General features: G+C 39.9%; 1 protein-coding gene across 2 annotated transcripts; it reads right to left on the reverse strand.

Annotated features, from left to right (window-relative positions):
- Positions 1-2986: 2986 nt before the first annotated feature.
- smyd3 (SET and MYND domain containing 3) lies at positions 2987-54605 on the reverse strand. Of its 2 annotated transcripts, XM_028401944.1 has the most exons (12): positions 54415-54605; positions 43208-43271; positions 42695-42802; positions 42551-42608; positions 42288-42436; positions 15829-15896; positions 11828-11930; positions 11094-11204; positions 9160-9247; positions 8619-8793; positions 3435-3543; positions 2987-3347 (listed from the first exon to the last, which is right to left on the reverse strand). In XM_028401944.1, exons 1-12 carry the CDS (start codon positions 54591-54593, stop codon positions 3231-3233), a joined length of 1329 nt encoding a protein of 442 aa, XP_028257745.1. In that variant the 5' UTR covers positions 54594-54605; the 3' UTR covers positions 2987-3230. The 2 variants fall into 2 exon arrangements, with proteins under 2 accessions (XP_028257745.1, XP_028257746.1); XM_028401945.1 differs by lacking the exons at positions 2987-3347; positions 3435-3543 and adding an exon at positions 7205-7322.
- Positions 54606-55653: the final 1048 nt, after the last annotated feature.

Genomic DNA, 55653 nt, shown 5'->3' on the forward strand with positions numbered 1-55653 from the left:
TAACATCAGGGTCAGACCACATTTACCAAAAGCAGATGTTATCATTAATATTAAGAGACAACTCCAGCTCTTCTCTGTTCTAACACAGTGGGTCCAGTGTTGGAAAATCTCCAGATAACTGATTAAAACCAGTTCTCTTTCAGAAAAGCTCAGTCGTGAGACCCCCCCTTTATACATACCCATGATTATTCTCATACAGAGCAGCAACACGTCACCAGTCCAAATGAGAGACTCTAACACGCAAACTATTTACTGTGTATGTGTTGTTTTCATGATTGAAAGTTTTGTGAAATGTGGTCTGACACTTTGTGTTGATGGAAGAGTAAGAAGGAGGGATGTAAATAAAGGAATGTACTGAAAGAGTTTCACATGCTGTCTTCCTTCTTTGCCAGACAGATGTCTGCCGTGTGTTCTCTCAGTCCTGATTAAACAGCCACATTCTTCACCATGACTCAAACACTTTCAAAATTTAAAAGGTGAAATTACCAGCTGGCAGGCGGCTGATGAAAGCACACTTTGTGAAATCAGCTGCATTGCATTGGAGTGTTAAATGAACATAAACAAAACTGGTACAGCTCAAGATTCTGTCTTTGTTTCCATTGTGTGTGTGTGTGTGTGTGTGTGTGAGGACCTTTAGTACCCTGTAGGCAGCTTTCTCTGTGACATATTGCCCTGTTGAGCCTGCTTTGATCACCAATGCACAGCAGGGAACAGGAAACAGGCAAAGGTAGAATGGGCATAAGAGAACAGATTAGAGCAGACATGTGAATAAAGGTGGCAAAATGAGAATCCAAGAGCAAAGGCAGACAAGTAAAAAGAGAGTAAGCATCACATTTTATAAAGGTGAGAAGAGAGATGAGGTGTGTGAGAAATAGTGAGCTTGGTTGTTTCTTTGAGAGAAAGCATAAAAGAATCTTCCAGGTAATAAGCAACATGCACGCTCTTGTTCTCTTTCAGCAGAAAAACTCATTTCCATGATTACCAGTTCAAAACAGGGATTTCCCTGGCTAGTCGTCCCTTTGCTTTGAGTATGTAAGTCTATTCTTTTCTATAGAAATAAAAATCACTCACTCAACAATACATATTATCAGATGAAATTAATGTAATCAATGCCTTTCGTGGCAGGGATGTGAAGGTAACAGGGAGGTAACTGCAGATTTGTCCTTTTAAAGCTCACCTGGTGAACGTCTTACCCTTTAACCCCTGTCACTACATGATTCCAGTGTACTTATATGCTAATCAATAAGGGCAAAATGCAAAAACTTAATCCTTTAAAGAAGAGTTCCACCAGTAACTAATAAAAGAAAGGTGTGTTTATATGTTAGATTTATTTGTTAAATACTGTTGGTTTACTTCCTGTCCAGTCTGATTACTAACGCCTTTGTTTACAGAAACTGCTTTAAACCAACACAGAGAAAGCAGGAGAGGCCAGCCATGAAGATAAAGAGATGATAGCATGGAGCATGGTGAGGTGGTGAGGGGGAGGAATACATAGATGGGGAGTGTCTCCAAAAAAATGGTGTGAAAATTGAAAATGGGGGGCAGTAAATGGCAGATAGGTGAGTGAATGGAGGCAGTTAAAGCCACTCTCTTTCTGATTGGCTTAGGCTCTCTGCAGAGACATGCATTGAGAGATGAGATGAATGGTGAATTTAATTTAAAAACCTTCAGGGAGTGGAGAGGGATAGAAAATGTTTGAGAGACAGTGAGTGACAGAAAGGGAGAGACAGAGGGTTATGGCTAAGCCACTGGTAAATCTAATCTGATGGACATTATGAGGTGAGGGGGGAGAGAAAGGGAGAGGGGGGGAGGCAGACAGAGAGCCAATGAAGTGAGTAATGGAGGCAAGTACAGTACAGCAGGTACTCTCTTCCACAGGTGTCATTACTCCACCAGCCATTCAGGCTCAGACACACAATGTGCTTGTAGATCTCTCTCTTTTATAGCACATTGTGTTTCTGAGACCTGCTAACCTTGAAGAAATTTTTATGAATACTACTACCATTAAATTAGGGGACGGCCCGCGGCAATATGAATGTTGTGCATCCTTAAATGGAAACTTGCCAATTGTAGGCCAGTTCTGTACCATCAGAATATGGACAGGAGGGTGCCGATGTTAAAAAGAAAACTTTTGCATGACTCTGTTTTCGTTCAACTTTCTAGTCTTTAGACAAGTCCCTCTTCTCAACAGCAAAGTACCAAGAGCTGATCTCAACAAAAGCCAAGAGATATCGAGACATGCAGCTTCCGATTGTCCATGTGTACAGCATAATGTGCTTTGTGACTATAGCAACCTAGAAAAGTTTGAGAGTTAGCAAATATCTTATTTTGTTTATGTGACACACACACAGAGAAAGAGAGAGCGAGAGAGAGAGTTTTCTCTCTCACAGGAAATGGTGTCATCGTTTTGGAAAAGCCAAAATTTTGGGATTAACATGGGAAGTGTGTGTGTGTTTGTATGTGTCTATGTGAGAGTGAAAAAATAACCACATTCCAACACACACACACACACTGTGGGCTCACACACTGACACAGTAACACAAAAACAGGGATTACCATGGGAAGTGTGTGTGATGGATATGCATAGAGGGTGATGGATGTTTTGAAAACCCGACTTTACTAAACCAACACACAGCACACATACAGAATCCCATGGCCCTGACATCACTCATCATGATGGAATCTACAGATTACACAGGAGACAGGGGCCAGCAGGGGCCCCCGTCTCCCTCTCTGTCTCTCTCACACAGACAGAACGGAGGGACTATGTGGGATTTATTGCTTTGTATGTCCATAAACTTCACTAAGGCAGACGGCAGAGCAAAGCAAAGTGTCACAGTGTCAAAACACGCTGTCCACAACACTTAGTTTTGCACTTAAAATATTGTGTGTTTTGTTTGCATGTGTGAGTGCAATGGAGTGGAAAACAGGCTCTGAGATTTTCTCAGCATGATATTTTATGGATTGTTTATTAAACTGCGTCGAACCAAAACTAAAAAATGGGACTCATTAGTCACTGCTGACCACAAAGAGAAGCATTAATCATGTTTTCTGGTTTGGTTTTAAAGAATAAAAATAGTATTTAAAACCATTTCAACAGTGACATTATCACACATTGTTGAGCATATCAAAGTGTAATGATACAATGACTGAGGTTGATGAATAAATCAGTATCAGGTGGGATTAAAGGTAAAGAATGAAAGTTAGCTGTAGGTTTTTATGTCTCTGTGTTATTGCCTGCTGAATGACTGTTTATCCATCTCACTGCGACATTCCTCCATCTTCATCGTTAGGTCTATCGTCAAAGGATGATCATCCCCGTGTGTGAGCTTCATGATTTTATAGGCCTGTGAGAACAGCATAATGTGGTAGTTACTGCACACAAAGTAACTGGTTTACAAACATGTGTCTGTTAAGCTTTTCTTCTCTCCTACCTCTCTGAATGTGTTCAAAGCATCTTCAATGTGTTCCAGGTAATGCTGCAGCTTTCCTACTCTCATCAGCTGGATTCCATGAACTGGATGGGGATCAGGGTAGAACCGCCTGTCAGAGACAGACAGGGAAAGAAACAGGGGTGTGGGAAAGATCAAGTATTTTGCTTCAATGGTAAATTGTGTTGAAATGTGTCAGAATTGCAGGATAGACAATTCACGTGGTCCCTGCAAGAATAAAGAGCTGTGCTTCAATGTGCCTGATCAGGGTGAAGTTCATACCTCTAATATCTGACTTTCAAGAATCATCCTCCTCCTGTGCAGCACCTTGACATAAGCTTTAAAGCTGTATGACGCCCCGATAACTGGAGCCCACCTCAGGTAGAGTTTTATATTAAAAGAAGAAGGGAATCACCGGAGGTGCCGTCTCTCCACTCCACACAACATTAAACCACAAAATGACATTCTGAAGTGAAAGTGGATGGGCAGTAAAGAGACTAACCATACACACACACACAGACTGAACAGCAAACTGAATTATCAATAAAAAGACTAAAGCAAATAATGCATTTTATGATTAGTTCAATCAACTTTAAATTTAGATGGAAGCACACACAAAATACTAAACACTGAAGCGTTTGATTGAATTTGTCAGTTTTCTCTCTGTCACTCTGGAGCCTGAGGAGATCCTCTGTCACTCACAGCGGGGAGCCACAGAGCAAGAGTGACGATTAATAAACAGGACTAATAAAATCTGCTCTGCCAGCATCTGAATGCAAGTATGATGCACGTGAGGCTCGGTGGGAAAGACAAATAACAGCAAGAAAAACAGAATACTTAAGCGTCTGCAAGTCTGCATTATGCATGTCTGTTTCAAAACAATGCACCTACTTCAAGTGTGTGTGTTTGTGTGTCTGTGTGCCAAAGCTACTGTATGGCAATTCTGCTCCTTTTATGACTTCCTTTCTGTTCTAGTTTCACTACTTCAACAGCAGTCTACACCATGCATGTGCAGACACACAGTCACACAATACAATGTACATATTCCCCTGATAAAACACACACACACAGAATATGGACACATTAAAATAAAGTCACAATGTACTTGCCAAACACACATAATAAACATTGTGTGAGTGCTCAGTCACCTCTTCTTCACCAAACTTACTACCTGCACTTATTACATACAAGTGAAGCAGGTTGGTTAATGTTATCTGCACAAATGAAGCTAAAAGGAAAAAATCTATATGAAAACTTTGAATGTAAATAATCAGAATGTATTTTTCTTATTGAATAAAAATAATTATGAGATGACTGGATTTGCAAGCACACATGCATGAAAATGGATACACATCAACACTCATTGGCCTTCATACTGTGTTTACACATACATGTTTACATATGCTTTAAAGCGACACACACACACACACACACACACACACACACACACACACACACCCACACACACACTGAACTGGGACATGACTACTTGTATGAAGACAAACACACAGCAGGGATTTTTAGGAAACAGCTTTGTTGTTGGCAAACACTGACATTCTCAAAACACTCATCTACTTTTCCTGTGGTCTCTTTTCTTCTTCATCCCTTTCCTCTAATCTCTCATTCCTTTTCCTTCTTCACATCTTATTTAACCCTGCTCATATCTGTTTACATTTATGCTTTTTATCACGCTAGCTGCAGGGATTAAAGTTGGCGGTGTGGTTCAGCTGGTTCCCTCCTTCAGCTGCAGCTCTCCATTCATTTGTCTCCTTCACCTCTTCTGCACTCTTTAATCTTCCTCTTTATTTCCTGTTCTGCCTTCCTGTTTTCTCTTGATTACACATGCAAAATGTTTTTTTCCACAGTAAGATGGCATTAATATGAGCACTGACAAAGCACAAACCCACATTCTATTAAAATGTGTCTCTCACTGATACACATAGAGCTTTAAGTAAACACAGACATATGCTCAGCAGTATTATGTATGAGCATGCATACACAGATAAGGTCAATATGAATCCACCTCACCTCATATAACCTGCAGTATTTGCCAGATTTCACTTCTCCCCAGAGTAAATGCACCAGAAGAGGGTTTAATGTAGGGTTCAATTCAGCAGTGTAAACAGAAACAGCATCTGATATGAACAGAGCATTACTTGTAATCATTCTGTTACGGATGGAATGCAGTTTTCCATTCTTTGATTCAAAAGGAACATTTGTTTTGTAATTTAAGCTAAATCAAAGTAAATGAACTCATAGCGGTCACAGCCCAAATCATTTCTTTCTACTACAGCTAAATAATTTGTTTTCTCATCGCCCATATGTTCACACCTTCAAGCCTGACTAACCTATTAACTGACAAGCCCACCAATTACAGCTGTGGGTCCTGATCCTTTGGTAAAAATTGAATTATCAAGCTAAAAATTCAAAGACTAGACCAACAACATTAGTCCTCCATGAATAATAGCAAGTTATATTATTGAATTAATTACTAATCCAGCAATTCAGACTGCCATGACATGCAAACACACACATCACATCGCCAGACTCCAATTATATTTCCTCTTTGCATATAGAACCACAAAGCAATTAAACTAATTTCATTAGGTTGCTGTCTCCTGATTTATCACCTAATTTTGTTCGCTGAAGAGAAATACGGCCTTGTTGTTAGCAGCCAGTTAGAAAACCATAGCTCTCGGCTATGAGTAAGTGAGGGGACGAGAGGGAGAAATTAATAGTCGTGGAAAAAAACACAGAATTTCCAGGCAAATGCAGAACTAATGAGGCACTTGTTTGGAACAAAAGATCCACGGCCTGCTGTTTGTGAGAGGGGAACATGGATTATCTCGGTAAGTAGAAACCCGAAGAAGAAAAAACACAGAGGAAAGATTAGCTGTGCGTATTCAGCTTAATTGTACTTTGTTTTCTGTCCAATGCAGCAGTAATTTCTGTTGCACATTTCACAGTTTAGTGAACTCAGAACAAACTTACATCTATTAGTAAGACAAAGAAGGCCTTAAATGAGCTTTAAATAATAGTTTAACTGTTAGGCAAACCTTTAAAGACAAATTCACACACTAACTGCTGCAGTCGCACCATGCAACAACACCGCAGTGAACAATGACACAGGCTACCTCCGAGCACAGCAGCCACAGAGTGATGAATGATCTCACACTCCAACGATTCAGGAGTGATAAGAGTTTTTTCATTATTTTTCTCCAGTAAACTACTTGTCAAACACCGCTTTAAATAAGTAGAAAACACTGGAAACACAGGAGAACCACATAAGAAGTGGCCTGTTTTCCTTTTAACGGTTTATCTACATGTGTTAAGGAAACATACTTTACATTTGTGGTCTGCAGAGACGCACAGAAGGTATTTCACCACATATTACTGCTACACCTTCTTCCCTTTAACTCATCTGCCGCCTCCGTCAGTGATTTGTCTGAAATATTTGTGTCTTTTAAAAGACTGGATTTCATAAGCTTTCAAAAGAAAAAGACTGACATTGTGGGTGCACTTCACTGGTCTACCGAGGCCATCGCCAATGCACAGACCTTATGCAACAGATTTCTTTCTATAACACTGCTGAATGTTTATGCAAAGCGCTGCCCATCCCCAAGGAAAAGTCTTTGCTCGTTTATTCTGAGGGACTAACCAAAAACTGCAACTGAAGGTTTAAAGTTTAAATCTGTTTTGGTCTATCAGTCTCAGTATCTCAGAGTTCTGACAGACTTCATGATTTCAGTGTGCAAGTCACAGAACACACATCCTGCTTATCTGTATGTGTGAAATGTGTGCAGCATCCAATACGCCTGCAGTAGGTGAGCGTGTTTCGCAGGAAAATCCCCCCCTGTTCATCACAAAGTGGAGAGAGAAAGCGAAAAGGACCTGCAGAGAGAGTGTGAAAGAAGAAAGGAATACAGAATGAGGGAAAGGACAGGAGAATGAGAGACAGAGAACTCCTGCAGCTATCTTTCTTCTCTGAAGAGCCCAGAGGAAGATAGAAGATGAATATGGAGGATCCTCCTCCCACTCTTACACTTTTTGCTCCTGAATCTTCTCCCTCCTTTTGTTTTATTCTTTCATCGCCGTATCCCCTCCTCACCGAGATAATGCTAACTGCATTCCCCTTTGCATGCATTTGCTACCTGTTTTTGCTGTTTCCCAAACACTTGTGCTCTTTTCTACTGAACTCCTCATTTTTATGTTACTTATTTCTCTGCCTGTAGTGTTCAACACCCTGCACCTTGCTGCTCATTTGCCTCCTACATACAAACACAATTCAATTTTCAGCTGATGCTGACCTGTCCATCCCCCTTTTCACATCACCATCTCTCTCCTTCTTACTGCTGCTCTGCGTGTTATTTATTTATGGGCTGTTGCTGTTTCTCTCCTGTGGATATGTAGCTGCCGGTGTGTCTGAGAGTGCCGCTCTGCCACTAGAGCTCTGCCCTTCACACAAGATCAATTAGTTCCACTCACATAAAATGTCTGGCTACAATTTGAAGTTTGAGCAAATGCCACAGCAAAAACGGTAGAGGTGTGTAAGAGGTTGAGATCCCAGACCACAAAAGAATTTCGCAACATTATTCATTTCATTCATACTGTTCTTGGTGTGGACAGAATAAAAAGATTAAACTACATGATCACACCCTTTGACTCTTAGCTACCCTAAAAAGTGATAATTTCAGACTCTTTTTCCCATAATTTCTTCTTTTACAAGCTCTTAGTCTGTCCTAAAGGGTTTTATCTGCCCTGTAACAAAGTCCCTTAATGAGGTCAGAGTGTAATCCGTTGCAATATTTCCTCTTACATGATTGCTATGTACTGATTATCTTATGTTATATTTAATTTGAACATGCCTCGTTTCCCTCCTTCTTTTGGCAAACTGTTGATATTACACAGATTGCTCTAAAATATCAAATGTAATATGAGATGACTGTTAAAGCATCAGGACTGAGAAGTAAGTCCAAATCTTTGAAGTAACAATCTACAGAGTGAAGTTATGAAATCCTGTCCCTGTCTAAGGGAGCTGCCCCTCAGATGCACTCTGGATGAATAATTTTCTTCAAATTGTTAAAATCAGGAGGAAGAGAGCTGCTGAACTCAAGTGCACATCCACATTTGAAGGCAGAGAATGTTTTTTTCTGTGTCAAGACTGAGAATATGTAACACACGACTCACCTGTATACTTTAAGAGTCTCTACCCCATATATAAGAGCCTTGTCCCATTGTTCCAGGTGAATAGAGGCATCTAAAGCCATGTCCAGAATTCTCAGCTTGTAGAGATTTTCAATGGGAACTGTGCCTCCATCACCTGATAAGAGTTGATTACAGCTCTCCAACAGTACCTGCCAATCTGGAATGTGAGTTAAGGACAAGCAGCATTTATACCGGCTGTCTAAAAAGCTCCTGAGGGTATTCATGAAAACAACTTATGATAAATGTGCTGATATCATTGTTGTCCCAGCTGTCTGTTGGTAAAGGACCTGGTTTATCAACATGAAACATGAAATCACAGCACCTTGATCCACAATTAACTTAATTACTCAATTAATCATGCTCAACTGCCTCCCAATGCATCAGTTTCATTTGCTCCTTCATTGGCTGTGCTTTGTTGGTAAAATTCTGGCTAACAGAGAGCATTGACTCATTTTTTAAAAAAAATGCATCCTTGTCAGAAATGTGTCACTGACAGTAGAGGATCTAGTGGGTAAAAGGATCCTGGACTCTGCCTTAAGTGCTTCCAGTCTTGGTAAAGCCTCCTTCAGTGGGCGCCATGTTGATTCTTCGCCTGACAGCATGAGTCCATCCTGTACAGAGAAGAATGGGTTCCATTAGCTGTGGTTTCATGTACACATTGGGTCAACTGTCAACATAAGATGTGACTTAATACAGTGTTTATAATTCTGTGTATTCACATTATTTTCTATCTTTGTGTTGCCCAGTTAACCAATGTGTTTAGTTAACTGAGAGTTTGTATTAAACCAAACCTACAGAGGACACAGGAAAATTGATTCCATTTTTACGCTTTTATTTTAATCAGGTTTATATTACCCATCTGTAGTTCCATTTTTAGTATATTTGGACTTCTAAACAAAACAAAAAAAACTAAACAATTTACATAATCTTTATATTTAGATCCTGTTGTTTACATTTCTGTGTGCACAACACACATATGCACACAGAAAAAAAGTACAAACACAAACAGGTTTGACGTCAGTCATTTGTCACCATGACAACTTTGGGTCAAAACCCAGCAGCTTGCCATCATCAGAAGATTAAAGAGAGTGAGAGTAAAAGTAAGTGTGTGTGTGTGTCTGTGATGGAGGCAGAACAAAGGTTGGCAGGATAAAACGAATAGTGTTGTCCCAGAGAATCAACCGAGTACTCTCTCTTACCTTATCTCAAACACACACAGAAGCACACAGAGTTTCTGTGTAGAGTAAAACCACAGTGTCAAATGTGGCATATAGAGACCAAACTCAGAGGCAGAGACAAAAAGACAAGAGGGGTGAGAGAAAGGAAAACAGACAGATGGAAACAGACACCGTGAGATACTGGAGGAGGAAGATGGAGTGAATTAAGATGGATGAGGAAGAAAACTGCAGCTGAAAGACAAGATAATTTTTCTCATTTTTCAGGAGGTGGTCAGAAGAGAGAGCGACAGGGTGTGAGGAGGTGGAGCGTGACAAGAGTGACAGAGAGGAAGAGGAGGACAGCAGGAGATAAGACAGACTGTGAGGGTGAAGGACGAAAAAGCTCAAGAGGACAGGACAGGGTACAGTCAAACATGTCATGCACCGATACACTGTCTAAGCCAACAGCAGCATGGGTGGGAAGTCTGTGTGTGTGTGTATGAGCGAGGGTGGGAGGAGAACGACAGAGTCTGGAGAGAAATTTGATTTGGTTTACATTAGTTTACAAGTGCAAAATCCTCTCACAGAAAAAAAAATACAAGAGTGAGAATCTGAATCTTAATGTGTCCATATTGGCCATCACCGTTTGTGAGATAGAGTCTGTCTATCTAATTAGAATAAAGGCAAAGCAGTGAAGCACCAGTAGAGGTGAGATAGGGGGGCTGTGTAAGCACCCACCTGTCATTTGAAGCTGCTACAACTTAATTATGCATAATTAAAACAAGAAAACCCTCCCACCTCACATACAGTTGACATAAACAACTGAAATAGTTTATATCTGGCTTTAAACACCTTGTATTTTTTTGTAAACTGGAGGTTTTAACATGCCGAATTTTTGATAATTCAGCACTGCTTTTATTTCTCAGACTCGGAGGATGTTGCTTGGACACTGCAATCCACACGCTCGACAGTGCATGACAGAGATGTTACTGTGTCAGTTCAGTGAGACACACCACTGTGTCACTTCCATTGTTTCATCACTGACAAGTTCTCTCTGGGTGAATATCTCTTTACACGTGCAGTATTACATTCACTGTGAAGATAAAGTTTCAGGACAATATCTGTATAATGACAGCCACAGACTTTTCCCACAGCAGCATCACTTGGAAGACTGTCATTGGTCATGTGATGCTGAAATAAGACATTATGTAAGTATTCGACTGATTATTGGTCATAGCTGGATCATTGTGTGTGTACACATAAAGAGGAAAACAGCAGGTAGCTGCTGAGTCTGTCTGACCTTGTCATGAGAGTCACATCGCTGGCAGTGGCAGGTAAAATGGTACTGGTCCTCCAACTGTCTCCTGCGATCTTCAGTCAGTGACAGTGTCTCAATGTAACTTATAGTGAGCTAAGATGAAAAAAACATGTTTAAAGTTGACTGTGACGTTTTTAAATACATTACAAAGGTATACAATTTTTGAGCATGTTTATGTGCTTCAATATAGATGTACTACACATTAGTGTAGAATTTACCAGTATTAGAAAGCAGAGGAAAGTGAGGCTGTAGGAGTAATGTATGTTTGTGTCTTAGCCCAGGTGGTGTGGCTGCATCTCATTACAAGGTGTGATGAAGTATAGAGAAATAGAGAAAACACTAGTGTTGCTATTATATTTCCCTTGACTGCACAATTTAATCATCCATTAATAGCATTTAGGTTATTGTACATCCATCGAAATATGCAGTTACACATAGGATATTATTGATTCAATCACAGATGTGGTTCTAAGTTTCTCATTGTTCAAAACAGCCTAAGGCGTCGGCTCCTCCATCAATAACTGTCAAGGTTTCACCAGAAAATGTGGACATGGAGGAGAACTGACAACACCAGCACCAAATAAAAAACACATTCAACAATGTTACTCATAAAGCAGCTGAATATAAAAACAGGCATCAATAAATCATCAATAAAAACATATTCCACACTGTTGTTGCTGTAAGGTTGCAGAGTGAATGCAATTTCTTCCACATACCTCCTCTTCAGGGTTGACATCCCGAACAGCTCTGAGCTGCAGCTTTGTTCCCTCAAACACCATCACACAGTTTGGCCTACAGTCATGGTTTAACAGAGATAAACTGAGAGAGAGAGAGAGAGAGAGGAGGAAATTTTTCACAGGAAAATCTGATGTGCATGTATTTGTATGGGTCTCCCTAAACAAATCTGTGCGGCCTTACCTTGAAACATACCCACATTCACAAAACAACATTAATCATACGATAGAACACACAAGAATGATCTCATTCTGCTACAGGTCAAGCTGTTTTGGGGTTGCAGTACTGACTGAAGCTGTAACCTGTGCCAACACATCCACTCAGCTCTTCAGTAGGCGTTAAAAAGTGGATTGTAAACTCTGTTGTGTACTGCTATACACTACTGCAAGGACAGTGTTCACGGCTGAGTGAGTGCAGGGGAGATGTTTCAATCTAGCAGCCCTGAGACCTGCGATCTGTCATCAATTCACTAAATCTGACCACTTGATACGACACATTTTGCTGTCTGGGAAAATGTCGATATGATATGTATTATAGCCTCAGGTGTTGAGAGTGAATATATCTGTGGTTTGCAGAAACGTTCAATGAACACATTTTATCCTGGCGACTGGGTTGTTGACACATTTCCCTCAAGATTAGTATCTGTATATCAGCTAGTTTAGTGTGACAAAAGTCACACTGAGGGACAGTCAGAGCCTTTTATCCAAGGTGCTGCTGAAGGACTAAATAATGTGACTACTGCATGTTTCAGATTGAGCTCTAAAATATACAAGTTACACAGATACACATAATTCCCTGCACAGTGTGACAAAATGAGTCCTCTGCTTCTGTCATAACAAATGTCACTCTTTATTTCTTTCTGCTGCTCTATCTTCCTCTCTGTCAGGCACAAACACACACACATCACAAAGCAAAGGGTACTACTCCACTTCTGTCACAACAAAGGCTCGTCTCAGTTCCTAAATTTATTACAGATACGTCTTTCTATTCATCCACTCACAAATATATTTTGACAACAGTGTCCCCATCACGATGATGTTAACAAACGTAGGATCGATTATTTATATTTCACACACTCATAATGACACTAATTTGAACGCGTCAGTGAAGACTTTCCAATATGGCTGACACTGCCGGGGCAGGCTGAGATGATGTCATTCAGCAAGTGCACAGTAATGCAGGCAAGTCCTGGTGACTCTAGATAAAGTATTTATTTAACCCTGATGGCACTAATGAGTAATAATTCACTGCAATTACACACATTTGATGAGTAATGAGGGATGTCTGTGCAATGCAAACACTCACTAGTTATTGAGAAACCTCGCAATTTCCCCCTGGGATTAATAAAGTATTAGTGATTCTGATTAAGTACTAATACAGTCAACAGGAGGTAAAATGATAATGAAAGTGAAGCAGCTTTAACATGATCAAGTAGGAGCATGCTTACGGTCTCTGTAAGATCAACAAACTAGTTCAATGTGTCAAGCTGTTTCTTATCTCATGTATTCTACAGTATGAATGAACTGAACGACTCAAAACAAAAATGGATAGTGTCAAATTCCACAGAAGTCTTAATTGCATGCTGAGAATGTAATTGTGCATGTTGATGTTGAATGTTTTAAAAAAAGATGCTATAAGTCCTCACTGACCCGTAAAAAGTCATTTACTGTCACGGCACACTCGGCTGGGAAAAAATACTGAAGAGGTTAGTCTGTTTTTATGACCCCCCTCCATTACTGCTGCGCTCGTTTATCATATACAGCAACACAATGGGTGCAAAAGAGTGTGTGCGTGTCTTTGTAAAACCATCAGTAACCCCCCTGGCTTTTGTTCTTCAGAGAAGAAGTTGCAGGTTGAATATCAACTAGAAATCAAGCCCTCCACACGATGCTTTTATCTGATGGAGAGCACCTCATTAGCATACTAATTAGATTAATTAACTAAACCACGTCTCACATTAAGAGTATCTATTCTCACTAACTGGAAGCCACTGTTGCTGTAAATAGCATGGTGGAGAGAAATTCATGTGTGGATGTACAGGCTGAATAGGGCTGTTATTGTTAACTTCAGCTGACAGTCAATGAGAGAAAGGGCTGAATACTGTCAACTCTGCATCTTTATTTCTTACTTACTGATTCCTGTGAGTGTTACCATGTGTGTTTTACTACAGTGGGGGTGCAGTGCCACTACAAAATAAACTTAAGCAATGCAAACAATGTGTGTTGTCTGTCCAACCTGTGTACAACCTACATTTGGTCACAACAACTTTGAAGCTGTACCAGCCTGAGAACCCAAAAGGACCCTCAACATACAGCCCATCTCAAGACACATGGTGCATCCGTGTTGGGTGATTTTTCTTCAAGAGAATAAAACAGACTTTACAAACATAGCTGAGTCTCAATGGCTAAGGAACAAAGAAGAATCAGCTGCAGCTGAATTGTGTCTGTAATCTTCTCACTCTCAACACCAGCGTCTTCCTCGCACAGGGAGCACATTGTAGCATTATCTGATATTATCTACACCGCTAACACAATGTGAAACTGCCCCTCTGTTCACCTCTAAATTTCTTTCCCACTTGAGTCTGAGTCCCTGTCACCTGAGGAGCCAAAAAAGAAATGAGGAGTGTGTGAGTATGAGGAGAAATGAATACGAATTTAACCAAATGAGACATCAATGCTATGAGGCAGACAGTTTTAAGCAATGTTCTAGCATATGTTATACTGTCAATGTTAATTAAAACATTTCATGCTGCTTTTTTCTGCAAAGAATACGATTGTGCCACATATCTCCTCAAGATGCATTTTAGGAATTGAGACATCCTTTAAGATCGATTTTCAGGTCACAGGCAGGAAAACGGAGGTGAGAGGAGATGGCACAAAATAGAGAAATAAGAGAAGCCCCAACTCCCAGGTCTTTGTGTCATATTGTCAGGTAATCTCTTCTTTCTATTTTTATTACCACTGTGAGGATTTAGTTACAGATACACAGGGGTTTTACATTACTCTGACATAATATAAGGTACATGATGATGGTACAAAAAGTCTGTGATTTGACATCTAGAATCCAATTAGCATTAAAAATAGAGAAGGACTGAGACACAAAAGGGATGAGTGCAGCTGAAAGGAGACCAGAAGTCAGGTAATGAAAGATTTTTTTAAAGCAACAGAGATCGTAAAAGGAACAGAATGTGACATGATAAAAAGAAGTGTAGCCAGAGTAATCCCCCTTTCTACAGCAAACCCACGGTTGCTAGGCAACCCAAAATATGAATAGGCATCCTGTGAACGGGCCCATCATTTATGGATGAGTTACAACACAAAACGCACACAGACACACATGGTTTGGCTGAGCTTTGGTAAAGCCGCTGTGACCATCTGACATCTCAACACCAGCCAGATAAACTGGCTGAGATACCTGCAGTGTGTGTGTGTGTGTGTGTGTGTGTGTGGTAACACTAACAACGTGTACAACAACAGGCCAAATCCCACCCATTCACCCAGGACTCAATACAGGGATCACAGTGCAGGTCGTCTAGCTGTGTAGGTGTGTGTGTGTCTTTCACTACCACACTCCACACAACACTTCACTTCATCAATCTCACATCAGTTGGAGTCAAATGCGTTCCTCTGTGCATCCAGGCTTTTTCCGCTCAGTCCTCCCAAAACAGCCGTATAATATTCTGTCAACATTAATTTTCAAGTTTTTGCTTCACAAAAAAAAAATCCCTTTCTCCATTTCCCTGTTCTTCAAAGAACTGTCAGGAAAACAGCGAGGAAAGTAGGAAGCGGGGCTTTGAAAGTGAGCGGGTGAAGAATGGGTGGGGCTGGTTGGGGTGCGGTGGCAGAAGGTAACTCCGAGCTGCATTTAAATGTTTTTTTCTACAAGTATAAGACTTGTGAGTTTGTGAGCTAGATTAAAATTAATGATGCTTTTTAGATGTGTTCATGTCTCATAGTTTTACTGCATGTGTGCGTTATGTTACCTTGGATACAGCCCAACTCCAATCTCTTGCAGCTCTCCGTCACTGATGGTAAAACAATTACATGTCACCTAAAGGAGAGAGAGGATTCAAAGTGGAGACACAAGTGAGTGATTATTTGTTCAGTTGCTTTAGGGAACCAACAATACCTTTTATCACATGCTCACATTTTTACATATCTTTGGCACCTGCAAATCCCCCGTAGTAATACTGCCTGGTTATTTCGGAGAAAAATTCTTTCTTTAAAAGAAATGTAAACACTTTTTGACATAAAAGTCTTCCCATCTTTCAGTGATCATGTACAATGACATTTAATGGGGTGAACATGAAGTGTTTTTTGTTTTCCCAAGGAGCCCATGAAAAGGAGAAAATAAAAGAAGAAATGTTGTTAAAATAAAGACAGCATTCTGAATACCAAAGATAGTAACAACAAACAAAATACAATAAATAATCTCTCAGGAATTGACCTGCTGAAAGCTGTTAAGAAATGAATGCCATGATACACGGTAACTTCAACAACAATCTCTAAAAGGTTAATACTGACACTGAGATGATCATCAACCAGCATTAATAATTCTGAATAGATATTTATGGTAATGAATCATCCAACACAAGCTGCATTCAGTCCTGCAATTCCCAAAGCCTTAGTTGTGCAATAAATGTTTGCACGCTAGTCAACACAGTAAATACTGTGTTATGTTAACATGTGCTCATAGATAACGCTGACATGCTAATGTTAGCATTAGGTTCGAAACACATGCCTTAAGACTCTGAGTTTGTGTCAGCTTGTGTCGCTAAGTCTTTGTACTGTGAAGCATTATGGAAATTTTGTTTGACATTGGTGGGGATCTAAGATTCCAATGGAATTTAACCCTTCCTGCACCCAATGAGAATCTTTTTTTTTTAGGAGGGGATTAAATTATTAGTGGGGATGTGCCCCCTCCGTCCATGCTAAAACTATGCCCTTGAGTAGAGGCTACACAGATGTGTACAGCTCCCCAACAAGCCCATAGTGCATCACTCCTGGGTGATGATGCTGTTTGTAGGTTGAATGTTCATTAAATTATGCTTCACCCAGTGTTAATTTTGTTGACAAATCCTTTTTCGTCATAGTTTTCGTTAACGACCTTTTTTTGCTGATAAAAATGAGACGATAACTAAATAAAAACTAATGCACGGTGCCAAAAACGAAGACGAAATGTATTGACACTTTCGTCAACGAATAAAAACGAGACAAAATTATTGATGGAGACGAGATCCAATCAGCAAATTTTGTTTGTGGAAGGGAGGGACGAATCAGGAGACGGCGGCAGAGAGCCAATCAGAAGTGATCTCTCTGCGTAAGGACGTTACCCCGCGATGCTGGAAGAAGGCGTACTCATGCATGGACAACACAGGAGAAGAACAGACACACGGACACGTTTGATGTCGACAAACAAGACGGTTTGCAAACCGTGTGGAGCGACTATCAGCGGTAAAAACACAATAAACGTGAAGCGACATTTGCAGACGAGTCATCTTAACTTCCGCTCAAAGATACATGTGACAAAATCTATAAATTAAGACACCGCTGCTGATGGTTTTACAGCATGCGCACTGTTTCTAGTATTTTCCTGTAGTAGTAGTAGTATTAATGAAGAAGGTCATGACTGAACAGCGTATTCAGGGAGAGCAGCTCACTGTTCACTGGTTCTTTTGTGAAAAGGTCATAGCAATTAAATAAAGAGGTGTTTGTTTCAAACAACAAAAGTTAAAGCTGTGCCTGTTTTTATTGCACTTCAAACCTTAATTATTTCATGAAAAAATATATATCAGAATTTTAGTCGACTAAATCCACGGCAGATTTAGTCGACTAAAATTCTATGATATTTAGTCGACTAAAACTAGACTAAAAGTTAAAAAATGTTGATGACTAAAATGTGACTAAAATCAAATGACGTTTTAGTCACAAGACTAAAATAAAAACTAAATCAGAAATTGCTGCCAAAATTAACACTGGCTTCACCATGAAGAAGCTCCGGCTTCTCTTTGTACAATTATCACAATGTGTCTGTGGATATGTAGACTGTACTTTTACATATAAACTGTCAAGTGTGGTTTGCATGATTTAAAGGACACATCAGGAACAAATTAAACAGTCAAAGCTTTCAGGGGACAGAGGTTACAATACAAACTATGGAGAGAAATGGTTTATTTCTATCAAAACTAACAGAGCTGGAAAGACTAGCTAGAATGCCTGGAAATGTTGTTTAAAAAAGGAGGACAGAGATGCAGACATTAAAATATAAAGAAGCAAAAGAAAGAAAATAAACAGACAAAGCAAAGAGGGAGGGTGAGATTTGATTTGATTTTCAAAGCAGAACTCATCAGATTCATTCAATTTGAATCTAAAATTGTCATCAACATCAGAAGAGTGAGATATCATGGGAAATGAGGGTTATTACTGATGTTATTCACCACAACATGTATAATCATTGTCAAATCTTCCTCTCTCTTCTTCACACAAACACATACGAACTATTCCTTCTTAATCTCACACACACACACACACACTTCATTGTTATTCAGCTGCCCTCACAGACATTCATCATCTGTGCCATAAACCATGCATTACGCTGGGGGGCACAGATGCATCATATAGTACAGCCATATGTTATATATGAATTACAATATATCAAAATAGAAGTGCAGTTAAGTGCTTTCATTTTCATTTGATGTAGTAGATTGCACTCATGACAGAAACACACAGATGATAAGACAAGTTCAGGGAGCAGTACTTCCTTATTTTAGGTATGAATTTGGAGCAAGAATATCTTGGAAGCAGCACAATGACAAGCAGCAAATGAGTGTGTGGTGAATGCTGGAGCGCCTCACTGGTGTTTCAGGAGACACAAGTAAGTCCTTTACTAATTAAGCTATGACACCTGATGTTTGAGGACATGAGAGCTTTTTTGCAAGCAAATGTACTTAACAGCCTCATCAGAAATAAAACTAGATATATATAGCGGATATGAGGCCACAGCTACAGGTTCAGGTCTGTATTTTAACACTTTATTACTAATTTAATAAACCCTTAAATATAAAGAAAGGAAAGGTGCAAAGGCAAGATTCAACAACTTGGGTTTGGTTTTTGGGAGAGAGAGACAGAAAGAGAGAGAGAGCTCCAAATATCTTTGTAATATCTTTTTCCATGACATGTGTGTGGAAAAGTATATTTGACCCCTGCAAAGATTTCACCTTATTAGGAAAAGGCAGCCCTGGTTAGTGACAGCACAGATGCAGGGAACATTTAAACAAACTGTGTTGGGGCGCTCACCTGGGCATAGATCTCTTTCCCTCTCATAAACACACCATCTCTGACTCTAGGGACCGAAATCAATCTAGCAGAACATCCACAACATCCATCTGCAGAGTCGGTTAGGGGATGCCTTTGCATCCTAAATTTAAACACACACACACTGCCGTATGTCTGATAGACAAAAAATGTATGTTTTCTCTTCTTTCTCACAGTTCTCTCTGTGCTTTGTTCAGTCTGTCTTCAAGTATAATGTTGAATATTGTAAGAGCAAGTGTTTCTGTAGCTTCAGTTTGTGTCCTTGTGTGAATGAGTGCTATAAAAATCTGCTGACTGGGGTTATCATACAGCTGCTAGATTGGAAGACAGACTTGCTGCAGATGGAAAACATAGAACCCTACGAGTATTATTTTGAATGTCTTGACCCAAACATGATCTCTTGCTTAACCAACCAAGTGATGGCTAAAAGCCAACAATGGAAAATAAATGTAGACCTTTGTTTGTCCTAAAATGCACAATAAACAATAAGTGATGCTCCACTGTTAGTTCACTATAGTAAAGTAAGCTTTAAAACGGAATATTTCCAGAAACGTCCTGTTGTATGATGCCACAGAGTCAGTGTGTACAAAACTGGCAGTGGCAGATTTGTAATAATTTAATCATTATTTGCAGCTTAATATACCTGCATGATGGTTTTTCAACTGAACAAGCTTAAATTTGCATTTGAAGAGAGACAGCACATGACATACGTCCGTAGCTGTCCATCAGTAACTATGGTGACGGCTGATTCACAATAAGAGATGATGAGAGTCTTCTAACGTTAACCTGTTTATTTATATCCTCCCTGTTGATAAGGAGGGCCCTCTGCAGCTCTGGGTGAGGGTTCATGAGGTGAAGTGTTAGTGAGGAGGCACAAGTTTGCGAGTTGTCAGTGCTGACAGAGCTACTTTCATCAGCCTTTACTGAATACATTTCACAAAACAAAATAAAAGAGGCTTAAAGAAAATTTACAGGATTATTTAGATACTGCTGTATCCAAATTGCACAATTACTGCAGCATGTCAGTTTTTGCTGCATTACTACCACAGATACAAAAGCAGAAATTTAGTCTTTCCCAAAAATGGTACCCCATATTCATTAATTTGTTTTCTCATTTATTTTTCTACCTGTCAGATGCTATATTTCTGCTGATTAGATTTGGATGCAGAGATAGAGGCAAAGACAGATGAGTGAGAGAAGGGTGTGAAGGGAAGCTTGTGATGTGGAAAATGAAAAATGAGATCAAAGATGTTAAGCTCTGTGGGGAGTAAAAACAACAAACTACACTTGCCAATGTTGGACTTCCTGAAGGTACACTCCAGTAGCCTATAGTTCACAATAACAGGTAGAGAAGATGCAACATAGAGAGAGAGGCCTCCAGTAAGAACAACAGTAGATATAGAACCTAAAAAGCTTTGTGTGTTATGTGAAGTTGAGCTTTTAGTTTACTGAATTATTTATCTTATGTGCTTCCATCAGCCACATTTCAATTAGTCAAGCACATGTCTAAGTGCTAAACAAACGTAACTGGACCCCTCCCATCTGAAAGGCCCCCAAAACGTACAAATCCCTCAAGTTAGTTAGAACAATGGGACTGAGGAATGAAGCCAACCCAAGTGCTATAAATGTTTTACTTCCTGGTTTTAAGCTATAGATATTTCAGGGCGTGGCCACCCATAAATCTGTATCACATACAGTTTGTTTTGCCTCAGCAGATGATTCTGTTAATTGTGTCACTAACTCAAATTATTAAAAAGCTTAAAAAGATGTGTGAGAGATTACCGTCTCTGAATCCTCATCACAGTACCAGGAACACTACACCATCCATTAACCTGTACGCTCACAGTGAAGGACTGATCTGTGAATGCCTGCGCAGACATCAGGGATTCACAGGGGGAGGGGCAGATCAAAATGATTCCTTTGACACTTTGGAAACATATACAGAGGGCACAGCTCTAAGTGGGTTTAGGATGGCGGGAAGCCGGAGGTCCTGTCATCTCATACGGAGGCGTTGGGTTGGTTTGCTTTGTCCTGTCATGTTGTTTCAAAAAACTTGTGACTGGATGGTTTATGTCTTTAATGTTGCTGGAATTGGTTCAATTACTGTCACTCTGGGGAAAACTACAAAGGCCATCAGACCCAATCAAAGGGCGCATCTGTGTGTGTTCTGTGCATGTGTGTGCGGACTATTAATGCTTTGATAAAGTATTTATGACCCAATCATGGCTCTTTCATCTCTCAATAGACAGGCAGACAAACACAGACAGAACTTAAAAAAACAAGGCTAAGTTATCTTCTGCCTCAGTTTCATCTACACTACAATCCCAGTCAAAAGTTTGGACACACTTCCATTCACAGTGCACACCACCGAAGAATTCTAAATAAACAAAAGTGCTTCAACAAAGCAACACCTGTTTAAGTCAAATTTACCAACCAGTACTTTGAACATTCAAATCTCACATTTTGACTGCGGCCAAGCAGCGCTCTCTCTTATTTCTCTCTCATATGATGGTTTTTCAACTGAACAAGCTTAAATTTGCATTTGAAGAGAGACAGCACATGACATACGTCCGTAGCTGTCCATCAGTAACTATGGTGACGGCTGATTCACAATAAGAGATGATGAGAGTCTTCTAACGTTAACCTGTTTATTTATATCCTCCCTGTTGATAAGGAGGGCCCTCTGCAGCTCTGGGTGAGGGTTCATGAGGTGAAGTGTTAGTGAGGAGGCACAAGTTTGGGAGTTGTCAGTGCTGACAGAGCTACTTTCATCAGCCTTTACTGAATACATTTCACAAAACAAAATAAAAGAGGCTTAAAGAAAATGTTGTGTGTTCTTGGGCAAGACACTTCACCCTAGCCTGTGGCGCGCCTTGCTAGTCATTGTATGACACTGCTTGTGCAGCAGCCGTAACGAATTTCCCTCTGGGGATTAATACAGTATCTAAAATAAAAAAAAAAAAAAAAAAAGATACTGCTGTATCCAAATTGCACAATTACTGCAGCATGTCAGTTTTTGCTGCATTACTACCACAGATACAAAAGTGCTTCAACAAAGCAACACCTGTTTAAGTCAAATTTACCAACCAGTACTTTGAACATTCAAATCTCACATTTTGACTGCGGCCAAGCAGCGCTCTCTCTTATTTTGGTGTCCCTCTGTCACATTTTCTTTGCAGATATTCTGCTACGGAGGCTTGATTCAGGCTCCTGATTGAGACATGTCTGCTGCTTGAACTCTGGGGAAGCATTGCTGTGAAATGGTGATTAATTGGCGATGTCTGAGTCTGGTGACTAATGAGCTTCACTCTAGCAGAGGAAGCTCTTAGGCTTCTTTTCATGGTGGAGTCCTCATGAGAGACAGTTTCTTTACAGTGTTTAGTGAATAGTTTTTAAAAAGCACTTGAATAAACTTTCAGAATTCTTGAAATTGTTCTGAGAGAGCTTTATTTAAAGCAAAAAATAAAGATTCCTCTTAGTTGAGCAGTCGATGAATTGGCCTTATTGCTGTATATCAAGATTACAGGTATATTAGCACAGTATAGGTACGTTTTTGCCATATTCTTTACTCTAAATGTGTGTGCTGAGGAGGATTAGATTATTTCCTTAGGCAGATTCAGTTCATGTTCACATCAAACTGAAGGAATCACTGCAGTCCTAAGCAGTTGATCTCTGTGACAGAGGTTATGTCCTGATGGGATAACCCCTCAGGAGCGGGCAGCTAACTGTCCTGAGTGCAGCAAGAGCAGCAGCAGAGTAAACTGTGTGTATGCTGAAAGCCTGTCAGATGTGCTTGGAGACTGCAGACACAAAGTCCCTGTCGGGAGCTGCAGAATAGACCCACAACATTATTTTATAGCCTGAGGTCTGAGCCACAACACTGAGGATGAGCTCTGTCCGTGTCCAACTCCGCTGCTGACTGGATAGCTGACACTGCAGGTTATATGATTATAATCACAGTGCACTACGCTACACCTGTAGCTCAAACAGCACAACCAATTACTATCTTTAAGTCAAAATACTGGTATGCTTATCCTACCAGCCATCACTCCTGTTGGCTACTTAAAAACTTTTTTTTTTAAAGTACACTGGTCACCTGATAATTAAGGTGCTGAGAGTTGGGCCTGACCACAGTCTGGAAGTGCTTTTGTCCTTTTGTCCATGCAAACAGCTTTAGCTCCCTGAAAATGGACTTTCTGGAAAATCCCTTCCAGAGTAAAGTTACTTTGAAGTGTTCACATGTCAAACTGTTAGCTTTAACATCAGAGTGTACACCATTATCGCCTTTATTTATGTGAGGCAATAAAGTGCTATGGCAGATATATATCCTGTTTTTTGTTAATTAAAAAATTAAAAATTAGTCAGAGAAACAGAGGTCTGGGCCTCCCTCCTTAGACTGCTGCCCTCACAATCTGACCCATCCATCCATCTATCCATTATCTGAACCCGCTCTATCCTGCAGTGCAGGGTCATGGGGCAATCTGTCCCAAATAAGTAGAAAAAAGATTTTTTGTAGTTATTTTGCCTACTGCTCACTTTACTTTTTCCATAAAGACATTAAACTTGTATACGCAAACCATTATCCATATCTCTTATTAAATGTAATGATTTACATTACAGGGACTTTTTCCAAAAGGAAGTCCAGTAGCCACACTGTGACTGTGTAAACTCTAGGAGTCTATTTCTACTTAAACTACAATAAAACCTTAGCAGGGAACAGTGAGAGAGACAGAAAGAGGGAGTTTAGAGACAGCTGAAAATTCAGAGAGAGGTGCATTTTGGGAAACCAGAAAAAAAACCTCTATAGGAGCAACAGTTTTGCAAAGTGTACAGAACAGCAATGATGTAAACAATCACAGATGCAAAGATACTCTATAGATCATATACACCACACTGTACCAGCACACAGAAATCAAATGTCTCTCCCTCACATACACTGTTAGCTCCAGGCTGTGTGTAATCAAAGACGGCCTCGTGCTCTCTAATGACTCATTTCCATCCTGATATCCAGTCACATCTGAGAGGAATAAGAAAAAGAAATCGGCGTGTTTGTGTCAAGTTGGCACATTTTCAGCTGATGAGCTCCTAAGCTTCTGCACCCGTTTATACACACACACACAACTGCTGGTTTTCTTATCACAAGTGTACATGTACATTGCAGCAGATTAAACTGCACTGCATAATGCATTAAATGCTAATGTCTGTCTTTGCTACACTTTTGTGTTACCAAAAAACAGTAAAGCAGTATATAGCAGTACAGTGTGTATGTGTTTAAAATCATCTTCGTTTAAAGAAACACTCTTTTCCTGAGATAAAACCCATGAATCTTTTTTGTCACTTTCTCTTGATGCTCATCTGTGAACATTCTGTATACCACATTGCTAAGTAAAGGTTACATTTAGTTTTATCTGTAATTAGTAAAGGTCACACCACCCCACACCTTGACAAAATATAGATTTTTATGTGTAAAACACATACATGCAAACACATTAACTGGCCCAGTACATTCACATGACCTGAGAAGTCCATGTATTTTCTGTTTCTTTCCACTATCTCCTGCTATTCCCTCGAACTACTGATTCTGGCACAGCAACCACAAAAGAACAGAGACAGAAACAAGAAAGCAGATATAAAACAAGCACAAGAAATTAAAAAAAACCTCTTACACTCTCTCAGACAGTCTGAGGGCAGACTGAATCAGATGAACAGCGGTGGGTAATGATAAAAAGAACAGGTTATTGTTTTCAGAGCAGCATTCTTTGTAGGAAATCGTTTTTTACTGCTTGACTGCTCTGCCACTGTCTGAATCAAAGAGTTTTTCATGGGGGAATAGCAATTCCACCTTCCACTCTGAAGGCAGCTCTGAATGGATTTTTCTCTGTGCATATACTGCACCCATTACTTTCATCTAAAACACCCCTTTTCATTCTTAACCCTTGCTGATTGCAAAGGCAGTCACAAGTCATTGAACATTTATTAATTCCACTCATCAGCCACCATCACTGAAATGCCACAAACAACATTCTCATCTCATGTCCACTTTTAGGTTTAACATGAAGTTCTTGCTGAAAAATTCCGTGGGGACAAAACACTCTGAACACATCTTACAGGAAAGGAACAGAGAGAGACTTTGTGTTGCCATGTGTGTGTCTGTGCACAGAAATTATACCAGGATACAGTGTGTAATATAGCATAACATAACTGCAGGTATTTGAAACACATATTAATTTCTTAATGCGATGCAGCAGTCTAGGTATACAAGACAACATTAATGCCTTCTATTAAGTTTTGAATGCTGACTGTACGAGCCACAACAACACATTTTACACTGGTACAATGCCACACACTGTCAGTGTTGTTCTTTACACCAGCATGTGTGATTGACATGTGTGCCCTCAGGAGACGCTGACACTCCTAAGAAAGAGATGTCACCATTGTGCTGGAATCCCGCCATCGGCTCCACGCGTTACAAAGCAAGCCCCATGGCATACACAAATACTGAGTTAGGACATGCATTTGAGGACAAACATGCTAGATGTTAGCACTGTGATGGTTGCCAAGTAACACAATTCTCCCCTCCTCCATTTTCAATACTGCTTATCCCATCCAGAGTTCCAGGGCATTTGTGCAACTGCTGTTCAGTATTCAGTGAAATGAATTTTCAACAGATCTGTATTTCAGGAATTCTACCAAGTAGATGCACATAAGCACAGATGCCATGGCTTGGTATAACCTCAAGTGCATTGTTAAACTGCACATTATGGTATCAATAATCTTTTACTATGTACACAGCCTAACATATTCTTTTGACACAATTATGACCTAACACTGCATTTGTTATCATTAGAGGTTCTCATCCAGATGATGTTTTTATACATTCTAAATCTTACCTCCTCTATCACTGCCTCACACACGCCCACACTCATAATCCCTGAGGTTGTAAAAGTACAATTATCTCCCACTCCAGGTTGACCATCAGGTCAGGTCAAATGCTACATCCAATTATCTGTGTTTGCCTCTGTGCCTGCACTTATGTGTTTATGTGTGTGTTTCTGGCACGCCTGCATACTTATACATAACAACCACAGCAACAAAGGCATGTGTGTTCCTGCATGTCTAAAGCACAGCCCACTGTACAGGATAATGGCGTTTTTATGGCAGAGATAGTGTTTAATCAATAGCCACCCTAATAATGACTTCTTATATCCGTGCTTAGGAGAGAAAGATGGGGGGCATGTGTGCATAAGTAGTATTTTTCCATGAAGAATTAGGTGGAAAATTGGTCCATTTAGGTGGACTCACAATGAGCTGATTAGCACATTGGAGAGGGGAGACTATTAACATCAAAGTAGACAATGAGGAGGGAAAAGAAGAAGGCAAAGCAACACCAATGATGGTTAATATAGCTGGACACATAATTCACTCTACACTCTTGTTAAAACTCCATCAAATCTTCCCAGACATCGTGACATAATATGTGATGCATGCACAGCCTTGCACTGGAGACAAACATTAGTCAGTATCAACCTGCCTCTCAACAACCCCCAACACCCACCCACCACTTATAAACTGGCATTTGTGTAATAATTAAATAATTTTACTTTTTGTTATTGTAACTTAAGTGATTAATTTAACCTTTATTCTGATTTCTGTGATACATGATTGTGAATTTGTGACCTTTAATTAAATCAACAATAGACAATAAAACAAGGAAAAAAATGCAATGTTACTCAGTCGTTTGACGCTAAGTTGTCTCTCTGTCACACATCCACCTGGTGTAATGTAGCAGGGAATAGCATAATGTAATCTGCTTCTAAATTCAAAATCCTGATTCTTTTACTGATAAACGCCTTGGACCATGTGTGTATGTACAAAACAATATGTTAGTGTACACACACTGATGATAAACTAGTGCCTGGGTCAATGGAAATTACACTCATTCATCTCATACAGTGGAAAAGTATGTGCACACACACACACACACACACACACACACACAGCCAGGTAGAATAAAAAAAATCCTTCAAAACAGCATGCACAGAACAGCCTTGTGAATTTAAAGCTTTAAGCAAAATAAAACTAAATTGAACATTGAACAATGAGGCAGCCATGCAGCAATGGGCAACCTATCCAGGGTTACCTGCCTCTTGTCCACTGACAGCTGGGATAGAGTAGATGGATGGAGTCAAGAAGCTCTGATGTTAAAAACTCATGTAAATGCCCAACCCAGTGGATTTATGTCACAACACAGTGAAAAGTTCACATCACATTTCTAAAATTAAATCTTTAAATATTCTGTCAACTCTCTTATAAACACTGTTACATCAATTTGATTTCAAATCATGATACAGGGCGTGTGGCTGTTTGTTTTCTGTTTTTCAACAAAGTGCCTTTATAATTGTGTAACTAAGAAGCAAAGATACAGTTCATTATTCATTCACCGTGTGTTGTCTATAGAAACATAGCCCTTTTATAATTCATATTATTCAATAATTCATGTATTTATTCCAACTTATTAAATTGCACAGAACAAATACAACAAATAGAACTAACGTCTTACTGATTGTTACCTTGGGAAAAAGAATGACTCAAGTCAGCACGCACGCGCACACACACACACACACACACACACACACACACACACACACACACACACACACACACACACACACACACACACACACACACACACACACACACACACACACACACACACACACACACACACACACACACACACACACACACACACACACACACACACACACACACACACACACACACACACACACACACACACACACACACACACACACACTTGAAGTAGTTAATTAGTGAAACTCCTTGGTTGATATTTTTGTCTCAGGAAGAAACCATGTGCCCCAGAGGCAGAGAAAAGAGGTGGGGAAGACAGAGAATATTACAAAAGAAAGATGAGTAGCAGGAGGGAGAAGGCAACTACTGATGATGAGAGAGAGCAGAGAGGAAATAGATGCAGACCAAGACAAACAGAAAAGGAACAAAAACAAAGGTTATAAAAGAGCATGAAAGAGCTGCAGCATTATTGAGTTTCTGGAATTGAAGTTACAGAATGGGAGATTGGGATTGAATGGCTTAAACAGGACATGTCCCCTCTAAAGGTTTGCATGTTTTATTGTGTTTGTAAGTAACCTAGAAACTGAAGGTACACAATGCTCTCCAAGTGTAATTACATAATAATAAAGTCCTTCACATGGAGCCCTCCACATGATTTATGCTGTACTCATTTGGTGTTCAATGCCCTTTTAGTTCAGCTAACATAAAACAGCTCTGAATGAAAAACTGCACTGCAGCCTCCTCACTCATGGACATGCTTCACCCCAATGTGAAAAGTTTAAATCAGCAATTTAGACTTGTTATAAATTTTCTATTACTGTGTTCCATGTTTGTGGAATTTGATGATAGTGTAGGAAAAAGAAACACACAAACACCTTTTGGCAGACACACAGACAGCTACTGGACTTCTCCATTAGTCATAGCTGACTTTTATCTTCTCTCTCCTTGTGTCTCATCTCTTATCACATTTTCAAATGCCACAAAATTAAGTGTGCATGTGGTCTGGGTTAATTTCCACTCTTGTGACCCCTCAGACCTCCACTTTACAATAACACACATAGGTGCTAATATTGCTGTACATGCACATATGTCAGTACTGTCACTACCTGCAAGGCCATCAAATGTGTATGTGTTGGAAAACCAAAGTATTTGCTGCATTTAAAGAAAAGCTGTGTAAAGAGGCTACTCCACCAGTGTATCTGTAAAATGTATCCTCATTTTTATTGTATAATAGAGATAGATCCCCAAGGGAAAATTGAGGTATCCAGTAGCAACAACATAGGAACAGACAGCATAGCATGCATACATGTATAAACATAAGAGTACTAAAAATAAAAAGCAAATTAGTGTATGTACAGGATGGACGATAATTCAATTCAATTCAATTCAATTCAATTCAATAGAATTGTCTCAAAGCACTTTACAGAAGCCCAGAGCCTGAACCTTCTTAACAGCAACATTGGCAGGGGAAAAACTCCCTCTTAACAGAAAGAGAACTAGAACAGGACCCAGCTCATAAGGGAGAACCTTCCTGCTGCCAGTCTGCTGTTGGATGCTGGGTGCATGCATCCAACAGCAGAGGTATTTACTATATGCAATATATAAATAAAATACAATACAGAACATGTACAAGGTATATATGCAATGTACAGAGTTATTAACGTGAGCAGATATAAAGTATATAAAGATAATAAAACCCACTAACTAATCTAGGCTCTTTCCTGAATGGGAAAGGGTGCAATCTGCATTCACTCCAAGGTTAAATGTTCACACTAGAAGTGCTGTAATTCTGAGTGGCAGAGATGTAAACATGAAAAATTCCATCTGGACCCAAAAACATATACATACTAATTTGAAGGGAGAAAATGTCGACCGTACCCATTGCTATCATAGATAACAGCAGCTCTTATTAGGTCTCAGTGGATTTCTTTTTTCCGGTCTGAAAGGGGTCACAGTGACTCATAAAGAGACACAATCAAGATGGCTGGAGGTTTTGATTTAATTAAATTCATGTTGATTGTTTTTATGTCAACTAAAACAGAAATGATTGCAGATGACTATTCAGAACACTTCAGTAAAGATAGCCTTGTCACCCTGAACAATGGTTTTCCATCTTAGAACTCTGTAAGTCACCTCAGGCTGCGAGAGAGTATTGGCATCATTAGAGTGAGAGATGAAGGAGACACAAAAAGAGGACAGAGGGAAACAGACAAGCATATGAAAGGGGAAAGACAAAGAGAACACCAGAGTCTGAAGGCACACATACACACAGGTCTGGGGGTTGAAGACATCAACAGCAGGTGACTGTCTGGAGGCTAGCTTCTACCAGCAGCTTCAAACAGCATGATGGAAATATGACACAGAGTCATTCCAGCAGGGAGGGCTGCCCTATAGCTTTTTGCTTGCAGTGGTCAGACAAATAACCCTTCAGTCTCTGCATCACAGAACAGCAGCTCCATCCTCTTCCAGAAAATAAGCCTATACATCTCTCCGCCTGTTTGCTGCCTTTCCTCCACATTACGGAACAACCTGCCTGTCAGTAGAAGCCTTTACACAGAACAAAGTCTCCATGTGACTCCAGCGTGGTTATTTTACTCTCAGATTATGTAGCAGGAAGGTTTTAGACCATTGGTGAGGTGCTGTTTGCAATGTTATTGGATATGTTGACAATATATCACAGTATAGAGACACTAGAAATAGAAAACATTGGAAAGCTGTCAACAGGGATCAACCTGTGTGTGTGCGCGTGTGTGTGCGTGCGTGTTGTGCAGTGTACTGGAAGAGCATTTTTTTCTGCTCAGTGGAGCTGACACACACCAGCTGCTATACATGGCACCAGGGTAGCTGCTGCGGATAACCATCACCAGGAATGTGTGTGTGATGAAAACTTTGAGAAGTGACAATGGCAGCTGAAAGAAAGCCATACAGGGTAGAGGTGAGAAAGAGATAAAGGGAAACTGATGTAATGAGAAGAGGAAAAAACCTCTCTGGACTGTCAGTCCTCATACCCTTACAGAGATATGGATGTGTGTGCGTACACAGTAATTGATTCCTGAATCCCCTAAAGGAATAGGATATTAATGGTGGTCTCTACGGTGCAGGAGACAGGAAAACAGAGTCCGGGTGATGCAGTGAGATATAAGTAACACACATGAATATCTAACACTTTTCTTTTATATTACAAATCTATACTTGCTGTAAAATCAACCCACAACAAACACAGGAGGCTTTCACTTGAGCCACAGTTGGATTACAGCCTGTGGACGTGACTGAGTGATGCTGCTCCTTATTTATTCTTAACTGCAGCAACATGACAGTCCACCCTCCACATTCTATCAAGCTTTCCTGAAAGGGAAAGGTCTGCTGTTACATTTACATTTTACTCAGGTATTCTAGCTCTATAAATGTAAATGAAAAGGAGAGAGGTTGTTCTGTAAGATTGTTCTGGACTGAGAAAGAGGTGAAGGCATCCAGTGCTCATGTGAACCTGGCTGTAATGATGAAGCTCTCTTTATAATAACAGGGTTATGGCTGCTTTCTGCCTCTGTAGCATTTTAAAGAGCAAGGGTGCAAGACAAAACTGAGGAGTTAATAAACAATAAGGAGCTAGAATTATTAGTAATATAAGTGGAAAAATTCTCTTAACCACATCTATCTAACCTTATAGTCTCTACTCTTGGATCCTCCTCTGCCTTCTACTTCTCTTTCCTCAATCGACTCATCTAACTTCTCATCTTTCCAATTCCTCTTCTTCGTCTCTGTTCTCCACTCTGCTTTCCCCAACCCCCTTCCCTCTGCTCCTCAGCAGCTCATTGCCCATTCCTTCAGAGAGGTGTCGGCCTATCCAGTAGTACAACCATGGGATGATGAAAGGATGAGGGAGTAAAAAGGGAAGGTTGGGGGTGGAGGGGTGGAGGCGGCAAAAAGGGTGTGGTGAGCAGAGATTGTGATGTGAAATGAAAGATCAAAAACCTCTAATCTCTGAAATGTCAGCTAACTGGGGAGAGACGCCCACCCGCAGACACCAAGTAAGAGAGAGCTCCATTTTCATTTTTATCCCACAAGTTTAGTAAAGATCTAAACTGATGTTTCATTACAACAAGGAATGAGGAAAACACAGATGATTCTGTTTGTCTGAAAATCCTATACCATGATTTGATGCATCTAAACTTTATCCTCTCTTTTATGCTTTAATCTTCTTTTAATCTGCTATTTTATTATTTCTGGGACTTTACATCCACCTACTCCACCTTTCTGCTTACCCTTATCCTCTTCCTCTCTGCCCTGCTCTTCTTTCTCATCCCTGCCAGAAACAGTCTGTGTTTCCTCACCTGTGAAACTAGGAGATGTCCTTGACTTGCAAGGACAATAATACCCTCTGTGTGTGTGTGTGTGTGTGTGTATGCACTGTTGTATGAAAAATAGTGCATACTGTATCACACCTCCCTCTTAGTCCAGTCAGTCAATATCATTGTGATTGTCATTATAAGACATCATTGCCATGTGTTAAAATTGGATTACATGTAGCCTGCAGCTAATGACATTCACAAGACTGATGAATGCAAGTGAATCCTGGCAACAAGCAGTTCAGTACAACTCAGTTTCACATACACACACCTACACACAGCCTGTAGGGCTGACCATTCATCAACCTTTCGCCTTCTTTAATCACATAGTGAGGACCAGTGCATCGGTGCAGATTATATTTGGGCAGAAATGCTCATTTACGGTGTAGGAATACAGTGATAACCATGATATTGAAGAATGAGACATTATGCTGATCCAGCGCCTCTTCAATAATTATCTCTTTGTCAAATACAGTACCTAAGGGCTGGATTACAGCTGCCAAAAAATGGAAGAACTAGAAAAAGACAAGAAGAAGTTAGCTACATGAGTGTCACCCAGTGTGATGAGCAGAGTCAAGTAGATGAGGATGACTGCCATGAGTGAGACACTCCAGAAAAAAAGCTGGCCAGTGAGTCTTCAGCCTTCTTCACCCAGCCTCACCTCCTTCATCCTGCAAATTTCACCCCCGCAGAGAAGAGCAATCATTTTATAGAAATCCAAAACAGTACATTGGATCTAATTGCGTCCTTGGATAGCATCAAAGAAGTGAGAGATTTATGTTGGGTCACACCTTTTAAGAAAATTCTCAATAAACAATGATAAATAGGATTTTGACTGATGACATTTATGTTTTCCTGAATTCCAACAGATCTTGCATTACAGCTGTTACTGTGAAGTCTTTTTGCCACAGTCACCATGTGTATTATTACAAACTATAGGTGAAAGATCCAAAGGAACTAGAAATATAGGCATTTCTTAGAAATACAATGAGAGTAGTTTAAAATGAAATGCAGTCTAAATATAGACATAGAAATGAGGAAAGAGTGCTAGTGTTTAGTGAAGCATGTCATATGGGATTTTCCTCTTCCTCTCCTACACACACATTGCAGGGGGTTTGTAGTAGGAGTCAATTAAAGCAGCTCCTCATTGTAATTACACTATGTTAGATATAGTGGCCCACTGGGACATAACTGTTTGTGAGTTTGTCCTTCCTCCTGCTGTCGTCTTCCCCTCCCACTCTATTACACTCACTTCATCTCTACCTGAGGGTGGGAGGGGCTCATTAAATCCTAAAACCCACTTTGGTCGTTCTAAGAGGCAAAATACACAGATTCTTTTATCACTAATTGTTTCAAGAGGAGTGCAACGTGAAATCAATGAATGCACAATAAGACAAACCAAGCGTAAACGATAATACTTCAATAATTTTAGTCTGATCTATCAAATTAACTCCTTCAGTCTGTTCCCCTTTCTCATCCTGCTTGCTTTGGGTCTCTAAACCTGCTCTGCCAGATACAGTCAATGCAAAGATCTCACACACAGATGCACACAGGAACATTAAATGACAATCATTTTTTGGGAAGCAATCGACAGTCCCAATTTGCCGTTTGTGGTGGCAAGTCAGGACAACTAAGGAGAATGTGAAGTGTTAATAAGTACTTTGAGCCAGCTGTGGTTTGTCTGGCCTGAAGCGACCAAATTCAGACATAATGGCATCAATTTATCAGGTTCTGAGGCCCGGAGCCCCCTCTGTGTACTCTTCATTGGGCTTGTAAAGTGTTCAAAAAAGGCACATATAATTTAAACAGACAACAAGGATTAATTTGAGATACGAGAGGTTTTGATAATGCTTCCTTCATAATCAGCAATGTGCTACTGAAAATAGTGCTCTGTTAACCCATTGATTTAAGTAACTAATTTGTCAGAGCAGAAGACAAAAGTACAATCAGAAAAACAGTAAATGCAGTAATGGTCGGTCAATGTTCAGTAGAGAGCAGAGGAGGAGATACTGAGGCTAGTGAGCAGTAAGGATGACAAATTGTTTGACATTACAGAAAACTGCAGGCGTGTGCAGATTCTTCTGTCCACTCTTAGGCCGAGGAGGAGGAGGAGTGTGTGTGTATGTTCTCTCACTGTCTCTCCCTCAGTTTCCAGATTGTATTGTTATCAGAGATGATATTGTATAAAGGGAGGGACAAATATAAATTTAAAACAATAGAAATGGTGCTTATTTGATTTTGTTTGGTCCTGAATTAGATAAAAATATTACAAGCACCAGAACAAACACTAGCCAGTGGTGGGACTCGCGAAAGGACAGGAAATTGGAAAAAAGATAAATAGATTTGACTCCTCCTCGAGGTCAAGTGACCACAAAAAAAGCCTCCACTGCCTACAGGCATTCTTGAGCTGTCCCCTTCACTAGAATGTTTTCACATATGAACAACCCAAAAACCTTCAGCCATGGCTGTTCCCAACATTTAAAAATAAGCCTACTTCAGCTTCTAAAGTTCACCAACTGGTACAGACAGTGAGAGCTCTCAGCCAAAAAATGCTCAGAAACACATCCACGTTGTTTTAACACTAATTAAACAATTTACATGTGTGAATAAATAACCTTAGGCGTTTACTGCTTAATTTGTTTCCATGAGTCCATATTTTTTAGCGGCAAGCTATCAGTATAAATATATAGTGGGCTAGTCTGTTGATTTATATTATAGATGACATCTTGCAGAGAATCACACATTATGTGCAAAAAAAAGAGAGGAAAAGATGTTCTATAGCAACACTTACAGCCTAGTTGTTGTGAGGACATTTGCCCAGGAGGCATGTTAAGACAATGGAGGAAATGAAATGTGTGAGTGTGTGTTTATCTGCATCCACACTAACACAATCTTATTTGTGTTCCTGATGAGCTGCTGATGTTTAACAAGAGGAGGCACAGCATGGACGCCTATTAAAAGGAGCGAACATTAACCACAGATGCAAAATGTAGCAGAGCTCTTATCCCTGCAGCTGGTGCAGGACAGCCATTCAGATTATTATTCACACAATTATTTGCTGATCTCTGATTCTAAATATAATCCTCCTTATAATGAGGTGTGCAACCTGACTTTAGGTGTTTCTACATTTTCCATGTGCATTTGCACTTTAAAAGATGCCAAAAACACTAATGGAGCAAACACTGTCACACAGCAGCTGAAGCTGAAAGTCAGCGAGGTGTGTCTCACTGTCCCTGAACAGAACTGAGAGAATCATAGTTGGCTATGGTTTAAAAAGAGACAGAGAAAAAGGAGATGAGACAGATGAGAGGCACACTGAGGGAATGAACCCTGAGGAAACTCATTTATATTCAGGATGGGAATAAAAGGATGGATGCTTAAGCATTCTTTCACTGGATACTTAACAGGCTGGAGTCTTTGTTTCACAACACAGGGAAGTTTTACAGAACTCGCTAATGACCGACAGACAGGTGAGCAGGGAGAGATGACAGCTGGGCAGATGAGTGTGTACTTGAACCCATTATGTCTGACACATTAACTTTACAACCACTTTAATGACCCAAAACACAGGCTGACACTAACCGCTCTTCTGATTGTAATTTGAAAGTTTTTATACACATATCAGATTGCACTGATTTGCTTTGTTGGAACTGATGGGAGAAATTGATGGCATCATGTAGCGTTTGTTTTTATAACTGGCTTTAGATCCGACACTCTGAGACAGACAGGCCCACAAGAAGCTTCTCTTCCAAATTCCGGGTTAACAAAGGGGTCCCACATATTTGTTCACAAAATGACTCCAATGATGACAACAGCACCTTTTTGCGATACTTTGAAGTGGTTGGAATAGCACTCTGAACAAAGCTGCTTAAGCAGCAGCACACAGGACATAAACTAAAGATTCTCAGTCTATCAAACCATATCCAAACAGCAGAGGACAACAAAACTAATGTGAACTTGTAATGGCACAATACAGGACACAAGCACCCTTCTCCTGCAGACTAGGGGTTTTGACCTCGTTCTACTGTCAAACTTCACACCACATTGACTAAAAGTATGTTTACATAAACACAGTCTATTCTCCAAATATTCAAATGGACAGTGAAGTGTTCAGGTAATCATCACCTACACAGCAGAGGCAATTTCCCAAATATGGCTCAACACACAGACAATTTAGAAAACATAAGATGTGAAATATAACAAATTACCTCTACGACTACTACGGTCAGTGGCAGGCTGGCCATCTGGAGGAACTGGAAGCTCTTTCCCAAGAGGCCAGTCGAACTGTTATGAAAAGATTAAAAAATGTCCCAGGCTGTTTAATTTCATATTTGTCTGGCCAGGCGGCTCCAGACAGATGTGTGTGTGGCAAGCATATAAACTCACTGTGTCTCATAAACACACCACTCCATCCAGACGATATGCCTTTTGGAAATACTAGGATTACAGTTAGTAAGTAATATGAAAAATGGGATAAATAAGGGAATAGAATGTGTATCTTGGAAAAATAAACAATACAAAGCATCTAATTCTATTAGAACAACTTAAACAATGAATGATGGTTTTAGTGCATTAAAAAACAACTATTTTCAGCCTTTTCACAAGGGTGAAGACAGTGGTTAACAATGCTATTATGAATTTAAATAAATCAATATTCCAAGGGCTACAGGGCAACTGCAGGAAAGATCTGGTCCCTTAGTGACCACATCCAACAGCATAAATAAACCAATAGTGAGAGAGAGATGTGTATTATGTGATACCTTATTTATCAGTGATATTCTGCTGTACTCTGACAGATTATCTGATTTTGAGCTTTGTCTCTCAAATGTATAAGAAAATTATTACCATCTAAAACATCTCATTTAGATTTGTAGATACCAGTATGTGTAAACCACAACACGGTTTCTCATTTACTGATAGCCTGAGTCTTTATTAAACACCCAGGCTTTAGCTGTCCTGTGTAAGAGAGCTAATAAAAGGATCATGAAGACAGGAGCTGATAACCCACAGGGCTGAGCCATGATTAGTCATGATAAAACCCAGGGGCTATGTGGAGGGTAAGAGACCAACCAGTACAAGAAAAATGCTACACTCTGTGCTGTACACTGAATCCAAACACACAATTATTTCACACATTAATTTCTCATTAAGGACGCATCACAGTGTCCAGACACAAGCAAATAGCTTCATAGATTTTTTTTGTTTGCAGTATGTAAGATAATGTCAAAAAATAAAATTGTGGTCTGTGTCATTTGTGCATACAATGTCAACCTTTAGTGGAACCGTTTCAAACGCTTGGTAAAGGTCAGGAGATGATCCATGACCTTAGGTTGAGATGCATGCAGATAGTTTTTCCACGACGCACCTGTCCTGTAAAAGGCTAATTTGTGAGATAAACCTGGTTTAGGAGCCTCACTTTCTGGAACATCTGGAACATTCCTCTTGGGGGCATTCAGGAAATGAGACAAAATACACAAACACACTTTGGTATGTTATCAGCCTCTCTCCCTGTTTGAATCCCCTTGAAGATCAGTAATTACTGTAAATGCTGGAGCGACAGAGGAGAGAGCAGAGACAGTGTGAGAGACGATAAAGGAGACGAGAGACAGATAGCGGCTGCTGGAGCCAAAAGCAGTTCATTAAGAGAGCCCTACCACCAACTCACAAATACACACAACTATCTTCTGCAACATATTAATGTTCAAATCACTCTGCAGATTAACTGACGGTATTGAGATATATTCAAAATTGTCCAATTTTTAGCCACTTTCTCCTATCTCTACTTAATTTGCCACACTGCCCCCTTTTCCATCTGTCCATCCCTTCCACCTCACTCGTTTTCCATCGACTACAGACTGTAACATCTCAACATCCTTTCTCTTTAATTTGCCCTCGACTGTTGCCAATTCCTCACCCTCTCCCTACTTTTCTGTCTGTTTTCTTCCTCCCTTCTCTTTAACACAGGTCAGTCATTTCCTAGTCTTCTTTTCTTTCCCTCTTCACCTCTCCCCCAGAGCCCACACACATGCAGCAAATTCAAGTCAATTAAACAAATGGTTTTTTAGTCTCCCTTCACATTACTCTGTCTGAATTTATGACAGACTCAAAGCTATTACACTAAGCTGTCTGTGTGTGGGATGATTTTGCTAAGCCTAAGCTAATTAGGCAGGGCCCATGAAACTGCAAGATACAATGGCAGATCAGGGAAATGCAGGGGAGATAAGGCTGAATATACTTACACATACACAAGGAAGGATTTATTTTAATGATGAACAATGATGAACAAGTACACAGGAGCTTGCCAGTGTAGGTGAGAAAATTGATTTATTTTTTAAATCATTTAATTGTTTGCAAACTCAAGTCTCTAATTTCCTACCTCTCTCTCTTTCCTTGACCTCTTCCTTCCTAAGGTCATTTGTGAAAAACAACATTAGTCATACGTCTGCAGATAATTCTTCGATGTAAAAGTTTGGAGTGTGCCAACTTTTCCATTTGTTAAGGCTGCTAGTTTGATGGGGGTCTGCATCCCATTTAGCTGCTCAACAGATGGCCAATAAATATAATGGAAAGCCATGAGAATAAATTACTCCTACACACAAACAAGAAGTTACACTTACCAATGTACAATGGGCATCTGTCCACACACACAATTACACCTACACACAGCTATATAGACAAACTATATTACGATCAGACATGCAAATTAGCAATCAAAAAATGAGAGTTAATACACACACGCACACCATCACACTAACACACACTCATGTTTCTGCTCCTGCTGTTTGCAGCAGGGGTGTAAATTTATTGGCTCCACACTCATACATGACATAAAGTGGATGTGTACGTGTGTCTGTGTGTGCAGTGAGTGATGAAGCATCTCTATATATAGGTAATAAACAATACAACATACTTTTCCACAGAGACGCTTTGCTGCCGCCATGATCATATGAGAGGGTGTGTACGTACATGTTTCCAAAGAGTCCCAGTAATAGTCTGCACACAGAGCCATAAATACAGCTCCTTCCAGCCATTGCTTCTTCCACTCTTTTCAGTTCCCTCATTCTTCTTTTCTCATTTTTTACTGTAATCCTTGTTTTTCTGGTCCTACAATTTCCCATCTTGTTTTCATTCATCCAGTTAACCAATGGCTATTAGAGAAGCTAAGAGACCAATCGAAACAGATTCCAGAGGACACACACTGTACAAACATGTCATTTAATACAAGTTTGCTTGACCTGCACATTTACAAATAATCATCTTGTCAGACTCACTACACTGTGATATGTCCACTCAAATCATACTCACTATGCTTACCGTCAATCTATGCAGGACACTGCCATTGTAGTGATTTTTAAACAGTACTTCATTATCTCAAAGTGAGATGTTTTACTGGTGTTTTGAATGTTCTATAATTCAAGATCTTAAATTCAAATGCTGGCACTGGCCAGCGAGGAAGCTTTATAGGCTATATATAACTCTCCTATTAAAAGCTGCAGTTTAAGGACTTGGCCTCAGAGTGAATGAGAAAAGGAAATGTCAGTGAGGAAGAGAAATGACAGTCAGGCAGCACTGAGTGAAGGAGTGGAGCTGAGAGAGTGAGGATGACACACCTACACACACACAGGAGCAGGTTTACATGAGAGAAGAGCGTGCATGTCAGTGTGTGTTTTATGGGTTGACATGTCGGCCATGTAAGGAGTATGTGTGAAAAATGGGCCTCAGTGCAGTACGAGTAGATGCAGCATAGCAATAAGTTCACACACAGACTGGCAGGCTGGTAGGGCACACACAAAACACAAATGTCAAGAGTGAACTATAGGAATCCACACAGAGACAATAACAAAATTCAAAACATCTTTGCAGAGGTACCTAATAGGAATATACACACACTCTGTAGAAGGGCAGATGCTTGAGGGATCTAATCTTTTTACACCACTGCTGTCTCACCAAAAAAGTCACACACAAAGAAACCTTACTGCAGTCCAAAATAACAAGTGGACAGGCACAATGTCACTGCTACTGTATGTCTCTGCATACACCCTCTGTTGAGATGACTGTGTGTTTGCAGATGTTGTCACGATGCAGGATAAATTTGTGAAAGTGTTGTGAGATGAATAGAAGCCTAAACATCTTAGGTGTCCGGAACTGTTTCACGGAACTAAAAATACACAGCACAAACACACTCTCCCTCATACCCTCTCTTGGGTATAGTGAGAGCGGTAATGATACTGTGGCAGTGCTTCATTGTGTGTGTCAGTGTGCAAGCATATGTGTGTTAAACACTATTAATACTGTGGAAAGAGAAGCTATTAGCATAAAGAATGGTTTTATAGTACAAAACAAAACACAAGAGTTGACCCTCAAAACACACACACACACGCTCGCACACACACACTCAAACACACACACATACAGTAATGACCTATTTTGTAAAGCACTCGCTGATTCTAAGTACACAATAATAAACTCCTCATTTGTTATGTACTTGGACCATTAAAGAGAGAGAGAGCGAGAGAGAGAGAGAGAGAAGGTGGATGAGAGGAAAAAGGAACAGGAATATTAAAGAAAAGAGACAAACAGAAATGTAAGGACAGGCATACATGCACAGGTAGAACAGACAGTTATGTCGCTAGTTACAATAAATAAGAAAAATCATAAATGAACGGAAGTGAAATGAAGGACTTAACTGCATGGTGAACACCCTGATGACCATGCAATCACAGTGCCCCCTATTGGTACTAAAAAATACCTGTCTGACAAAACCCAAAACCAGTCATACAAGTCATTTTCATACTTTGTAATTATATATTTATATTATTTATTTAAATGATTTAAATCAATCAAAATCAATCAGCTAAAGGTGGGTAAAATGCCTGTAAATAATATTTTGGCTCCTACACTGTCTGCTTTGATTGGTTTCATATAGTTAGGAAGCAGGATGCTCAATGAAATGACCCAGACATATAACATAACATAAGACACAAAAAGCCTCACATGCAACATGACCTATAAAGATTTAATTGACATCAATTAAAAATTCCTCTTCCTGAGTATTTGCTATGGCTGCTGTGGATATCATCCAAAAAGTTCAATTTAGGGTTTGACAGATGGCTGTAACATTTCCAGCACCATGCTTCAGTCATTATAAGGTTCTTCTGTTCTGTCTTGAGGCTGTTCCAAACAGTTCTTCTGTTACTGTAGCCAACAAATGTTTCGTTCATTTGTCCAGAGCATATTGTTCTGTCTCTGGTCTTTGCCTATGTTTTATTGGCTAACTGTCCTTTTGCTAAAATGTGGCAAACATTTTGCATCACATGGTCTCTACTTTTTCTGGGGCTGCCTCACTCTTGAGCTCTTAAATCTTTGCATTATGATGTCCATAATAATGGCCAGACCTCTTTCAGGAGTCTAAAAAATGAAGCAGAAGTTGAGCAGCCACTTGAGGCCGGCTCCTACAGAGAATCACTCTCCTGTATTCAAAAACGTCCTACTGTTTGGATCCCTTGATGACTTCCTTGTTCATCACCAACTGTATGGGAGTACATTTGCATTTACAGTTTATACACTCAGACAAGGTCCTAATTGTTGCCATCTAATCTGGAAACCCAGGGTCTAAATGTAAGATTTTGAAGGTGTGATCAATGTAAGGTTGTGCTTACTTTTATGAGTGACTATCATTAATGGGTAGTTTATGTTGAAACATCGAGGGGTGTACTGACTTTTCTTTCCTATCAAACATATATTGCTCATTTGCAACATGTTTGTTTTATGAAAACACTGTTAGCTCATTCATACAATCATTGTTAAGAGGCACACAACACACACATTCAAACCTACACAGAGACACAGCAAACTGTAGAGACAAGCACATCTTTGCACACAAATAACAATTTGCGGTTTAACTTCCAGTGAAGGCAGCTGGTGTGTTTTAAGTGAATAGGACCTGAAGTTGTTCTGGGAATACACAAACACAGGGATCTGATTACAGATGCTGGGAAGATCTTACACATATGTTGGGGTACAGCCAAATGCAGCAAGGGATGCTAAAAGCAATAAAGAGTTGCTTGTGCATATTATGTCTTCTCATGCTGGGGTAGGACTGCTCGTGTATGTGTGTGTGTGCCAAAAAATGTGTTTATATACAAAAATCAAACATGTATATTGATATTGATATACATTTAACATACCTTAGCAATGAGGCTGAGGGCTTCCTGGCAGGAGGGTGGCAGTACTGATGCCTGAGTCGGATCAGGTACTTCAGGTTGAAGGTACAGCTCTAACATGGATGCCAGCTGAGACAGACCCTGTTTTTTCTGTTCAGACATAGAATTCAGGTCTGTAAAAAAAGACAAATATCCAGTTCCTTAGAAAATCAAATTACCTATTACTTATTTCAAATGTATGTTAAGTACAGTAAACTCATTGATAATCTCTTGTATGAGAGACTTACGTGATTCATGCTCATCTAAAGAGTAGAGCTCTGCACTGCTGCTTTTAGATGAACTAAACTAAGTGGAATAAAAAGAGGAGAAAGAGTCAATTTTATTTTATATATTGTGCTCATTATTAACCGCGAGAAAGCCCAGAAACATACCAAGGCAAAGATGAGTCTTGCAGCTAGACGGACTGAGTCAGTGGGAACTCTGGGCAGGAGGCTCCGCAGACATTTACACTCCCTCTTATGACCAGCCCATGCTTGTTTCTGCAGGGGAACAGCATCACATGATTCTCTGCACACATGGAGCAAACCTAACCAAACACACAGCTGCAATCTGTCAAATGTAAATGTAAACCAAGTCTTTTCCATTACAGGAATACCTGTACCTTGTCCAAATGCAGGAGATCCACAAATTTTAGATAGGGTGTCATAGGAGTGCATTAACAATTGCAATTCCCATTAAGTGCTATAGGTAATGTTGTACCTTAACACTGGTTTGATACTGTAATTGCTATTTATATTCACATGCATTTCATTCCAGTGCTTGTGATTTTACTTTGGCAGTGGCTAAAACCTCTTCAGGAGCATGCCAAAAATCACATGCAGAAAAAAATGGCAAACAATGGGCAGGTTCAGTGCAAACACATTTATGCCCCCATTAACACAGACCTGACAAGAGACGTTGCAGTAACGAGCCATCTTGCACTGGGAACATCTCAGCAAGGTCCCACATCTAGAGAAAAAAAAACAGGAAAAAAACGTGTTAAATGTTAAAAATCAACATCATTGATGCATTGAAATAACTGACCATGGCCTAGAGACAGAAAAAAATATTAATATATCTCAACATGTCAATGACTCATTGAGCTGGAACGAGACCAGTCCTTAAAATCTCGACTTTCATAACAGTTCAGTGGCTCCACATAAGTAACAGTTTTGGACATAGTTCAGCTGAAACATTACCAAACACATCCTCACATCCACTCAAGCATGCTCCTGTCATTGTGTTGACCTTTTCCTACATAATAACCAAGTCTTATCCTTTTCTATTTGTTGCATTAAGCTGACTGTGTGTATCCATTATCTCATTTTATCTACTGACCCATCTCCACTTCAACTGCGATCTAAGGGCAATACATTAGGTACACTCTCCTCACTGTCACAGCCTGTTAGTATCCCACTTTCATGTGTCAGAGTAAGTGTATGTGATGGCTGTGTAAGTGTGTGTGATGGCTGTGCATTCAGTTGTGCTGTTTATGTGCTGTCTTGGTGTGTATATGTTTCCTGCCTCCAAGGTCTGCTGTGTTTCTTAGAGTGACACTGCCATCCTTTGCAGTTTGTCCATCAGTCTGATGACAAGACAGAGCACAGCAGAGTCTGTCTGCTTCACGAAGCCAATTACAGCCAGTTCTGAGTGCATCCCTAAAACACACGCACACAAAAGACGAGCTGTGTCAGTCAGAGTGTGCGTCTGTGCACAGGTCAATATAAGCTATTGTACTTGCAATCTATATATTTACAGCAGGATGTTTGGCATTTTTATTTGACAGAGACAACAGTAAAGGATGACTGATGGGAGCCTGTCACATTAGGTCTTGGGAGTATGATTCACTGTGGTTCACTCTTACTGTGCTTATAGTGTTTTAGTCAGCAGACAGCAAATTTAAGTGCTCCAAAGCACCACAACCAGCCAGCAACACACAGGCACAAACAACTGAAAACAGTGGATTTTTTAGCGGCTTAAAAGCTGCAAACTTCCTGACATGAATGAGAAACCACAGATTAGGTATGTGTCAGCTCAGGGGACCCAGTTATGTCACAGTGTCACAACAGGATTATGCCATTACAAAGGCTTCTTCAAATGTAGCAGTTATTTCCCTGTTAGCAAAGGATCCAGCAGGTGAATCATTGGCAACACAACATATTCCAGGATTAATTGCTGGTGTTCTATCACAAAACCTCAGCAACAGAAAATTGATTACTAGTGAAAATTCTAGTGTTTCTGCAGAACATTACACAACAGTTAAATCCATCTTTGACCTTATGACATATTTGACCATGTTATATAATAACCTTTAACAATTGTATGCCCCTTTGTCTCAATTATAATTTGAATTTTTGCATTGATAAATTAATTCTTGCAAAATGAGAGCACCAAAATATGATCATGTTTAACTCCCATCTGATATTTAGGTTAGACATTGACCCCAATATTGACTCGTTTTTATTTATTATTAGTTTTATTTTAAGTGTGCAGCCTGTGCTACATCATGCATTGGCAGCACAAACATTGAGCAACAACACAAAGCTGAAGGGTCAGCATCAAACTGAAAAGCTATGTTAAGAAAATGGTATTTGGTGAGTATTGGATACTAACTGATATGGAAAGCTCATGTAACAGTATCAGGAGGACTAACAGAAATGGATCTGTGCAGAAACATAATTAAATGCACTTTAGACCATGAGACAACAGAACCACTCATAAAGGAACCAATCTGACAACCCTACATACTAAGCATCTTGCATTCAGTTCTGTGTGTAAAGGATTTTTCTCCTTCCCACACTACTGCATGAGCTACCACTTCTTATCTAACAAGGGTGAGCAGCAGAGCTGGTTTTGCAGGACCAAATAAAGAGAAAATTCTTTTTGGTTCAGATATGATGAGGAAAGGGGTGAAATGATAGAATACTGCTAATTATACTTGGATATATGGATGGTATTATGAGCTTACACACACTTAAAATGAGGTAATGGATAACATGTTATGATGGATGTAAATACATTAGCCCAGGGCTTATCATACGAAGTATGGCACATTTGATTTGAATGGACATACTTATGAACGCTGTAGATGACATTATAGGAACCTTAGAGGCATGAAATCTATTATGAACACACACACACAGTGTAGGTCTGACCGAAGGCTGTTGTCTGTCAACCTTACCGACAGAAGTTAAGTGTTTCCTCTGAGTGTGTTTCAGTGTGTGACCAGACTGGACTGTTGTATTTGGCCTGAGGCCCCTTCAGGCTTGTTCGGGTTTCCAAAACACATCCTCCTTCCTGTTCACTCCTCCTCCCCCTCGCTCTGTATATCTTCAACATTTTAAACTCCCTCTTCTTCTTTTTCTCCCTCCTCCTTGTTATGCTGCCGTCTCTTATTTGGACTGACCTTTCCAGCATGGGAACCCAGCGGTAAATTTATAGTCTCGCCTTGGGATGGAGCTTCATTAAAACCCAGCTATTCTTGTCATGTTGAGATCTACCAGAAACAGCCACCCAAAGTTTACCCAACACATGCCTGCAGACAGACACACAATGCAATAACAACAGATAAGACTAGGTCAGACCTAAACATAGCCAGAATGTAACTCATGGATTAGGAGTTTGATCATAAGCTCCCAAACACGGGAAGTCCATCCATCTTCCATGTACCAGACCAGCCTGACAAAGCTTCATCATTACTTGGTTGGGTACTGGGTTGCTCTCTTAACCCCTCAGGAGGCTGTGCATGCAAGATATAATAAATACCGGTAATCATTTAGAGGATACGTTTGGTAGGAGGTAACTTGGACCACATATTATCATGTATAGAGGAAGTGTTGATGATGCAATTATCCCAACATCAATAGAAAAGAAAGGTCATCTGTCAAACTCACCTATTATACTTACAAGGATCTATCTGAGGACATATTGGCAATGTTACAATGTTGCCTGTCCATCAACACTACATACAAAATCCTTCTTAACTTTAATTTGTTCTATATTCAGAATTAACTACCATCAGTGTTTATATGGATTTTGACAAAATGTTTGTAATGGGTTGCTGAGAACAGAAAGAAGCATGCACAGCACACCCAGTCAGAAACCCAACACTGTGTATGAAGGGACAAATCTGCATTAATGCACAGATGCACCATGGCAGCCGTTGTTATGGTGATTGCCTCCACACTGATAAGCTCTTAGCATTTACACAGTATCGATTCAAACACACACACCTAGTATAGATATCAGTCACATGATCCAGGTATTCCAACTAGACTGCAAAGGCTTTCTCTTGGACAGACATAATTGAATATTTCCTCTCTGTAAGGGCCAGTATGACAGTAGAAAACAAAAATTCTTTATTCATCCTGAATGAGAAAAGAGAAAAGCAGAATGGACACTTTTAACCACAAAGCTGTGTAGTTGTCAACATAAATTAATACAGATTATTAGTAGAACCCATCAAATGTGACATTTTACTGCCATGAGCTACAACAACACCATCACTACAGCAATCGCACACTACAGTTCAGCTCTTTCACCCGAGTGCTTACTGTTACTGTCATTTGGGATCATTTGGGTCTGAAAAAAAACACCCACCCACACTCTGTACATTTCACACACATTATTTCATGATTCACATACACATGGATGACCCTGCTCTGGCCTGAAGGCATGAAGCAACGGGAGCTGAGGAACATACGTATGCTGCTTCATGCAGCAAAGAATGTTAGTCCGAGTTAACATAGACCAAATATAGATGTGGGTGATAACAAGAGTGAGAGCAATCAAAACAAACAGTGAAAGAAAACAACAGAAATCAGAAAGATATATTCCGCCTTAGCATTTATCTGTGCATGGAAAAGAACTTTACTATCTTGTTTAATTAAAACTAAAAGCTCATTTTCATAGTATAATTATGAATCCTTCTATGAAGCACATCTGTCTCATCTCCATCCATGTTCTTTTAATGTCCTCTTTTTTCCCCCCTCTATCAGCCCCCTCCTTCCCTTCATCCCCTCTCTTTGCCAAGCCTTTTTTCTGCTCTTCTTGTGTTTCTGTCAGATGTTGTGTGAAGTGATAGTCTTCTGGATGGCAGGTCCATGGTTGGACTGCAGGCACAGTAGGGAAATTCATGAATAACATTAGAAGGGTTTCATTAGTGGCATGCAGAACGCTGAATTAGAAACCAGACACACACACTATTATACTGCACCCCTCACTTCTCCTCAATGTCATACTCTCATACTTTTGATATTTTTCTTCTTTACCCTTTCATTCATTTCATTCTTTTATCATGCTACTGCCAACTAATTGTATTACCATTTATTTTAGCTGGGTATCTACCAAAAATACCAGACATTTGCTCGTTCCAGCTTCTCAGAGGGGGATGTGCTTTGTGACTTTTATGAAATCTGAATGTAATCCATTCTGTATTTTTAACAGTTGATAACAAAATGAGCAATATGTGGATGTGTCTCTAGTTATTTCTTTTCCTGCATGTTATTTGGCTCAAAGGCATTTTTCATATAGTTCATAATGAACAAATTTAAAAGGAACGCAAGAAAAACTGAAGCACTGCAACAATCAAATTATACATTTCCATACAGGCCTGGCATGGATGTGTTGTGCCTACCGGTACTTTAATCTATTGTTTTTTGTTTCCTCCAAACAACAGCAGTGTTTTTATGACCTTGCAAATTAGACTATTCTTATGTTGTGCAAAATGACAAGTACAAGTCAGCAGTAAGATATTTTTAAAAGATAAAAGTCTGATGCAGAACACAGGTGTGCATATGATGGAAATTAAGAAGTGAGGGAGAGAAACAAAAACATAAACACAAGAGGAATAAGAATAATAAGGACAAACAAACTGCCACTCAACAGGAGTGGAAGTGACTGAAAGATGCTGGCTTTCTCCATTAATATGCAGAAGCATACAGTAGATCTGTGCACCCTCATGTGTGTATATGCGGTCAATTTTGTTAAGTCTATGCTATCAGACACCTAATTAGGCCTACCTCAGCATATCTCTGTTGGTGTGTGTAGCATGGTAATTAATTTCCCGTGAGTATTGGCTGCTGCACTGTGTCCATGGGATTTTCTCCACTCTTCATGTGTGTGTTTGTGTATGTTAATAATTAGCAGGGTTCTTGTTTCTAGGCTGTCTTGTCGTGCCTGAATGAATTTTCTCATTTCTAGGCTGAGTGACCAACACAGCGTAGTATGTCTCACTCCAACATGACAGGTAATCGTGTGTGAGTTTATGTTAAAATACAATTATTAACATAATTCCACTGCACCATTCCCAACAACTTTCACATCTTATGGGAAACCTGAGCCTGGCCTGCTTGAGACGCCTCGTTCTGTCTGAAGACAATATGATCAGTTGGGCCTTATGCAGTAAAGTCAAGTGCAGCAAAAATGTTCTGCTTTCCAGCACGGCTGCTGCTTTGCATTAGAAAATGCATGTGAGTAAAAGAAAGTATAGATATGACACAAACAAGCAAAGCCAAGGACACTACTGCCATCTATTGTTGCATCTTTGCACAGAAGGACTACAGGGACACAGGACACATCAGGATCGGAGTTTAACATATGACTGGCACGAGCAGCACTGTCAGTCTGTGCCTGTGTTTATGTATGCATAGTGTGAGAGAGAAACACAGAGAGTGACACCACCTGCATCTCAAGTCATCTTAGGACCCTTGCTGAGTTCTTAACGGTTGTTTAGCTGATGATTCACTGACACCTGATGGGACGACTCAGTGTGAATTTACCGCCACGGTGATGGGAGAGACCCAGCGACAGAGAGAGAGAGAGAGAGAGAACGAGAGAGATAAAGCCTACAAGCAACACAGTTATTTTGTTTGTATGTTTGTAGTTCCCACAGTGGGAGTTAATGTGATTCTTCTATGAAGTAAAAAAGAAATCTGAGAATGAACATATGTGCATGAAACATAATATTCTAATGAAGGTGCAGATAGATATAAACAAACAAAACAGAAGAAAGACTAGTTATCACAACCAGTGATTATCAATATGTAACTGAGAAAAGAAATCTAATCCAGACTGGTCATTCACAATAGTAACTCAAACCTTTTCTGGAGAAATCATATGTGAGTAATTTGATCTCAGACGTCATTCAGAAAACAAGTCCTGTCCACACAGGGCTTAAATTATGGTTGCTGTTTTTAGCTTTTTGGCTTAAGGTTTGAGTGAGGCATTAACATTCACGAGTAACAGATGCACTGCCTGTGATCAGTAGAATAATGTGAATCCAGAGGGAGCCTTTTTGATTTATCCAAACTTCTAATAGGAACCATTTCAAACATACACACAAACACTGCAGGGATGGCACTTAGTGGGAAAACACACCAACTTTCATTAATTTGTGTTGCTGAAATCTAACCATGCCAGGAACAATTAAATGTTTATCCTCCAGAGGACAAACATAACATTTTTGCTGTCCTCACAAGTAGAGCAAAAACAGCACACACAGATGTGCTTGCTAGATGAATACTAAGCACTACACACATGGGGAGTGTGCTCCCAGTTTATAGCAACTTGGTTTGCAAAGGATACAGCTGTGTTTGTGTGTGTGTCTGTGTGTGAGAGAGAGACACCTGGGTATCTCACTGCAGTAGAGGGAGAACAGAGGGAAGGAGGTGGAGGAGGAGAAGGAGAGTGAGAAGCAGATGCAAGCAAAATAATCTACAGTGGGAATTAAGTAGGGAGCAGAGACAGGTGGGACAAGGCGTGTATCTAAATGATGAGGGACAAGAAGTGATGTGAAGAAAAGATGTGGACGACAGATGTTGGAAGAAGCAGATGGAAGAATGAATCGATAAAGGAAAGAACCAGTGAAAGGAGGAGCGCTGACTTGTCTTTTGAACCATTTCCCTCCCCTCATCTGCTCCTCTTCCAAGAGGCTTGTCAACCTGCATCTGAAGGGGTAATCTGTATGCTTCATATACCACTGCACTCACACACCCTTATGTGTAAGAGAAAGAAAACAGGGGGATAGAGGGTGTTTAAAACAGGGTAAAAGAGTGTGTGTGTGTGTGTGTGTAGGGGTTCTGCATTTCCTCTAATAAAGCACCTCTTCCAGACTACAGACACAGTAGACAAAGTTGGACAATCCATGTGTGAGTGGTTTTGAAGCTCGGGGTGGAAGGCTCCAGCAGTGTCTAATTTACATTCATTTCAAATATGGCCAAAGAGAGTAAGAGTTGGGCAGACAACCCTGTTGTTTCTATGTTAACATAGTTAACACAACTGGGACACGAGAACACTTTTTGGGTCCCCACTGGAGAAAAAAACTGAAGGATTCTCTCTGCATTTACAGACAAACAAGTAAAAGCTGCATCTCACACAGGATTCCGTAACATTCATCATTCCATATTCACACAAAAGGCAGTGTCATGATTCATGGGCTGCCTTGTTGTTATCAGGTATTTACTTCAGCTGTCTAAATTAGAGCAAAATTCTCTAGTCAGCCATCTGTCAATATTTTTTATGTTCTCTGAAATAACTAAGACCCCATGGAAACTGGTTTATCTGACTTTCAATCAAAAGTTTCTCTCTATAAATAAGACAAAAGCTTTCAACGCTTTGTGTTTCGCACATGTGTTTGTGTGTGCTTTTCTGTGTGGTCCAAAGAGACAGCGAGTGAGAGATTGGTGTCAAATATAAACACTTCTTCATCTGACAGAGTTGTAATGTTGCCTGCCCCCATTCACCCAACATGCACACATACACACACACAGACACACACAGACAGCTTGAATGCAGACAAAAACACATCGGAGCTCTTCTTTGGTCTGTCAGACCCAGAAAAACCCATCAGTGTGCCTGTGTGTGTGTTTGTGTGTGTGTTCACCAGAGATTGTGATGTTTCTCATATACCTCCATCCCTTTAAGGAATTTACATTTGTTTTTATGTTGTTTCTTAATTGCATTTGGTGAGGGAAAATTGTCATCTAAACTTAAAATATAGGTATATAGTTAAATATATATATACCTAAAAGGGACAGAGTTGTTATATCATCATGTCATTACTTTGTTAGTGGCATTCAATGTTTACAACGAGGCCTCCATGTAATACCATTAGACAGGTGAGCAGATTCACACTGATATACGTGCAGTGTATAAAGTTACTGGTGTCAGTGGTACGAGCCTTCCAATAAAAACAATTTACTTCGGATTAACTTCAAAAGCACTTCAGGGATACACAATGGAAAACACTGACACCAAAGGGATTCTTACACCATGTTTTCTAATTAATTAGCCTTCATTGTGGTTGCATTTCAAATTGTGCTTCACTTTGTATTTATGCCTTCTGAAATGGGAGGAACTGCCACTCTGACTATAAAAATATCTTTCCTTTTTTCCTGTCTTTGTTTTATCTCTGCCCTCTGCAAAGCTCTTTGTGAGTCTGAGAACCTCTAATAGTTGTTTGTTTGTTGACCCCTGGCGATTTGATCCTGCCAAGATACGTGTGCATCTGCGTGTGTGTACGTGTGCACACTCCCTCGGCATTTATCACTCATTACTTACATACAGCCTTCAAGGCCTGTAATTAACTTGAGCTTTGATGCCCCCCACCCCCTACCCACTCGCACCCCACCACCTGCTCATTTCCTGCATGCACAAACGCACAAACTCTCCAACACATCTCTCTGTTCTTGCACTGAGATACAATCACACACTCACACATGTTCTTCAACACCCAGTCATGTTGTGACACTAATTGTATTTTAGTGAAAGCAGGAAAATCACACCAATTTGTGCCTGTGTGCATATGTGTGTGCAAGATTTCAGCTTTTGTGACACCAACACAACACAACAGCTCAATAATATCCAAATCAATAAAAGATGTGAAACAGACATTCTGACTCAGGGATCAAAGAGTGACTGCCAGAGGCACAGCTGATATATCTGTTAACACTCATTCAGTATCTCGAAAACATGGTCACGGTCTAATCTATGGCCTCAGTCTTCTTCTACACAAACAAATCTCTGTTTGCCTCAAGCTCATACAAAATACTGGACTTCATTAGACCCATAAGCGCTCGATTTTTTCATTGATTTCTTGTCATCTTGTATGAAAATATAAATTTAGATATTGACTATATGTCAAGCTACAATATTTAAGCTTGTAGCTGTGCGTCCTGAAATTGTGTGTGTGTAGCAAACTGCCACATTATAAAATAAGTCATCTTTCGCCAAAGCTAATTTATTGCAAAGGACACTTGCATCATGCCCAACAATATTTTTGTTGACTGGAAAAATCAGTACATTTCAATTATAGTATCATAAAAGAATATAAACTTATTAAAATAATGATGGCGCTCCAGAACAGCCACTGGCATGTCATCATATGGCTGAGCTATGAAGGCCTATTACGGGTAGATGCATGCCTCTATTCTTTGCCAGATTTTGTTCTAAAGAAAAAAGCTTATTCACAAACCAAGTGTTGTTTAAATATACTGGAGAGAAGAAGAAAAGAAACTTTACAGCCAATGTCTCCCAAACTCTGCCATCTGCTGATTGACACATATTCATCTATAGTCTGATACTGCAAACGGCTGACACTCGACGCAAGCAATGTGAAGTTGTAGCAGTAAAGTAAAGTAAAGTCTGCACATTTACAGACTCAGAAGACATAAAACATCCCTGCAGGCTATTTGTTGGCCGGTCTTGAACCAGACCAAATGACAAAGCTCATAATACATTCAGCTAACACTGGACCACGACAGGAGTCACCATAAGTTTAGTCTGTAAAATTATAACAAAATAACAACAAAGTGGTAACACACAAACACATTGACACAACTTTTAGATCAAAGCAGCACACTGCATCCTTATTTAACCCACACACAGCACCCTTTCCCTTTCATTTTTCTTTTTTACATTCATTTTATCCAAGAAATCCATCATCTTTAATTTGTTTTCTTTCTCCTGTATCTCTTGAAGCAACTTAACGCAACTATTTTACCTTAAAATATCAACTTGATGAAATCACTCTGATGGTACCCCGACTTGTACCTGGGCCATGAATAACTGTTACAGCAAAACGTGACTTGGATTAAATGGGTGTGATCAGCTGTGTGTAATGCCTCACAGCCCTTCGTCACACACCATCGACTAAGGGTCTTTCTAAGATTAAGCTACTTGGTATTCTTGGTACAGAAGCCGTGGATAGCCGTAGATATATGAGAAGAGAGTCGATTTCCGCAGTGGAAGCTAAGAAGAAGAGAGGCTGACGAGATCTTACAAACAGAGCTTAATCTTGGAGTGAAAGTGTGTAAGCTTCTACTTCTTAAAAATGATGATGACCATGATGATAATTTTAGAATAATATACAGCACATTGTTTGCACTTTTGAATTAGTGCAAACACAGGGATTAGATGTCTGCCCAAAAATTTAAACCTCGACATAGAAGGACATAAACTATGTCTTTATATTCTACCAAAGGATGCCAACAGTGACACTGACTGTATACAAACTGTAGTTTACTCTTATCCACGCTGCAGTCTCTGCACCACACATCAGTACACTTGTCTGTCTCCTTAGCATCCTCATTAAATTCACATGCATGTAATTAGTCTGACGCAGTGTGGGCTGTTCAGTGCAGGAAAAGTCCAAACACGGACACACTCAGTTCACTGAGTATGCACCATCGCAGGACATGATGTCGTAATCCGCCACTAAAGCAGGACCAGTTATTAGCCATCCGCTAAACTTCATTCATTCACGTGCATCTCCTACATATATACAGTGGTGTTACATTTTAACTGTATGTTTCTAGATTTACATGAGCTCTTAAAAACGATCTATGCTATGATACTAGGAGAAATCTGTGGACATCCTCTCAAAAGTGTGCGGCCTTTGCCTTTCTACATAAAGAGCCTCACTGCCACCCAGTGGCCGGTTTAAGAACTTTTGAGTAGTTACAGTTAGACGTGAATCAAACTCTGACAGCAGCGACCATACGATGATATGGAGTTACCTCTCCAGAGGGCTGATAAGTCCTCACTCACCACAGCAGCGACACAAAGCATGTTCACACGTTAACACGGTCACAACAGTTCATTGCACACGTCTCACCTGGTGAAGCACTGGTGGCAGACATCTCTGGCTAGTTTGTTGGAAACGCAGCACGCCAGCGGCTCCGCGGTGGTCACCAGTTCTCCTCTCCTGATCCTGGCTGCCGCCCGTAGACCGTTACCTTTCCCTGGACTGACAAATCGTTCTAGTCTCGGTGCCATTGTCAGTTTTCCCTCCATGTGCGTCAAACGGTGTTTACATCCGCGATGAGAGAATAGCGTGATGACATCACACATACGTGCAAGCCGCACGTAAGATGCCATAACACTATGATTACATCGAACTCTTTTTTTCCACCGACAAATGCCCAGCACACGTACATTTAGTAAAAGTCCGCTCCCTGTCGTTCCAAAATGAAAACAATAACGAAATAAAGAGCATGAAGAAAGAAATAGGCTCCAAAACGGAGGTTCGCAAACCAATGAGGCCATCCTGAGGTCTATAAATCCGTTTTGGACTACAGTTTTCCAATGCTCATGTTTACGATTGACCAGATTAGTAGGACTGTGTAATCTCTACAGGTTAGATTACAGATTAACTCAAAATTAATAAGAATTATGGTTTTGATATTTTTTTAACATGAACATTACATTTATACATTATTTAAATACTGTGTGCTGCCTGCCCCAACACAAAGCAGTGTTTGATTTCTATATTAATTTTAATCATTTTTGTATGTTATTCAATAACATACATTGTCTCAAAATGTCAAGTGAATGCCAGTAAATCACTGGTTAACCACTGTCAGTCCTGACCTCCAGTTAGTGAGAAAATAGTAGGCTACATAGGATACTGATCAGTGTGAGTTTTTGTATATAACGGCTTATGTCAATTGAAACTTTAAATGCATTCTCCCAAGTAAATTTGATATAACTTTATATGTTTACAGATATATTGTAAATGATGCTACAGACACAATCAGTTCCATAGATCTACATTGCACCAGTGCATTTTCTCTATAACTGAAACTGAGAAAGTTTGCACATCAGCTCAAAACCAACTAACTATGGAAAAGAACATTGGTCAGTGCTGTTGCATAGAACAACTTCTTCAAATGATCTACCATAACAGTGTTTTTTATCTTCTTTTTTTTGCTTTCTGTATCTGTGCTGTTGCAATAATGCAATTCCCCATTGTGGGACAAAAAGTTTTTTTTAAATAAAAAACCTTGCCTTACCTTACATAAAAACAAAGAGTTCATCACAAGATCCACATAAAGTCTTTTATCAGGTTGAAAGT

This window comes from Parambassis ranga, chromosome 3 (genome assembly GCF_900634625.1).
Source record: "Parambassis ranga chromosome 3, fParRan2.1, whole genome shotgun sequence".
Classification (NCBI taxonomy): domain Eukaryota; kingdom Metazoa; phylum Chordata; class Actinopteri; family Ambassidae; genus Parambassis; species Parambassis ranga.

Bases quoted from the DNA above. Each gene is read 5' to 3' on its own strand.
- smyd3 (XM_028401944.1), bottom strand. From the start codon at position 54,593: ATGGAGGGAAAACTGACAATGGCACCGAGACTAGAACGATTTGTCAGT. The intron at 15,897-42,287 runs GTATGTTAAATG...TCTCTCCTTTAG, and splicing joins CCCTCAGCCTCATTGCTAAG to GTGACATGTAATTGTTTTAC. The intron at 11,931-15,828 runs GTAACATAACGC...TCTCTCTCTCAG, and splicing joins GGAGTTGGGCTGTATCCAAG to TTTATCTCTGTTAAACCATG.